The following is a 69,146-nucleotide window of genomic DNA, read 5'->3' as shown; positions in this document are numbered from 1 at the left end:
GTTGCAGGCCCAGCTCTCTTGCCTTTCTGAATATTGTATTCCAAGCCTTACAGTCTTTTAGCGTGGAGGCTGCCAGATCCTGTGTGATCCTGATTGGTGTTCCTTGATATTTGAATTGTCTCTTTCTGGCTTCTTGTAAGGTTTTTTCTTTTGCTTGAAAGCTCTTGAATTTGGCAATTATATTTCTGGTTGTTTTCTTATCTGAATTGAATGTAGTGGGTGTTCTATGAATCCTTTTAATGTCTATATTGCCCTCTTGTTGTAGTACTTCAGGGCAACTTTGCTGAATAATTTCTTTTAGTATGGAGTCCAGGTTTCTATTAATTTCTGGTTTTTCTGGAAGACCAATTCTTCTCAAATTGTCTCTTCTAGACCGGTTTTCTTGGTCTGTCACTCTCTCATTGAGATATTTCATATTTCCTTCTATTTTTTCAGTCTTTTGACTTTTTTTTATTTTTTCTTGTTGTCTTGAGAGATCATTAGCTTCTAATTGCTCAATTCTAGCCTTTAGGGACTGGTTTTCAGCTCTAAACTTGTCGTTTTCAGCTATGATCTTTTGGTTTTCTTTTTCAATCTGGTTCAATTTACTTATCAGTTCATTTGATTTCTGAGCCTCACTTTTCAATTGCAAGATTCTACCTTTTAAACTGTTATTTTCTTGCCAGATCTCTTCCATCTTCCTCAGAATCTCAGTTTTGAACTCTTCCATAGCTTGTGAGGAGTTTTCCTTATTTGAGGAGGGTCCGGATGCTTGTTTGTTTTCCTCCTCTGTTTGCTCGGTTGTGTGGATTTTCTCTGTGTAGAAGTTGTCGAGTGTTAAAAACTTCTTTTTCTTGTTGTTTATCTTTCTCTTCTGAACTTCCTGAGTCTGGGTAGCCATCATTAGCCCAGAAGCTTCTCAGCTTTATCCTCGCACTCAGGGTCTGTCCGCAGTCTTTTGGCTCCTGAGGTCTGAGGTCTGGTTTTTTCCATGGTCAAGCCCCCTGGTGGACCCCCTTGCTTGATCCTCTGCTGGAGGTTCCTTTACAAGTCTCAGGGCGCTGCTTCCACAGTCGTATACCTGTCTGCACTAGTTCCCCACTCAGGGTTTCAGAGCTTTAGCTCGTGGCTGTGTCTGCCTCCCCCCACGCCTCTGCCGCTCCCGCGCTCAGAGTTTGCGTGCGTTCTTTGGCTTTTTGGGGTCCCAAATCTTGCTGTTCTCAGGAACAGGTCCTGGAGCTGCCAATGACTCAATGGGTGCCCCAAACTTTCTCTATTTTTTAACTGGCTTCGGCGCTATAGGTGGTGTGTTTGGTAGAGGTGGGGGTGGGGTGGTTGCTCAGCCCGCAATTTAGTGAGAGCTGTTTCACCCCTTTATAGCATGGAAATGTCCCGATTCCACATACCTTCCACACTGCACCCTGTTGTGGGGTTCCTCCGTTCATCTGGACTTGTTTTTATGTCCCCTTGAGGAGTCTTGTGTGTTTCAGTCAGGAGAGGTTAAGAGCTGCTTTTTACTCTGTCGCCATCTCAACCTGGAACCTCTGTTTTACACTTTTTTAAATGATTTTTTTGTCTTTTTCTTTTCCTGCTATATGGCCAGCTTGTAACAGGATTTGCCAACAATATACTGTGGGACATTAGGTGGAAAATTTCCCAGTTTTTTGAAGAAAGAGCATGAGCCAGAGAAATGAGAAATTACATAAAGTGAACTACAGCAATTTGGGTGGCAAAATTGTATGGCAAATTCAAGAGTATGTTATATACTTTTAATGAAAAGTTTTGGGGCAGGGAGGTGGCTCAGTGGATTGAAAACCAGGCCTAGAAATGGGAAGTCCTAGGTTCAAATTTGGTCTCAGACACTTCCTAGCTTTAGGTCATTTAACCCCTTTATATAGTCCTTATTCTCTTCTGCCTTTGAACCAATAAGATGGAACATATAGTGTTTTTTGGGGTTTTTTTTGTTTTGTTTTGTTTTTTTTGTTTAAACCCTTAACTTCTGTGTATTGTCTCATAGGTGGAAGATTGGTAAGGGTGGGCAATGGGGGTCAAGTGACTTGCCCAGGGTCACACAGCTGGGAAGTGTCTGAGGCCAGATTTGAACCTCTGACCTCCCGTCTCTAGGCCTGACTCTCACTCCACTGAGCTACCCAGCTGCCCCAGATATAGGGTTTTTTTTAAAAAAGGTTGCAAACTTTTAATTCAATGAGCATTTACTCACTAAGCACCTAAACAAAAAAATATATATCTATACCAGTGGTTCCCAAACTTTTTTCGCCTACTGCCCCCTTTCCAGAAAAAATATTGCTTAGCGCCCCCTAGAAATTAATTTTTAAAAATTTTTAATAGCAATGAATAGGAAAGATATATGTATTAATGTTTCTACATTTTTCATAAAATACAGTAAAGTGTAAATTAGAAACATTGAACTTTGAAATTATGAAACTATTTATTGAACTCAGAATAGAATGTAATACAAAAAAAGTTAAAACCTGTGGCCATCATTATCCCCTGGATCCCTGCAGCACCCACCAGGGGGCAGTGGCGCCCACTTTGGGAATCACTGATCTATACAGATGATTTGGCTCTTATTTTCCACAAAATACATTGCATGGAATAAATGAAATGTTTGTTTTCATACTCAGCAAGTATGAGAAAATAGTAATAAATCCCCCAAATATTCAGAAATATCCAACTATTTCAATTGTTGTCAGCAGATATTTTTGTACATGCCTTGAAATTCATGTGTGGTAACTAAGTTCCACTCTCAACTTCCCTCTTGTCTTGCATATGGATTTGTCTGAGTTTATGTATTTAATTGCAAAATCTTGGTGGAAATAAAAACAGATTTTGAACAATGACAGCTTCTTGACATTAAATGCAGAAGTCTAAAATGAAGGCAACTACAGTGGTTGGAATGATAACCATGAGTACTGCATAATAAACAGTAGGAAATGTTCATCTATTGTAGTCATCCTGCATCAACCTTGTTGTCAAGATTGTCTTCTGGTGACAATCTTCAGATATAACTGAGTTGTACAGTAATTGAAGTTATGCCAAAGATAGCTAAAGGACATCCATTGGTTGAAAAAATAAGAAGAGAAGGTACTTAAAAAAAAGATACTTAACATGAAGCAATGTGCACCACAGGGCTACATGCTTTGTTGTTGTTTCAGGATACATTTTTGTGGTAGTAGACCCTTATTAGCTATATCTACTCATCTTCCTTTTTTTTTCTCTCAGTTCTAATCATGAGTACATAAATACAAGTGTGAAGGAGTAGAGAGTAAAGACTATTATCAAAGACTTTTTTTGGATTATGAGGGCAGTAATTATGTCTTCAGTTTTGCATCCTGATCTTTGGTCCTGTCCTTACCCAAAATGATGATAATTTTTAAAAACTGAATTTGAATTTTGGTAGGACCTGCCATGCGTGTAGCTTGGGAAACTCAGGTATGAGAACTCTGCCTATGAATCCAGATGAATAGTAGATGAATAAATGGATGGATGGATAAATAGGTAGATGAATGAATGAAAGAGCATTTATTAAGAGTAGCATTTCTAATAGGCTTTAAAGTTTGCAAAGAACTTTACTGCATTTGGCCATCATAAAAACCTGGGAGGAAGGTGTTATTATTGTGCCCATATTATAGACAAGGAAATTGAAACTGAAACTTGCTCAAGATCATACAGCTAGTAAATATCTGAGACAGAATTTGAAGTTGGGTCTTCCTGGATTCAAATCTAGCACTCTGCATTGAAATAACTAGCCACACTGATCATGCACCAAAAAATTGGCCCTGTTTTCATGAAAATCACCTTTGAGTAGAGTGAAATAACCCATGTAGAGTTTAGTTGTAACATTTATGGAAAAGCCTAAGAGACTAGGCAGCTGGTGACTCAGGGAATGGAGCTCTGAACTTGGAATTCGGAAGACATCTTCCTGCATTCAAAACTGACCTCAGATAGTTACTAGCTTCATGACCCTGGGTAAGTCACTTAAACCCTGTTGACCTCAGTTTTCTCACCTTTAATATGAGCTTGAGAAAGAAATGACAAACCATTCTAGTATCTCTGCCAAGAAAACCCCAAATAGGATCATGGAGACTAGAACACAATGGAAAACAACTGAACAATGACTGTAGTCTTTAGTGTTTAGCAGTAAGACTAATGGTAATGCATATGCTTTAGTCATTTCTATTTGACTGTGCCAAAATCTCTGGTGATGAAAGCTCTCTTTTGGGAGCTATTTAATATCTGTGAATACTGAAGAGGCTGGGACTGATACCCCTGAAGAGGCAGTTGTTGAAGTTGTTCTCCACACAATTACTTAATGGCAATTACCTTGATGGAAGCTGTGAGGGTGGGTGAAGATTCCTGGGCTATCTGTACCAGCTTCTGAGGGGAGCCAGTCAAGGTGGTAGTAGTGGAAGTTTGCCACAACAGGGATGATGAAAACTTTAATTTTCCATTACATATAATTTTATATATGTAATCTATATAATTACATAATATTATATTTTCTATTATATATAATACATAAATATATTATATTTGCCATTATATGTCAGAGGTAGGATATTAAACGAAGTCCTTTCTAACTCCAAAGCTATTTCTCTATCCGTTATAGCAAGCTACCTCTATAGATTCAACATGATGTTTGGGGAGGACTACATCTGGTGTGAAGGCTTGCCAAGTACTTTTTCAGGACTGCTCTTCCACCTTTGGTATCCATCTTTCACCTAAACCCTCACTCGTGGCTCCAAGAAGTTGCATCACATCCTGGCAAAAAAAAAAAAAAAGTAATGGTAACTTATGGGTTTGAAACCCATTGGTAAATAAGGTGGGGATGTCTACCCAAAATGGGCAAAGACTTCTCCTGGTGGAAGGATGGATGAGAACAATCTGTTCCAGTGGCCATGAAGGCAGCAGAAGCAGGTGCTATGAAGTGCTTAGAGTTTGCTTATAATGTCATCCATTGCATCCTGGGCCAACACCAGTCATCTTGACTTTTGTCTCACCACTAAACTCCAATGACTCTGGAAGAAAGAGTGAAGCTGATGACTTTATGCAATTCTGCCTCACTTCACTCCAAATCATGAGTAAGTCAAGTCATCACCAAACAAAAGACAAACAACAAGAAGTCATTAAAAGAATCAGCCATATTACTCTATCTAGTATTCTCTCACATATTGCATTTGAAACAAATATTCCCTCTAATTTAATTGTTGAAAATTCTGTGCTAATAACTAATCATATAATCATACTCATATAATTATAATAATCATAATTAAACTATGAAAATGGAGCAAACATGAGCAGACCAAAGTACTGAAATAAATAACCCTTCAACAAGATTAATCTAGTACTTTGGAGGATGTTCATACAGAAAAGTGAGGTCCTCAAATAATCAAAGCGGTATTCAAAGAAATTTCCTATAATCTCATCACAATGAGTAGTAGATAAGCCCATAGTCAATTTTTAAAATCACATGATTTTTTTTGGTAATTGGATAAAAGGTAGATGATATTATGCAGGAAACATTTTGTGATTGGTTGAGAAGACCAAATCACATCTGTTGAGCTATAAAAAGAGTCCATCAGTGAGTTCAGTCATGAAATGGACCTGTCAAGCAGTAGCATCAGAAGGCAGGCCATTGGACAGAGTGGTCGGGGGAGAGGATGCCAGAGGGGATAAGGGATGAGTCCCCTGGTGGAATGTTATACTATCACCTCCACCACAATTGGACATGTTATTGGAGAGACTGGAGCAGTAGCAAACAGCATGTCCAGCCAGGATCAAAGAAGAGTGCACTGATTACAAACATGGGCAGGAAAGACATAGATGGAGATGGAAATAAGCCACCTGAGGGAAGAAGCAGTTTCAAAAGATGTGACACCTCTCCTCCCCCTTTCACCAAAAAAGTAATGTTGGCTATAATTGTATGTATAGAGGCACCGAGTCAGAGCCTGGCAGAGAGCTTCACTTAAAGGAGACTTTTGGAAACCTCTATGAAGGGCTTCTAGTAACCAGGAATTGTGAGTTACCCTTTAGTCATATGTGTCTTCCACACGTGTACTTCAATACCTTTGGACTTTGAGCCCCCAAGGGACTTTCCCTGGGAATCTTGTGTACCCCAGTTTGGGGAAATGTCTTCATATCATTTTAGACCAACTGTTCTTACTATGCCATTTTACTAAATAACTTCCTAAAAGTCTAACTGAGGCTACTGATTGATAATCAATACAAAATCCTCTTATGAGGCTTGTGCCTAGAAACCTGACTCCCAGGGTTAATCTTAGAAGTCTGAGGGAGAGCAGTAGCCATCCCTCTAGGAACCCAACCTGCCAGCTGTGAATGCAAGTGGAGTGAGTAATGGTGGGGGTTTTATATGTAATACTCATTGTGTAAGGTTGTTTGATTTTACATAGCAATTGACCTTTAATTTGCCAAAACATGGCCTAGAATACAACTACCAATCCATATGGCATAACAGAATATCAAATGCAGAATCCATTGGTAGTTGTCACTTTTGTTGCTTGTAGGACCATGGACATGTTTTTAACCACTCTGGGCTTCAGTTTCCTTTTCCTATGTGATATGAGGCAACTCACAGAAAAAATTAATTCTCACAAAAGGGTATTGACTGATATTAGGACAAAATATATTTATGGAAAGGGATAAAGAAAGAGGCTAGGAACCAGAGATCACACATCATTGTCTTCACAATTTTGTCTAGGGCAAAGCACAGTGATCATCCTTTGTTGTGCTCAGATAAATTAAATGGACAGAGGCTTCCTGCATAGCTCATAAGAAGCCACTGATAGGCCATATTAAGAGTAAATGTTCAATTACATCTCAGCTGACTCTGAGTCCCATCTTCTCTTTATTTTCTCTTCCATTCTGTGTTTATTTCTCTTTTGTGCCTCTTGTTTTCTCTTTCTCTAATTCCTTATTTTTCTCTCTCTCTTCTTGCCTTCCTTCTTGCCTTCTCTTTCCTACTGTCTTTCCTTCTGATTTCCTTCCCTCCAACTTCTTCCTTCTTTTCTTCCTTCCTTTCCCTAGTTTTCCCAGGCAATTAAATACAGTGACTATTCATAGACCTAAATACTTTGCTGACCAAAAAGATGATTTGACCCTGTTTCATTTCCTACCTAAGTCAGTTCTACCCTCTTTAAACAGCTTAATGCCTCCTCCTCTTCACTCCAATCCCAGAAGCTCACCATATAGGTGTTAGCCAATATAGATTCATGATTTTGACTTTTACCCCACTGCAATTAAGTACTCCCTAACCTCAATCTATCCATTGATTTCATCCTCTCCAGTAGAAGGAACTACAGGCATGTGACACCATCCTGGGGCCCAGACCAAATTTCTCAGTTCCTCAAACACAAGAGATTCTTAACTCATGGTCCATGAATGTGTTTTTATTTTTATTGTTTCTAAAACTCTTACCTTCTGCTTAGAATCAATACTATGTATTGGTTCCAAGGCAAAAGATTGGTAAGGGCTAGGCAATGGGGGTTAAGTGACTTGACCAGGGTCACACAGCTAGAAAGTGTTTGAGGCCAGATTTGAACCTGGGACCTCCTGTCTCTGGGCCTGGATCAATTCACTGAGCCACCCAGCTGCCCCCTGAATGCATTTCAACATAACTGGTTTCTTTGTAATACATGTAAATGTGTATCTTTCTGTCTGTCTCTCTCCCCTGTGTGTGTCTCTGTCTCTGTCTCTCTCCTTCTCTCTCATTGTATATGTGTATATATTGTGTACATACAAAATTAAACAAAAATAAACAAATATAAAGTGATTTGAAGTTGAGGGTAGGCAGGAAAAGCCTCCAGATTATTTCATTTTCAAAACTGCCAATTTTCCTCCAAATTTTCTTAGATTTGCCTCTTCTCCTACTTAGACAGTGTTTTTTTCTTATCGAGAAGACCTACTTTTCTGTCCCATATACCCTTTGAAATATTTTACTCTGGATTCATCGTGCTACCTTCTATACCTGAAATACTCTCCATATTTTATTTTTCACTTTATTAAAAACCCTGATGAAGATTTGTCTTTACCATATAATTCCTTCAGCTAGGTGGCCTCATGGATGTAGATCTGGGCCTGGAAGCAGGAAGATCTGAGTTCAAAATTGTCCTCAGACATTAGCTACTGAAAGCATTTAACCTCTATCTGCCTCAGTTTCTTCAACTGAAAATGAGGATTATACACCTCCTATGGGATTGTTGTGTGAATAAACTAATATTTGTAATATGGCTCTCCATAAATGCTTATTCCCTCCTCCTTTCTTCTTTAAGTCAATAATTTTTAAGCTAATTGCCTTCAGGGAACAGGCTCCCACTCCCACCCCTTTCTTCTTTCCCAATTCTCTGATTACTTAGCATTTCTTTATAGATCTTTAGATCTGAACAGCTGGTTGGGTAAGTGTTTATGTATTCTTGTCATTGGAAGTCATATGTATTTACTTGTGTTTGCCTTTCTTTCTCCCAATTAGACTGTAAATTCCTCTAGGGCAAGAGCTGAGTGATTTCTCAAGCTTTTGTCATTGAGGGCAACACCTGGCACAGGGTTCTGCACACATAGGCACTAAATCAATATTGTTAATTATAATCATAACTAACATTCAACTAGTGCTTTAAGGGTTGCAAAGTACTTTGCATGCAGATCAGTTGTGGAATGCCAAGTGAGAGTCAGTCTCAATATAATGGAGGATGCTCCACTTGGGTTCTCTTGGGTTTTCTGGGTTGGGGTTGTAAACCAAGAGGGTGTGGAAATAACTCCATTTAGTTCCTTAGACTCATGAGTCTTTGACACAAGACTCCTCTTGTTTGTAGTCCTGGTTCTCTTACATTTGTAGCAAAACGCTTTGTAATAATAACTGTTACTTATATAATGCTTAAAGGTTGCAAAGCACTTTAAACACAACTCACATTTACATTCATGATAACCCTGTGAGGTAAATACTTTTGTTATTCAGTTGTGTCCATTTTTTGGGGGACCTTGTTTATAGTTTTCTTGGCCGGGACTCTGGAGTATATGAATTCAAATCTGCCCTTAGACACTTACTAGCTGTGTAACTAACCACGGGCAAGTCACTTAAGCTTATTTGCCTTCGTTTCTTATCTGTAAAATGAGCTAAAGAAGGAAACGGCAAACTACTCCAGTATTTTGCCAAGAAAGCCTCAAATAGGGTCACAAAGAATTGGACATGCCTGAAAAATGACTGAATGATAACTGACTTTTTTCAGAAAAGATCTTTGTTCTACCAAATCAGAAGTGATCTTGGTTATCTTGCTATTCCCAAGCCACAACACCTCTCCCACCCTCCCCATTTGTATTATAATTATTTGTGAACAGGACACATTTTTATACTAGGTAAACTGTCTCTCTCTCTTTTTTTTTTTCATATTTGTGCCTAGCACAAAATAGATATTTAAAAATAATCAATATTTCTTCAGTTGAATGCAATGTCTTCTTTCTGCTTATGAATAAAACTCACAACTTTCCCTTTGGGTTGTTGGGCTTCACAGATAAAGTTTAAGGACATGCTATGTTTGCAAGTTGCTCAAATCCACCTTCATCAAGTTCACAATAGTTATTTCTTATATGATCCTATTTATTCAAATCTAGTTTAATACTCATGGAACAAAACTCTGGCCCCATGTTTGGGGAGTCGAGAGACCTGGATTCAAATATTGGCTCTGTCATTTACTGTTTGACTTTGGATTTGCACCTTAATCTTTTGCCTCATAGTTTATTTATTTGTATTTATAGTCGGACTCTTCAGCTCTAAATACGTAAATACAGATATGACCTTCTGCATTACAATTTTACCTATCACAGTCAATAAATATATGGCAGATTGGCATAAGACATTAAATGGGAATTTGGGGGGAATTTTGCAGAAGCCACAGATCACAGGAAAAGTTTAGAAAATCAGAAACGTACAAATTATATGTATAGTATTATGCAATACCAATATATTTTATCTTTTAATACCACAAAAGAAAAAAAAGAAAAAATTCAGACTTTTTAAAAAAACAATTAAAAAAAAAAACCTTACCTTCTGCCTTGGAATATTGATTCCTATGAATATGAATAAAACATGATATTTCAATACTTTGTATTGATTCCAAGGCAGAAGAGCGGTAAGGGCTAGGCAATGGGGATTAAGTGACTTGCTTAGAGTCATACAGCTAGGAAGTGTCTGAGGCCAGATTTGAACCCAGGACCTTCCATCTCTAGGCCTGGCTCTCAATCCACTGAGCCACCCAGCTGCCCCCAGACTTCTTCTCTAGTACAAAGTGTGGGCCAAAAAATTTTACACAGCTCTTCTGGATCACTGGGGCATCCCACCCCTAATCCCCAGTGATAAGGAAGGGATAATTTTAGATTTTAATGATAACTACCATTTATACTTCAGACAATGAAAAGCATTTTGTATACCTTATTTCATTTGACCCTGACAAGAAGCCTATACAGTTTGTATTTCAAGTATCCTTGTTTAACACTCAAGAAAATTGAGGCTTAGAAAGATGAATTCTTATGTGTGGTCTCTCTTTCACAAACCTACACATACACACATTATGTCAGACATGGAATTTGAACGTATGTCTTCAGGGTTGGATGCCAAATCTAGTATTCTACTTTTATGCTCCTATCAACTGAGGGGTGTTTTTTTTTAACACCAGAGGAAAGAAGTTCATAGACTCTTCAAATTGGAGTTCTTAAACTCTCTAGAAATGTTACCTTGATTTTCTAAGTTGTACTAAGTTGCCTTTTCTGAGCACTGTGGCTATCTGGCCTGAGCCAGCCAGTTTGAAGCAAGATAGCTATGCGCAGAATCTGTTGACAAAACATTCCAAGAGATGGGATGATAACTGAAAGTATAAATCACCTTCACCACCACCCCAGGTATCAGTTCCTCCAGGCAGCCTGATCCCAAGGGAAAGATGATGGCCAGCCAGTCTCAGGGAATCCAGCAGCTCTTGCAGGCAGAAAAACGAGCCAAAGATAAGTTGGAAGAAGCCAAGAAGAGTAAGTTTTCCCTGGTCTTGATGGGTATTTGCTTTTCTACTATTCATGGAATCCCTGGTTTCTAAATACTGATCTGCTCTGTCTCTGGAGTGAAATGGAGTTCTTTGAACCCAAACTAAATTTTTGAAATTGAGATCTTCTCACTAGGAGGCCAAGGCTCTCTATACACCTACTGCTTCCTTTGCACCAGTTTGTTTTTCCAAGCAGGCTTGTAACTAAATCCTTAAACAGATTCCCCTCTTGATTGCTTTTCATTCCAAGATTTAAAAATATTCCCATCACATGGCCTAGCTGTCTGCAGGCTAAACTCCAAAGCTAGCACTTCTAACTTTAACTGTTTTTCTGTGCTTCCTCTGATTTTCTCTTTTTCTTCATACAATAACATTGGTATGATACAGCTGTGTGTGTCCATGAGCAAATAAGTCTCACCCTTTGTTAGTTCAGTTTTCTTATCAATATGAAGGACAGAACAATATATTTAATACCTGCCACTAAGGTTGTTGTGAAGGTCTAATGAGGTCATTCAGTAAAAACTTCTTTTATAAAAACGAAAGCACTTTATAAATTTCAGTTACTAATTTTTATAATTTATATCCTTTTTATATTATAATTTACATATGTATAAATTATAATTTATATCCTTTTGTTCTCTCAACCTTTTCAATAGCATTCCAAAAGAAATGATGCTAGAAGCTAGATTTCTTTTGTGTTTCCCATTAGTACGAATTCTGCAGTAATTACTATTTCATGTTACCCATTAGTACGAATTCTGCAGTAATTACTATCACTGTCTCAGTGGATCTGTCAAAAACTACAGAAACAAAACTGAATTACAAGATAATCTATCTAAAATATTCCTAGAAGGTATAAACATGTTGTGCTTGGTCTCAAAGGCCTCTCTTGCTCTTGGAGGCAGATAGGAAGGATAACGTCCTAACAATTAGAATTAATTCCAAAAGTGGACTGTGCTATCAGGGAAAAGAGTGAGTAGATCCCTCTTCCCTCAATCTCAGAGGTTTTCAGGCAAAGCTAAAAGGTTCAGTTATTAGATATAACATAGAGGATCACTGGATAGATTCAGTGTTGATGTTTAAGGTCTCTCACAACTCTGATCCTGGATTTATGGTTCAGAAACCTGGACTCAAATCCCAATTCTCTAACTTAACTAGGGATGTGCCCTTGGTTGAATCACTGAAACTCAGTTTCATCTTCTTAATAATGGGGATAATAACAATAACTCATTTTTTTTAATTGAACATTAAGGTTTATAAAGTGCTTTTCAGACAATACTCCTTTAAGACAGGGCAATTTTTTTTTTTTATGATTCCTATACTTATCTCTTTATATGTTTGTTTCATATTGTAGTCAATATAATAATGGATACAGAATGATTTTATAAGTCATAAGCACTGTACATATGACATGTAAAGAAGGTATTCTTCTGTATTGTTAACTAGGCTTGTTAGAAATATTAGCGAGTGCTTAATTATGAAAGTAATGCCAATATTTCAATAGCATGGACAAATTCAAGTTAAAGTACTGTTAATGAGAAGCATTTCATTTTCAGTTAGATAAAAAAAGAAATAAAAGAAATCCATCCAATTCATGAGTTTGGGACACAAATTAGAAACTGGGAATGTTAAACTCATAATAAACTCTTTGGGATTCTTAGGATTAGGACTAATAATTTGATGGAGCAGACAATGGGGGTTTCAGAAAGGCCACACAAATCAAAAATCTCAGAGGTCTATAGTGGTGCCCAAATTTGTCAAGATTTGAATCATGGCTTAATCACCTTCTGGAGACCCACAGATTGTGCATTATAGCATTCTGCTAGTAAACACAGATAGAAAAAATCATCACAAGGTAGTTTAGAGGATCAAAATAGGTCATTAACATAAAAGCTCTTTGTAATCAGCCATTTTTTATTTATAAAGTATTATCTGATTTATATAAACATCATTTCCTAGAAGAAAGCACATAGATCTGAGGACAAGAAACTCTTTTCTCATCTTCTCTCTGACTCTTGAAGGTTCACCATAATTATAGAAACATACCTTCTCACCATTCCATGGTTGGAACTCTCCAGCCTTGCTTGATTAAGTCTGGCTGTTATCTTACCCAAAATGTCTAAATCTTTTATAAATTTACCTGTTACAATAGGAACATAAACTCATAGATCCATGGCTAGAAGGATCAGTGGTCATTTAGCCCAACCCTCTCATTTTATATATTAATGGACAAATTGTCGTACTTTGAATCAAGAAGATAAGTTTAAATCTCATCTCAGATACTTCTTATCTAAGTGATCCTGGTCAAGTCATATTCAGTTTTCCCATCTGCAAAATTATAAGGATAATGATAATATTGGCTTTACAGAGTTATTTTGGGAATCAAGGGATAACTACATAAAATAATTTCAAACTTTAAAGTGATGGATATATAAGTGCTAGTTGCTACTACTATTTATCACATGGGGAAAATATGATTAACCTGTCAATTGACAAGTTTGTGTCTGTGAGCTGATCAGGTCACTCCTCTATTCAATATACTCCTGTGGCTCCCTATTAACTTTCAGGATCAAATATAAAATCCTGTATTTGGTTTTTGAAACTCTTCATAATCTGACCCCTTTCTTTTTTTCCAGTCTTCTAATACCTTACTTCTCTTCACACATTCTTCCACCCAATGACATTGTCTTCCTTGCTGTTCCAAGAACTCCACACTCCATCTTCTGACCACATACATTTTCTTCTTCTATTTTTTTTTAAACCTTTACCTTGTATCTTAGAATTGATACTAAATATTGATTCTAAGGTAGAAGAGCAGTAAGGGCTAGGCAATTTGGATTAAGTGACTTACCCAGGATCATACAGCTAGGAAGACCAGATTTGACACATGCACTTTCACTGGCTATCTGTCCTCCATACCTTTCCCTCTCCCTCTTCAACTTCATCTCCTTGATTTTTTTTTTCACTTCAAACCTCAGCTAAAGTCTCTCTTTCTGAAAAAAAAATATTTTTCTCAGTCCTCCTTAACTTTATTGCCTTCCCTCTGTGATAAAATCCCACCTTCTACCATTAGGATTTCCTGATCTTCCTTAAAGCTAGTGTTTTACTTTTATTGATTATCTCTAATTTATCCTGTTTATTACTTGTATGTACCTACTTTTTTTTGCATGTTCCCTCTTTAGACTGTAGGCTCTTTGAGGTCTAGGACCCTCAGTGCCTGGCATAAATTTCTTAATAAAGGCTAATTGATTTGAGTTAATAGCACAAATACACAAACATATAAATAATATTTTAAAGTTAACAAAGAACTTCTCAACATTGCATTTTGAGGCAGCTAGTATAAATATTATTTTCATTATTTTTCAGATGAGGAAATTAAGGCTGAGCATAGTTAAGTGGACCATTCAGATAATAAAGTCAGGAATGAAACTCTGGTTTCTAGGTTGAATTCCAGCACTCTGCTCACTGTGTCATATTCCTGATTATATGAATGTTATGAATATGAAATAATTTTGAAAATGAGGCAAACTCTGACGCTGAGTCCACAGATTTCTAAAACATTTATATATTTTTTCTTACCAAAATTAAAGTAGTAAAATGTCCAAAAAAGGAAGCCAATTCTCTCTTAGACATGACAGTTGTTCATCTGTGTTTCCTGGCAAAAATTGTGGCATTAAACTCAATTTTAATCAATATCATTTTCTTTTCAAATGACTTTAATCAACCATCTCACTCTTCCAAACTTACTGGAAAAAAAGAGAAAATATTTTTCTCACTGATCATGTCAGCTAATGGAGGCGGTAGGGGGTGGGGAGTGGGAACAGCTCCAAATTCCATTCTATGGGCAAAAGATACACCCTTTTCTTTTTTTAAATTTATGGAAGGCTTGTCCAAATCCCTTAGTTAGTGTTCTCTCCTTCCTCAAATAATCCTGTCTATGCTTATCTGTTTACATATTAAATCTCCCCAGTAGAATGTAAATTACTTAAAACAGAGATTAGTCTCTGAAAAAGTGTGGCCTCTTAACCAGAAAGATCTAGATTCTAATTTAGCCCCTGACACATAATGCCTGTATGACCTTGGACAGGTCACTTAATTTCTTGGGTCTCTTATGCTTGGGAAGATGATGGTTACTCACCAGTGAAATTACAAGTCTCATATCTATCCTTCCACTGTATCCTCTGTACCTTACACACACACCGGGAGCTTGAAAAGGATGGGAAGCTGTGAGTATAGAAATACAAGGAATGCACTTAATATAGATGTTTCATTCTGAAGAACAACATGTGTAACTATAAAAATTGTATCAACATCTGTCGGTTATAAAATTATTTTCCAGGCCCACAAACTAAAGCAACAATAGGTAATTTTGTTTTCTACTAGTACTCCTTTTCAGTCATAACTATGTGGTTGAAAATTAAACCAAAGAGAGTAAATAGCTGGCCCCCCACAAAAACATTGGAGAAAATGTTTTGATTTCAGACAGGTAACCTTTGTTCTTGGTTTTGCCTACTGTTCTGCCCCAGAAAGCACGAGCTAGGAGACAGTTTTCACTGCCTAACACCAGATTTTCCCATTCAAAAATGGGCAGACAGCAATTTACAGTAGCTACATAAAATACCTAACCCAGACCATCCAAATGAATGCTGTTTATTCTGACAAAAGTAAATAAAACTTGACCTTCACAGCATTAGAAATCTGTTATTATATAACTGATCTTTTATGTTTTACTGTCTTTCTTTCTTTTCTTTCCTAAAGAGATATGGAATCAAAGAATTAATGCCAAAAGGAACCTTCCCTCTTGCCTTTTAAAAAAATTTTCCCCGTGAAGATGAGATCAAAAGCTTGAATAATTTAGAGGTTTAATCATTTAAATAACTTTTCATGATCCTATCTGGCATTTGCTTGGCAAAATAATGAAGTGGTTCACCATTTCCTTCTCCAGCTCATTTTACAAATGAGGAAACTGAGGCAAACAGGGTTAAATGACTTGCCCAAGGTCACACAACTAATAAGTGTCTGAGACTGTATTTGAATGAAAAAAGTTAAGTCTTTCTGACTCCAGGCCTGGCACTCTAATCACTGTACCACCTAGCTGCCCTAAATAATTTAGTAGGTCAGCTAATTCAGATAATTGAACTCAGTGGTGAAATGCTAAGAGCACTGGAGTCAGATTCAGACAACTTGGTTTCCATCCCTCACCTTGTCACTGGTGTGACTGTAGGAAAGTGACTTTAACCCTTTTAGTTTCATTGTCTTCATTGGTAAAATGGAGAGAATCATCCTTTTACTCTGTACCTCACAGGACAGCAAAGAAAGCTTTTGAAAAACCATGAAATTCTTGTTACCAGTTTTTAAACTAGCGGTTCTTTGTGTGTGTGTGTGTGTGTGTGTGTGTGTGTGTGTGTGTGTGTGTGTGTATGTATATATATCCTAATGCATATACATATATGTACATATATGTGTGTAACAAAATTAAATCTTTAGAACTAAAAGGGACTTAGAGGCAACCAAGTCGAATCCTTTACTTTTACAGAGGAGAAAACTGAGGTCCCTAAAGTCTTTGAGGAGGAGGATTTTATAAGAGTAGGAACATAACAAATCTGATTAATCCATTAACCAGAATAGGGAAGCTAACTCTCAGAGATGGAATGGACTTCAGAGATAAACTAGTTCAACCTGTACTTAGCCATTGTACTATAACAGAGAAGCTATTGTCATGCTTCTGCTGGAAGATTTTCTGTGAGAGGAAAACTGCATACTTGCTCCTCACAAGGCAGTCCATCCCACTTTGGGACAGTTCTAATTGTGAGGAAGTTTTTTTTAACTAAAGCTACATTTCTGCAAATTACCATAGGATGATAGGACCATAAAATTGGAATTGGGAGGAATCTTAAAAATGATCTAAACCAATCTCCTCATCTTACTCATAAGGAAATGGGTTTAGCCTTCCCAATAAGATCAGGGGTGAAGCAAGAATGTCTATCATCACTGTGAATATTCAATATTTGTTTTAGAAATGTCAGCTTCAGCTATAAGACAAGAAGAAATTGGAGGAATAAAAATACAATGAGGAAACAAAACTACCATTTTTTTGCAGATAGGATGGTATACTTAGAGAACTCTAAAGAATCAATTAAAAAACTCCTTAAAACAATTAACAACTTCAGCAAATAAACCCACATAAATCATCAGAATTTCTATATCAACAAAACGCAGTGGGAAGAGAAAGAGAAATTCCTTTTTAAATAACTGCAGACAGTAGAAAATACTTTGGAGCCTCCCTGCCAAGACAAACCCAGGGATTATAGGAACACAGTTATAAAATTTTCAAACAAATAAAAACAGACCTAAAAAATTGGAGAAATATTAATTGCTTGTGGGTAGGTCTATAATTTGCTTATTTAGTTCCACACCAATTAAACTACCAAAGAATTATTTTGTAGGCCTAGAAAAAAAGAAGATTCATCTAGAAAACAAAAGGTCAAGAATATCAAGGGAATCAGTGAAACAAAAAATGTGAAGGAAGTGGCCCGGTAGTTCCAGATTTCAAACTATCTTGTGAAGCAGTAGTCATCAAAACAATATGGTACTGGATAAGAAATAGAGTTGTGAATCAGTGGAAATAAAGTAGGTACACAATACATAGTAGTAAAGTAGCCACAGTAGCCTGGTGTTTGATAAACCTCAAAAGATCCATACTTTGGGAGTAAGAAAGAAGTCATCATATGGCAAAAATTGCCGGGAAAATAAGAAAGCAGTTTGGCAGAAAGTAGGTGCAAACATTTTATACTGTATTCCAAGATAAGGTCAAAATGGATAAGTGATTTTGACAAAAATGGTGACTTAAGTAAATTCAGGAAGCATAGAAAAACTTGTCAGAATTATAGATAAGGGAAGGGATAAAGAGTATCATGAAAAGTAAGATAGATCTTTTTTTTTTTTTTTTAATTAAACCGTTACCTTCCATCTTGGAGTCAATACTTTGTATTGCTCCAAGGCAGAAGAGTGGTAAGGGTAGACAATGGGGGTCAAGTGACTTGCCCTGGGTCACACAGTTAGGAAGTGTCTGAGGTCAGATTTGAACCTAGGACCTCTTGTCTCTAGGCCTGCCTCTCAATCCACTGAGCTACCCAGCTGCCCCCAGATCATTTTGATTATATGAAATTAAAAACTTTTTTGCCAACAAACTAATATAACCAAAATTAGAAAGAAAACAGGAAACTGGGGGTGGGAGAGGTAGATTTTATAGCAAGTTTCTCTGATAAAGCCCTCGTTTCTCAAATATATAGAGGATAGAACCAAATTTATAAAAATAAGAGCTATTCCCTAGTTGATAAATGGCAAAAGCATATGAACAGGCAGTTTTTAAAAGAAATCAAATCCATAAATAGTCACATGAAAAAAATGCTCTAAATCACTACTGATTAGAGAAATTCAAATTAAAACAACTCTGAGATATGACCTCATGCCTATCAGATTGGCTAATATGACAGAAAAGGAAAATGACAAATGCTGGAGGGGATGTGGAAAAATGAGGACACTAATGCACTGTTGGAAGAGTTGTGACCTAAACCAATCATTCTGGAGGACAGTTTGGAATTAGGTCCAAAGGCCTATAAAATTGTGCATTCCCTTTGACCCATGACTGCTAAGTATGCATCCTAAAAATACCAAAGAAAAGATTAAAGGATCTATTACGCAAAAACATTTTTAGCAACTATTTTGGAGATTGAGGGAATGCCTATCAACTGAGGAATGGCTGAACAAATTGTGGTATATGATTTTGATGAAATATTATTGTGCTATCAGAAAAAAAACCCAACTCCCAAATCTGATATAAGAAATGACAAGCAGGAGTATCAGAAAAACCTGGGGAAACATATTAACTTATGAAAAGTGAAGTGAACAGGACCAGGAATAAATGCTAAGTTGTACATTGTTCAAGTTTAAAGACTCAACCACAGAGGGATAGGGAAGATTGTCTTAACAAGCAGTTCTTGGGAGAATAAAAAGAAAATCGCTTTCCTCAAATTTCCTAGGGTCTCTATTAGTTGTCTAACTCAACATAAGTCAGCAATGTGATGTTGCCGCCCAACTTGGTTGCCATTAATAGGACATTTGTTTTGCTCACTAGAATATGGTTCCTTTGTACAATATTTGCAAAAACTGATCACCCCATACCAGGGTGGTCTCCAGTATTTCCTATTTCATTGTAACTAAGTGTAGGACTAGAAAATTCTGTTGTCTTCTTATCTCTACCAGTCAAGGATGTGGCTCAGTTTGTGGTTTGAAATAATGCCATTGTTTTTTATCTATTGACAAAAATCTTAATTCAATTCACTGCATGGCAAGAGAAGTCTGTGGATTTGAATTAATTGATTTTATTTTACCTACACTTAGCCCTTTTTACCAAATGTTTAGCTACATGGAGAGACCAAAGCAACCAACAAACGTGGAAATTAACATATTGCTCCAAAACCAATGAAATTTTTCTTGTTTTAAGTTGACCACAGCACTGCCTGGGAGTCTAAGGAATTTTGTTAATTAAATGATTCCTGGCTAGGATTCAATGTGATGTTTAACTGTGAGTAAAACATTACCCTATAAGTTACGAGGACTATGGCTTCCTCCTGCTTATCCCCAAATTCTGCTCTAAGTAGCCTTTTGTTTTATCTTTATTGTGTCATGGATCTATGGACACTTACTTAGAATTCTAAAAATTTTTTTAAATGAATAATTGAAGGGAATGCTAAATTTGAGTTTAATAAATAAAAAGATGTAATTTGTTTTTATCATCCAAGCTCTTAGATTCCCTGAAATGGGACCCCAAAGGGGTCCATGTGTCCTAGATTGAGCCTAAGGTTATTTTGTCACTTCTATATTTAACAACAGCAGATGTTTTAGCAGTTGTTATTGTTGTTTAGTCAGTTTTTGTGTCTAACTCTTCATGACCACATTTGGGGTTTTCTTGGCAAATATACTGGCGTGATTGGCCATTTCCTTCAATAATTCATTTTATAGATGAAGAAACCGAGGCAAACAGAGTTAAAAGTAACTTGTCCAGGGTCATATTTGAATTCTGGTCCTCCTGATACCAGGGCCAGTGCTCTATCCATTGTACCATCTACCTGCCCCTATTTTAGAAGTACACTTTAAAAAATATTACTAATTATGCCCATATTTCCCACAAAAGCTTTTTGGAGAGATAGCACAGGCAAACTTCAGTTACTGTCATGATGGATGATGGTAGTGACTGTCAAGTTCCCTTCAAAGATTTCACTCAATTCAATGATCACCTACTGCTACACTCTACCTTGGAAAATACAAAAACTAAGGCAAAATCAAGCTGAATCAAAGAGTTCCTTCCTTCCTTCTCTTAAGGAGCTTACATCCTACTGCTCCAGAGTTTATAGTCTCCTTCATCTTTTAAGTTAGACCTTTCCAATGAACTTGAGCAGGCCCCTCTAAGATGAAAAAAGAAGTCATCACTCTAAAGCACTCTTTACAAGCCCAAACCTGGCAAGGAACTGATTTTGAGAAGAAAAAATATCTATCAACCCAACTCATAAATCTAAGGCAGTGGCCAAAAGAGTATAAGGTAAATGCCTAAGATACCTCAGCAAGAGGTGGATTATTATATAGGAGAAGAGGAGGCAGAATAAAGACAGAGAAAGCTGAGATGGTGTCCTCAAAGCTACTACTAGGCCAGGCCACCCCTTTGCCATTGCCCTTTCCTTTTGTTATACCCCCACTATATCTCCCAGAACCAGGTCCCTCTCCCAGGTCTGTAGTTTGCAGTTTACCCTATGCACTGTATATTCTTTTTAAAAATAAATTCAAATATATATTTTGTTAAACATTTCACAATTACACATAAAAAATCTTTAACATTCATGTTTTACAATTTTGAGTTCTGAGTTCTCTCCCCCTCTCACCCCTTGAGAAGACAAGCAGTAGGATACTGATTTTATATATATGGAGTCATGCTAAACATATTGTGCTAGATCTTAAAATTCAGAGAGAGAAGATGGCTTGGCATTCTCTGCTACCTTCCACTTCCTTGGAAGATTTGAAGGATTGATAAGTCTATCATGGAAGGAAACAAAGTCTGGATTCCTTAGGGACAAACTAGCCCCTCCCCCTATGACCATATCCAATTTGTCAGCCATTTTAGTGGAACAAGGGAGGTAAAAGAGGGCAACCCCCAAGGTGGGACCCCTAAGACCTCCAAAGAAGTTCCTTTACAAACTAGCCCCATCTTGCCTCCTTCCCACAGCTATGCTCATGATTTCTTCACTAACCTGCCCTTGTTCCTAATGATCTAGGTATCAGAATTCTTAGTTACTTCTCTGGCAAGTAGACCAATCCAACTGGAATGTGAAGTACATGAAAAGGAAACATGTATGGAAAAGTAGGCTTTTGCAACAGGTTTTGAAAGCTACAACTAGAAGTTTGTATTTTATTGCAATGACAATAGTGAGAAGTTGAAGATTCTTGAGCAGATAAATGATATGGTCTGAACTTTGTTTTAGGGAGATTCTTTTCGTATCTTTCTAGATGAATTAGAAGAGGATAATGGAATCAAGGAGATAAAAAGAGAAACTTGCAATATTCTAGGTGAGAGGACTGAGGGTCTGACCTAAGAAGATAGCAGAAAGAACAGAGAATGGGATGCATCAAGTAATCTTGGAATATTTATTAATTATCTTCAATTTTTCAGACACTATACTTGGTGCTGGGAGTACTCCCCCAAACCCTCTGAAACAACTTCAGCTTTCAAAAAAGCTTACATTCTCTAAGAGGAATTAACATTCTATTGAGCAGATGTGAGAGATATTGTAGAAGCAAGCTTGACCCGGCTTGACAAGTGATTGGATAAGAGAGATAAAGGATTGGGAAGAATGAAAGATTATGTTGAGGACAAACCATCTGGATTCTTAGAAGGACTATGGTGTTTTCAACAGAAACCAGAAAATTGGTGGAAGAGGTTTAGAGGGGATATCATCAGCATCCTCTAAGCAATATCTGAATTTACTGAATTTTTTGCTTTTCATTTTTCTGTTTTGATTTAGAAATAGTCTTTTTATGAAATTATATCATTGAAGCCTGCTCAGTCATATTTCAAATATGAACATAAATAAATATGCATAAGATCTTTGATTTTAACTCCAGGTATAAGAACTCCTTTCCTTTCTCTACCAAGGGGGAAACTACTCCATAACTCAATTTCATCTCTACATTCTACATTCCTTTCCTGGCTCATTGCCTATAGGTAATCTTTCCTTTCCCTTCTTTCCAGAATCCCTACATGTTCTGTCTTTCTCCAGTAGAATATGAACTCCTTAAGGCATTTGCTTTTATTTCTTTCTATCTCTCATTACTTACCACATTGCCTGGCACAGAATAGTGCTTAATAAATGCTTTTCTCTCTCTCTCATTCTCTCTCTCTCTCTCTCTCTCTCTCTCTCTCTCTCTCTCTCTCTCTCTCTCTCTCTTTTTCTCTCTCTCAAATTGCTGGAGAAACACAAAGGTTACCTAGGGTCATATAGCATTTAAGGTCTTCCTGACTCCAAGCCAGCCCTCTACACATCATGCCACCCATCCTGCCTCCTTATCAATTTTTTTACATTTATCCATTAATATTTGTTCATTAACAATAACAATAACAACAATAATACCAATAAAAACAAACCTTTAGGACAGCTGGGTGGCACAGTGGATAGAGCAATAGGCTTGGAATTAGGAAGACTCATCTTCCAGAGTTCAAATCTGACCTTAGACACTGATTAACTGTGATTCTGGGTAAGGCACTTAAACCCATTTGCCTTGTTACTTCATCTATTAAATGAGCTAGTGAAGGAAATGGAAAATCATTCTAGTATTTTTGCCAAGAGACAACCCCCACCAAAAATTGGTGTCATGAAGAGTAGAATATGACTGAAATTACTGTACAACAAAAATGGCCCCATAACATTTACACAGTGATTTCCCACAATTACCCTGTGAGGTAGGTCATGCAGCAAACATTTCTCAAGTACATAGTGTGTGTAAAGATCTGTGCTAATATCCATATGATTTTTACTTCATATGGGGAATATGACTCAGTCTGTCAAACTTTGATTTTATGTTGTTTGTATTAAGATAGAGAAAACTATACCAAACATTCTATATTGTATTTGTAATGAAAGACCACAAATAAATCAGCTTCTAAATGATTGTCTATTGAAAAAAGGAGTTAAGAAAAAGACAAAATCAGATAAATGGCCAATAGTAATTTGTATAACATTTTCTGGCTTACAAAGTGTTTTCTTTGCAGTAATCTTATGAGGTAGGTCATGCAAGCATTTTATCCCTATTTTACAAATAAAGAAAATAAGTTTTTGACTGTTTATGATCAGCTCATGTTTACAGAGACATTAACTAACTAAGTTAGACTTTGAACTGGAAGTTTCTTACAGCAAGTCCAGTGTTCTTTTTTATTTTGAGGTTATTTTTTAAAACCCTTAACTTCTGTGTATTGGCTCCTAGGTGGAAGAGTGGTAAGGGTGAGCAATGGGGGTCAAGTGACTTGCCCAGGGTCACACAGCTGGGAAGTGTCTGAGACTGGATTTGAACCTAGGACTTCTCTAGGTTTGTCTCTAGGCCTGACTCTCAATCCACTGGGCTACTCAGCTGCCCCTCCAATATTCTTTAAAGGACAATGCCTCTCTCCTGAAGAAAAAGCAGAGATGGGAAAGAGAAAGTGTCCAAGTAAGAGATCTGCCAAATCGAGCCCTAGGATAATGGTATATTAGTAATATCTTGAAAAGAGAGATTTCCTATATAAATAGATTTCGTATATTTGTAATTACAGACTGAGAGAAATTTATTTATTTACATTTCTGATATGTATATACATTTTCTTCTTACCTTTTTTTCTTTAAAAGCTAGTAAAAATCAATAATAATCTTGGAGAACAGAGACTGAAACATACCTCACATCTCTTGGAGGAAAGTTGGGGAATGGAAGGAGCATATTTTGTTGCATACTTTGCCAAACATGGTCTGTCTTTCAGTTGTTTATTCCTCACAGCTTATATTTCACTACAAGGGAGAATTTGGCTCAGAGATAGGAAGATTTGCTGAAATAACTATGATATAAAAACCAAATATTCTGCTAACTTTATTTTTTAAAAATAAAAACAAATTTAAAAACAAAAGCTATGGAAAAGAACACTGGGATTCTTTGCACAGGATAAATTTCCTCATCAGTTTTTCTAACTCTTGCCCCAAAATAATTTCAGGAAATTGAGACTTTTCTACTTTTCTACCTTTTAAAATGAGGTGTATTAAAACAGAACAAAGAAACCAGTATGCTATCCATAACATTCCCAGAACATAATATTGTCTCACACTTCAAATGTATCTGTTTTCACAACAAATCAAGCTTGTTTGGGGAATAGCTAAACTCTATGGACAAAGGTCATGTCTCATTCATATAAGTACTTCTCCTAATAGTTAATACATTCCACCAAGCATTATGGGTTCTTAATAAAAAAAAATTTTTTTAAATTGAAGGTAGCTAGAAGGAGCAGTGGATAGAGCACCAGACCCAGAGTCCAGAAGACCTCTGTTCAAGTTCAGCATCAGACATTTATCAGCTAACTGATCATGGGCAAGACACTTAACCACTGTATGCCTTCACTTTTTTTTTTTAAACCCTTACCTTCCGTCGTGAAGTCAATACTGTGTATTGGCTCCAAGGCAGAAGAATGGTAAGGGCTAGGCAATGGGGGTCAAGTGACTTGCCCAGGGTCACACAGCTGGGAAGTGTCTGAGGTCAGATTTGAACCTAGCATCTCCCGTCTCTAGGCCTGACTCTCAATCCACTGAGCTACCCAGCTGCCCCCTGCCTTCACTTTTTGCTTATAAAATCAAAATAATAACAGCACCTACCTCTCAGGGTTGTTTGACCACCAAATGAGATAATATTTATAAAGCACTTAGCACAGTGCCTGGTACATAGAATGGGCTATGTAAATGCTAGCTATCATCATTATCATTATTATTAATGGAATTACTGGCATGGCACCAAGGGAACAACAATCAGATTTATGTTTTCAATGGTTATGACCATGGCTTTTTGTAAGTTTAAATTCCAGGCTCCAATGGAAAAATTTTACAAAGGAATTACATGGTATAATGAAGTGAGTTATAAAGAGAGTCATAAGAACCAGGTCTAGGCACAGATAAGTGGTGTCAACATAGAGGACAGCTGTAGAAAGAGTATTCAATTGTAATCAGAGGACAGAGGGGCTTATAACCTGGCTTCAAAGCTCAGTTCTGTTATTTATTACTTATTTGATCTTGGAGAAGTAGCTTATTCTCTCTACATCTTGATTATCTCTTCTATAAAATGGGAAGCTTAGACTAGATGACTTCAAATGTCCCTGTTAACTCAAGATTTGATACTCATCTCTAAAGCTGGCATAATATGACTATTTTTTTTTCTGAAAAATTTTATTTAAGTAATTGATTTAGAATATTTTTCCATGGTTACGTGATTCATGTTCTTTCCCTAACTTCTGCCCCCCTAAACCCTGCCCCTCCAGCCAATGAATAATTCCACTGGGTTTTACACATGTCATTGATCAAGATCTATTTCCATATTATTAATATTTGCATTAGAGTGATCACTTAGATTCTACATTTCCAATCATGATACGACTATTTTTTTTTTTAATTTTTTTTTCTTGTTTTTTAAACCCTTAACTTCCGTGTATTGTCTCATAGGTGGAAGAGTGGTAAGGGTGGACAATGGGGGTCAAATGACTTGCCCAGGGTCACACAGCTGGGAAGTGTCTGAGGCCAGCTTTGAACCTAGGACCTCCCATCTCTAGGCCTGGCTCTCAATCCACTGAGCTACACAGCTGCCCCCATGATACGACTATTTTTTAAAGAAAATGTAAAATAAATTTATTTTAAAATAAAATATTAGAATCTTTTGTTTTTTATTCTATCACCAACAATTTTCCAGTGTCCTTTCCTTAATCTCCAGAAGGCTAGCTCATGTAACAAATATTTTTAAAAGAAAAAAGCTGGCAAAACTGATTAATAAAATTAAAAAGTCTTAAAATATATGCAGTATGCCACATCTGTGGAAGTCAGCCTTCTACAAAGGCATGGGATGGATGTCTTCTCAGATCTCTTTTTTTGGAACTATACTTTGTGATTTTGCTAATATTCATTATATTCATTAGTAATTGTTTTGTGGTTGTTCTTAAGTATAATAGGACTGCATCATTTATACCTACTCTATAGAGCTATTGTGAGGGTCGAAGGACATAAAGTATGTGAAATTCTTGGTTAAGTTATATTATTACTGTTATTTTGTTCATTGAGAAATGAATGTATCTCCAATTGAGAATACTCCCCAGAACTCTTGTTTCTGAGTCATTTTCAGTCATGTTGGACTCTTCATGACCCTATTTGGGTGTTTCTTGGCAAACATATTGAAATGGTTTGCCATTTCCTTCTCCAGCTCATTTTTACAGATGATGAAACTGAGGCAAATAGTCCTTACGAACACACTCCATACTTCTTCCAGCTTAGAAGAACACCTGAGAAACTATAGGGTAGACTCATGGCTTTTCCCTTTTGGCTCTTCTATATTAGTCCTTCCAAGACAATGAGGTCATCTTCAGATTTGGAGACCTGATTTTCCAGATAGAGCAGCAAGTAAGAGGTTAATGTAAGAGAACTCCATTTACTCATTTTTATTTCACTCTAGTGAAACAGCAGGGACTAGCAGTAGTTCCTTCCATGGAATGTAATCAGAAGCAACATATGCAGGATCACATACAGTGGCAGCTGCTGAGTAGATCCAGAAAATTGCTGAGCCACCAGGTATTTCTCTACAGCTTTCCCACTTAATTGAATAGGAACCAGCAGGTGCCTAGTATCATGATAGGTAGATATCATGGACACACTGAGAGACTGTCACTGGGAGAAGAATCTGATATATGGCATTGTTAGAAGTCCTGGATTTGGGTCTGGAGTGGAACAAACAATAACTTTCCTAAAACCTTCTTTCTTATGCTTTTAGCATCTTTATTTTTAAACCTGCAGATCCGATATCTTTACATTTAAAAATGGAGTAAAGATGTGACCAGTTCGGATAATAATGTGATTTTTCTCACTATTCTATTTTAAGTTAAAGTTGACTATTCAATTAATTTTAACAAATACTTATGGAGCATCAGTTGAATGAAAGGCATATTTTAGGAGCTGTAAGAGATATGGTAATAAATAAGAAACATGAGAACTTACATAGTGTTTTAAAATATGAAAAACGCCCATTTATTCATTCATGTGCTTCTTGAAGACACTCTTCCCTCAAAGAGTTTAGAAATCTAGTAGAAGAAAGGTGGCTAATATGTAATAACTATTATTCAAAGCAGAATATGATAAATGCTATAACAGGTAGAAGCAGAATGTTTGGGGGGTTCAGAAGAGGGAGTGGGTATATGTGGTTGGAGATGATTAAAAATAGCTTTTACATAGCACTTTAAGGTTTGCAGAGTTCTTTACAAATATCTCATTTTATCTTCACAAGCTTTTGAAGTAACTGCTATTGGCATAGGTATTTTACAAATGAGGAAACTGAGACAGAGATTAAATGACTTGTCCTGAGTCACAAAGCTAAGAGGCTAGATGTGAAGTCATTTTCTTTATTCCAAGTCAAGTATTCTAACCACTTTGACACAATGAATGAATGAGAAGTTGGCATATGAGTTGATCCTTCAGTTTAACCCTTTCACATGCATTTGTTGAGCACTGTTATGTTGCAGACATAATTCTAGGCAATGAGTACACAAAGACAAAAAAATAGCAACAATAAACAGTGCCTCTCTTCATGGTGCTTACATTCTCTTGGATGAAAACAATCTGTGAAGGGGCAGCTAGGTGGCTCAGTGGATTGAGAGCCAGGCCTAAAGACAGAAGATTCTGGGTTCGAATTTGACCTCAGGTACTTCCTTGCTGTATGACCCTGGCAAATCACTTCATCCCAAATGCCCAGCCCTTACTGCTCTTCTGCCTTGGAGCCAATACTAAATATTGATTCCAAGACAGAATAAAGGGCTTAAAAACAAACAAATCTGTGCATAGAAATATACATTTTCAAGGTACTAACAATTGGGAGGGAATAGAATGCACTTCTTGTGGGTAGCATCTGAGCTGAGTCTTGAAAGAAAAGGGATTCATTGAGTTAGAATTGAAGAAGTGCATTCCAGGCATGTGAGTTTGCTTGTACAAAGGGACAGTCACAGGTTAACATTTGTCATTTATGAAGATCAGCAGGCAAACCCAATTGGCTGGAATACAAAATGCAAGAAGACTAATGTCTTTAATAATGTAAGATAAGAAGAGCCTAGAGCCCTGCGAAGGGCATTAAATGACAAACAGAGCTTACACTTTATCCTAGAGTGAGAGAGGGTATCTAGAGCAGAGGAGTGGTACCGGCAGATCTGTACTTTAGGAAAACCACTTTGATTGCTTTGTGGAAGATGGATTACAGAAAAGAGACACTAGATGCATACAGACCAATTGGGAGTATAGCAGTGGTCCAGGAAAGAGATGACATGGGGCCTCAGAAAGCAGGGGGTAAGGGGGAAAGAAGTGGAGATGAGGGAGAAGGAATTGATATAAGATATATTGTAAAGGTTAGAATTGACAAGACCTGGCAATTGATTGGATTTGAGTTGTAATAGGCATTCCAGTGGAAGAGGGTTGAGGGGAGGATGGGCCATCCATGCCGTCGTAGAATCAATTAACAAGCACATATTGGGCATTTACTAATTCTACATAGCATTAGATTTGAATGAAAGAAAACTATATTATAGAAAGCCTCTTTATTACAAAGATTGTCAATATTTCAAGAGCCTATTATTTCATTAGCGTGGTCACTCTCTTCACTATCAGCTTTAAACCTCTCCATTTCTTTTCATTGTTGTTTCAGTTATGTCTGACTCTTGGTAATCCCATTTGTGACCCCATTTTCTTTGCAAAGATATGAGTGGCTTGCCATTTCCTTCTCTAGCTCATTTTACATATGAGGAAACAGAAATGACTTGCCCAAGGTCACATAGATATGAAGTATCCAAGACCAGATTCAAACTCAGGAAGATGTCTTCCTAACTCCATGTGCAGGACTCTGTTCCCTGCACCACCTAGATGCTTCTCTATGTGCTGTAGTTAAGAAAAAAATCTTTTCAAATCTGGCCTCAGATACTTCCTAACTGTGTGATCCTGGGCAAGTCACTTAACCCCCATTGCCTGGCCTTTACTGCTCTTCTGCCTTGGAACCAATACACAAAAAGGGTTTTTTAAAAAAAATCAATTGACTTATTTTAAATGTTCAATTTGGTGGCAAAGTCTTTCTCAGATTATCTGGCTGGTCCTTTAACAGCAGAGATAAGCCCTCACCCAAAGCCTTTCTTACTGGGTAGTACTTGACAGAACTTGGACTCTGGTGAAATAGTAGTTATTACCACTAGCATTCTACATACTCTCCACGTCGCAATGAATCATTTGTAGATTTTAAAGAATAAAGGACTATTTTTTGATAATTTCTGAATCTTCACCTTTAAAAATTAACATTTAAAAAATCCACTCATCTGAAAATTCTTACTATTACAAGAGAATACCCAATTGCCTATTTTGTCTAACATTATTCAAATTCAATCTTCAGTCAACTCAATAAAGTACCTATGTCTTTCTATATACTTCCTACACACATCACTGCTCATTTGAACATTCCCGATCCAAATGTACCTTCTGGGGAGCAGCTCTTAAAAATGTTTCCTTACAAGCTGAAATTTCAAGGGGCCATAAAATTTCAGAACTTGTTTCCTGAAATTAAAAACAAAGCACATGAACATTTATTTCAATAACAAAACTCTCCATGTGCACATGTAAAACAAGAAACTGTTCATTCATTTAAGCTTCAGTTGTAGTTCTTACACACTGAGGTATATATTGTATTTGGCAGAAGAAAGTGTGTATATTTAACATGGTTTTACATTGTCAGTTAATCAGATTTCTTATTTTCCCTTTATGTCCTTTCTCCACACCTTGCTCACTCTACAAAATTAACGTTTGTGCAGGATGATAGATTTTTTAGTACTTCAAACCTCAAAATAGCCAGGATTTCAGCAGTATGGGTGATCTTTTTACCCATGGATATACTGAAATCCTTCTATTTCTTAGTAATGAGATTCATGGGTTCCGGCGCAATCCACCCTCCCCTACCCATTATCGCTTATTTGCTAACTCTCTGATGATGAGCGTCAATGCACATGGCTAGGTTGATCCTTTGATATATCATAGCTGTGTCATCCTCAAGTTGTTCTGACTTGATAGAACCTGCTAGTCATATATCCAACACGCCACATTTCTATTATCTCTATTATTATAAAGTTATATTAGGAAGCCTGAGACAGATTAGGTAATTCACAAAAGGGATCCCTGGAACACCATTAAATGGAGTCAGAACTAAAGTCCTGGCTGTAGATTCTGGTACTGTTAAAAATTCATTATGATAAAGCTGCCCCCTACACACACACACACACACACACACACACACACACACACACACACACTCCTGTTCAGTATTCCTCCTCTATCATGATGCTGGTGAGCACTCCTCTGTGAGGACCTACTAAATTGGAAAGTTTAGCAATCTTTTCAGGAAAGGTTACTAACTCAGGACAAATTGTGTATCTGTCATCTGAGGGACAATCTTTATCTCCAGAAAACAGAGGAATTCAATGGGGCTTATCCAGTTTTCAAACAACAGAGCTGTACTTTGAACCTTTACAGAATGCTGAATGGCTACATTATCATATCTGTTCTGTTTATACAGAGTTAATAGATAGATAGATACATATGATTATCTGTTGGTTTAGTGGCATGCCATATCTAGTAAATTTCTGCCTTCACTTGGGAAAAAAAATTCTAGAAATTTAAACTTTCTCCTCTTCCACCTCCCCCAAAATAAGTCATTTGAAAGAATCATTCCCCTCATCAATCTATTTAAAATATAGAATTAATGGATCGAAATCGTAACATGGCTTCAAAAAAGGAGTTCCCTACCCTTAACTCTCAGGGGAGGTCTCCCAGGGAACAATTGCCAGGTTTAAGGACCCTCCCAAAGGATATATATTCTCAAAAAGCTCCTGAAATCCAAAGAATGGGTTTACCAATAATATTCAACTAGAAGATTCAATTAATTCAAGGAAAAGGTATTTAATAAATAGCATTTTTTAAAAGTATCAACAAAACATTTCTCTAATAAATCTGGGGCATATTATTCCATAAATCACATATAGGTTCGAAACATGGGGGAAGGGGACGCAATGGAGAAAAAAACATTTAATGAAGATGTCCAGGGCACATATCTGGAGGTGTGTGTGTGTGTGTGTGTGTGTGTGTGTGTGTGTATGACCGGGGTCATACATACAGGAAACATGATGACCAGGACCCACACATGTATAGAGACAACTAACATTTTTCAATAGCACAGCTACTGATGTCTTTTAATAATTCCATAATGCTCCCTTCATTGGACTGTCTCCCTTTGGGTCTTCTTTTTTTTTGGCAGATAATTCTCAGAGTTCATGCTCTTACTTACTTACCTTACTGCTCTGCTGTGTTCTTCCTTAGATAGTGCTCCACCAAATAGTGCTTAGCTAGATGCTTCTTTCCTGAGCTCTAATCACTGGAAATTAAGTCTCCATCTAGCTAGGCTGCTTTGATGATGCTTTTGGTCTATTGAATTCTTTGGCTAGCATTTCAAGGGGGGAAATGGATGCTGCCATATTCTGTTAGCTATCTCTGGGCTTTTAAAAAATCTTTTTAGAAAAGGCAGAAACCTTTCCCAAGAATCTAGCTGAAAGTATCCCTTGGGGGATTTGCTTTCTTCTTTTCTCAAATCTTTGCTATTCTTTTCATCAGGAGAGTCGTAGCTTCAAGTGCAAAGTTCTTAAAACCAAATTTCATTGTCTTCTCAGTTAACAAGTGTTTTTAGGAATAATCTTTTCTCTGGGATCCTCTCCTTGGGTTCAAAGACCTTGTCCTAGCTTATGGTGAACGTGCCATATACCTTCCAATTTTCAATATCTTAAAACTAAGCTATAAAGTCAGGCAATGGGCATTTGTACAATAAGCACCAAACATCACTAGGGTTCAAAGTTCCTTAGTTTTTGAATCCTGTCTCTTCTATTCTGCCTTATAAATGAAAGAGTAAAAGGTACTGGGACAAGCAAAGCCCAGCTAAGGTCACATTGAATTTCTACTTGTTTAACCACATTCCTTACTTTTTAGATAGAGAAATAACCAACACCAAAGCTTCACAGGGTCTTTGAGGCACATCACTGGGAATTATTAAAGTTTACCTAGTCATGATAGCATATAATCTGTTTTAAAAATAATGTCTATGTTTATGTGTGTGTGTTTTAAATTACTAGAATTTCTGCCAGTAACCCCCAACTCCTCTCATTGAACAATCCTACATAACAATTATATATACATATGGAGATATATTTATAAAAGAAGAAAAAATCAGCAAAAGCAATCAATATATTGAATCAATGTATTGAACATGTTGATTCAATTGAATATTGAATCAATATATTGAAAAAGGCTGAAAATAAATGCAATGTTCCACACTTTTGAACCTTATAGCTAGGCAAGGGAATGAGGTTTGACTGTCTTCTCATATCTCCTCTTTGGGGCATCACTTATTCTTTATAATTTTAAATTGACCACATTCTTTCTCCTAACATTGTTGTAGTCACTATGTATAATGTTTTCTTGGCTCCGCTTATTTATGGAAAGTGGGAAAGAGAGAAGGAAGGATGGAAGGAGGGAAGGAAGGAGTGAAAGAAAGAAGGGAGGGAGCAAGGGAGGGAGGAAGGAAGAAAGAGAGGAAGGAAGGGAAGGAAGGAGAGAAGGTGGGAAGAAAGGAAGGAAGGAGAGGAGAGAAGGAGGGAAGGTGGAAAGGATGGAAGGTGGGAAAGAGAGAAGGAAGGATGGAAGGTGGAAAGGAAGGAGGAAAGGAAGGAAGGAAGGAGGGAAGGAAGGAGAGGAGGGAAGGAGAGGAGGGAAGATGGGAGCGATGGAAGGTGGGAAGGAAGGAAGGATTGAAGGGAAAAAGGAAAGAAGGAAGGAAGAAAAGAAGGAAGAAAGGAACAGAGAGGGAGGAAGAGAAGGAGGGAGGGAGAAAGAGAGGAAGGAAGGAAAGAAGGAAGTCTACTGAAAATAACATGGCTCTAGCCAAAAGACCTGGCTCTGACATATACTACTGTGTGATCTTAGGCCAGTTGCCTAACCTCTCTGAGTATGTTTCCTAATCTGTCAAGCTGCAATAATAATACTTGTGTTACATAACTGAAGCATTATTGAGAGGGAAGCATATTATAAACCTTTAGCCATTATAGGGATATGAGCTATTCCCACTATAAAAACAAATTAATTTAACTAAAGTCTACCCAACAGACCATGTTAGAGGAAAGAAGGGGTAAAGAATTGTTTTCCCATTTTCTTGAGAGATAGGATAAATATTACATGGACAAGATGTCTAGAAAGTAAAAAGACCAAAAATAAAAAAGAACCAGTATATGGCACAGAGTTTCTTAAAAAGTTTAATCTTAACAATGACTGAGGGTTTTTTTTTATTTTTTAAGTTTAATTAATTAATTTAGAATAATTTTCCATGGCTACATGACTTAGGAGTTTTGTCGTGTTACCACTGAACTCCTGGGGCTGAGGGTGAGAAGTTTTTCAAACTTTGTTAGGTTCTCTGACCTACAGAGCCAATTCCAGTAGTTCAAAACATTAATTTCAGGTTTTAACCAATGCTACCCAAAGCATTACCTTTGTACTAAAACTTTACAGTACAGTCTGCCAGGTTTTTGGACTTAATGCTTATACCCTTGGCCTTAATAAAAGTGAGGGGCCATTTAACTGAATCTCTTTGCCATTAAAAAGAATTGGTTTTACAGTCCCTTTCAAGTCTCCCCATAGAAAGTTAGTATACAAAACCCACTTTGATGTGCTCTTAATCTTAATCACTCATTCTACAGGCAGAAAATGTTCAGGGAAAATCCCAATAAAATGTAAAAACAAAAATGTAAGCCAGTTTGGTAGAGTCTGAGTTGCAGGGTTGTAGGGACTTGGCTAGCTGCCAGTGTTAAATAGAATCCAGTTGGTGGGGACAACAGGGTTCCTGGCAGCAAATCAGTATCGAAAATCTGACCAAATAATGTCTTTCCCAACCAATGACAGCTAAAATCTGTTCACCGGCTGTTATTGCTGTGAATAAAAGAGACAGCTATTTTACTTAAACATGAACGTGCTAAAGAAAATTGTCATTTCCATTACATTAAAGAAATCCAGTGGAAAACGTTACAGGGTATATATTTGGTTTCTTTCGCAAGCTTCCAATAATTTTGTAGTATGTGATTCTACTGACTACATCCTGGAAATAACTTGAATTCTCCTTCTGATGTGCATATATTTGTGTATGTGTGTAATAGGTAATATTTATACAGCAATTATTATATGCCCAAAACTATGTTAAGCATTTTAAAATTATTTTTAATTTAAATTACTTAAATTAAAATTTAAAACATTAATTTAAATTATCTCATTTAATCTTCAAAATAACCCTGGAGGTAGAAACTATTATCTTCATTCTATAGATGAGGAAACTGAGGCAAAAAGAGGTTAAGTAACTTGCCTAGTCATAGAGCCAGTAAATCTCTGAGGCTGGATTTGAACTCAAGCCCTCCTGACTCCAGGCTTGATTACTCTATCGACTGTGCCATCTAGCTGGGTTATGTGTATGTATATGTATGCTTATGTGTGTATTATATCAAATTGTATTATATCAAATCATAGGCATGTAGTCTTAAAGATGAAAGGGTCCTTAAAGGAGCTCTATTCCAACATACTCAATTTACAGATAAGAAAATGGGATCCCAAAGAACTCAAAGAGACTTCCCCATTGTCATATAAGATTAGAAGTGGCAGATCCCAAATCTGAACCAAGATCTTCTGACTCCAAATATAATCCATTTCAGAGAGATCTCATTTTCTCCTTAACTCAGACACTTCTTTTAATTTTCAGGAAAAAATAAACGGTTAAGACAAGCAAAAGAAGAAGCGATGGCTGAAGTAGATCAGTATAGGATGCAGAAAGAAAAAGAATTTCGGGAAAAGCAATCTTTGGTAAGTAAAAATGCCAATTAATTTCTTATACGACATTTTACAAAATATTCAGTGGAGTCCCGTGGGAGACAGAATGATATTCTAGAAAGACCATTGAAAAGGATGTTAAATAAACCAAGATTTTAGAGGTGAGTTTGATGTTCACCTGGCTGGGCAATCTGACTCTTGGTCACAATTTCTTCGTTGGTAGAAGGAAAGGGTTGGAAAAAATGATTCAAGTAAATCTAAATTCAACTAAATTCAACATTTATTTAAATGTCTATTCTGTAAAGAAAACAGCCCTTTTTTATTCTAGTGGAGAAAGAAAGCATATATGTAGACAACTAAACTGGGGCATCTAAGTGGTAGTGGATAGAGAGCTGGTCCTGGAGTCAGGAAGACCTGAGTTCAAATCCAACCTCAGATCCTTACTAGGTATATGCCATTGGGCATAAATCCCTTAACCTCTCTCTCCCTCAGTTTCCACATATGTAAAATGGGGATAATTAGAGCACTATTGCCAAGGGTTGTTTTAAGGCTCAAATGAGATCATTTTAAAGCACTTAACACAGTTTCTGACATATAGTGTTATATATGTCATATTATATATATATATATATATATATATATAATATAGCCAACTAGTAGTAGTAGTATTAGCAGAAGTAGCAACAGTATATTACATAATAAAGGAATAACATGAAGATGACCCTCAAGTTATCTTGGGAAAGAGAGTTTCCATACTGGAATTTCCCTATGTCCACGAAACACTACTACATTTCTATACTCATATATTCCACCATTTTTTCTCCTTCCAAGTTTTTTGGGACTTTTTTTTTTTAATCATTCCCTCTAAGCCTGAGTGGGTGGCAAAAGTAATATAGTCTATATTACTTTTTTTTATATAGTATATAGTAGAAAAGTCTACTTATAAAATGTTTCTTATATATTCTTGCTTATGTTCCAATCAAAGAGCTACCTTAGATTACAGTAAGTATAGAAATGACCAAAGTAGATACATGGACATATGCTAGCTTCTGTTGCCACTTGATTGCCCCCAAAATAACAATGATAAGTCAAACAACAACTACGGGGAGCAGTCAGCGCCACTTTAATAGACTACAAATATATATCAGTGTAATGAAGGGGATTTTGTAACAAACACAGCAATGATATTGATCACAATATGCTAATAATATCCTGGGAAATCACTGTTCTTAGGATCAATATTCAGTATACACCTAGATTTTCAGGGCGCATGAAGGCCGTCTGGCATTTCCTTAACCTTGTGCTTAACTATCTTTGATTTAATTATATTTATTCTATATTTTTAAATTTATGTATCTATTATCTCCCCTGTTATAGGGAAAGTTCCTTCCAAGAAGGGATTGTTTCCCTCATTATGTTAGTATTATTGGCACCTAGCACACAGTACCTGCCAAAGAGAAGATACAGAGTAAATTCTAAATGATTGATTAGTTTCTTTTAGTTAAACACTATGGAAATTAAGGGGTTGCTTTCATTTTCTAGTTGTCTTGGGAAAGAGAGTTTCCATAATGGAATTTCCCTATGTCAATGAAACACCACTACATTTCTATACTCATATATTCCACAATTTTTTCTCCTTCCAAGTTTTTTCTATTTCTATGCTCATATTTATATTTCTATACTCATATATTCCACTATTTTTTCTCCTTCCAAGTTTTTCTCCTTCCAGGAATCCACCTGTGCTTTTTGTTTTTGTAAATAATGTTCTTATTTTGTAAAAGCAGAATCATAGAGCAGCCTCAGAGCTTGTTAAGTCCAACCCCATAATAATAGTAATAAAATAAAAATTATTATTAATCATATATTTTATTGCATTTGATAATATAATTATTAACAACAATTTTTCAATGATATAGAACTTACTAAGTGCCAGACCCTGTGCTAAGTGCTTTCTAATCATCTCATTTGGCCCTCACAACAATACTGGGAGATAGCTGCTGCTATTATCTCCATTTACAGAAGGGGAAACTGAGGTAAATGAGATTAAGTGACATGCCTAGAGTCACAAAGCTAGTAAGTGTCTGAGGCCTGAATTGATTCAAGTTTTGCTGACTGCTAGCCCAGAGCTCTGTGTACTATGGCACCACCTAATTGCGCAAGAAGTAAAGCTTAAGAGACTTGCTCAAGATCTAACAGCTGGTAAATATCTAAGGGTAGATTTGAACCCAAATCTTGCTGACTCAAAGTCCAGTGCCCTCTCACTATGTTACACTGTCTCTCCTTTTCTTCCTTTTGGCAAGGACAACTTTTACAAGAAAGAAATTATTTATCACAAATCACATAATTCTTTTTCATGAACAGAATTAATTTCCCCTTACTACATCAATTAAAAAGAAAACAACAAAAAGATAATGTATGAAACTGTGGAAAATATGATGAATTTGAAGTCAAAGAGCCTAAATTAGAATCCTAAATCTTCCATTTATTACCTGTGAGAATCTGATATGATGAGTTGCTTTGCTTTTCTGGGACTCAGCATCTTCATTTCTAAAATGAAAGAGTTGAACTAGATGACTACTAAATTCTTTTACATATAAATCCATGCTCTATAGCCTCCTTGGCTTCCTTCAGGTCTCAGCTAAATGTCTAACTTCTGCAAGAAGCCTTTCCCAGTCCTCCTTAATCTTAGTGCCTTCCCTCTAGGTGTTCAGGGAAGACTCACAGGGCTTGCAGAGCCTTTTTCAGGGCTACTCCTCCTTCTTTGGAGCCTACCTGACACTCAGCTCTCACCTGTGGTTCCAAAAAAACTGTGGTAGGCACAGAGGACACATACTGGTAAAACTGCTTGGGCAGATGGGCTGAACCACGTTAGGAGTAACTGACTGGCCTCCAACCTGTTGGTGAGTTAGTGGGGTGTCTACTGCAGGCATGTAAAGACTACCGCTAGTGGAAGGGGTGAATGAGAGCAATTTTTGTACCAAAAGCCACAAAGGTGACTGAAGCAGGTACTACAGAGTCCTTAGAGCTTGGTCAGATGTCAGAGATGCCAAGGTCATTCACTGCATCCTGAGCCATCGCCAGGCCCTTGACTCACCACTGGGCTTCAGTGACTCTGGAATAAAGAACGAGGACCACACCTTTGCAGAACTCTGCCTCACTTAAATCCAATTAATGTGTGAGTCAAAAGATATCAACAGTGATGATATTTTCTTTTCAGGTATAAAGGACAACCACCAACCAACCAACTCCCAATTTATCTTGACTGTATCTCACTTATACATAGCTACAAGTATACACAGTTATCTCCTCTGTTAGACAATGAGCCTCAAGAGCAGCTACTGTTTATTTTTGGCTTCTTTTTGTTTCCCAATTTGTAACATAGTGTTTGGCACATAGTAGATGCTTACTAAATATTAGTTGACTTATTGATCAAGACTAGATGAATAGATAAATAATATATTGATTGCTTACTTTAGTACTGGATATGCAAAAAGAATCAAGTAAGACAGTCTTGATCTTGAAGGAATCTTACATTCTCATAGGAGGAAGAAACAAAAAAGAACCAGAATGCTTAGGTGGAGTGGGGTTAGGAGGAGATATGCATCTGGAAATGGTGAAAGCTCACTTATCAGAGCCCAGGATGGTTCCAAGGGCAAAGTGCAGTTGTTGGGGGGAGGACATAAAAAGGGGAGAGAGAGAAAGATAGGGAAGGAAGAGAAGAAATGAGGTTGATAGACTACACGCAATGAAGTTTGGAAATAGCGATTGTGGGAAGTACTCTTCAAATTACCAGACACTTCTGTAATAGTCCCTTTTCACATAAGAAAGATCTATTTTTAAACAAGGAGTACTTTGCATGAACCTCATTGAATCTATCAGTCGCAATCATATGTCTTGGGCAATATTTCTTCTCTGACTCTTTCCTGAGCAATTCAATTCTGATAAGCCCAGGAGAAAACTGTACCTTGGAACCTTCCCAACTATTATCACCTTTGACTACCTAATTTAACAAAAGAGAGAGAAAGTTTATTATCCTTTTATGTATCAAAAATGAAACAAAAAACACACAAAAACACTAAAGCCATCCTAATTCTGGACACCATGGGATTGTGGGAATGCAGAATCTCTTGAAATGCAATAGCTAAGAATGTTACTCCCTAGGAGATGCATAAGATGTAAATCTAGTGCAGGAAATTAATTATCAGCATTGAACCTGAATAAAAACTCTTCATTTTCACAATTCAGGTCCTAAGCCAATTTCACAGCTGACTGATCAAACCATGTCCACAGAGAAAGGGCAGGGTGCATGGGGCTGCTCTGCTGAAGGCTTATTATAGAAACAATAACTCAGCATTTCTACTCTTGGTGTGATCTCACAGTATTCGTTGTATTGTTGTCCCAGGCAAGACTATCATGATTAACCTAAGCTTGGGTCAAGCTGGAAGGCCTGCTTAGAATCTGAAGAAGAGTCTTTGGAGAGTTCATCTTGAGCTCCATGTGATACTTCCAAAATACATGATAAAACACACACAGTTCCACATCGATCATTATCCATTAACAACATTCTGCATATCTTCTAAAGAATATAATGATCTTTAATGAAATAAACTAAATGTGGTGTCAACAAAACTATTTTATTAAACAAAAAAAAATGGAATAGACATTGCAAAGGCTCCTGAAATAGCAATAGCTACTGTATGTGTGTTTGTGTGTGTGTGTGTGTGTACATACATACATACATACATACATACATATATATATATATATATATATATATATGTATTGCTCAAAGTTTTGTGAAATGCTTTACATTTGCCATCTCATTCAATCTTCTTGACAACTTTTTGAGTTAGGTGCTATTATTATTCCCATTTTTACAGATGAGGAAACTGAGACCAAGAAGGGTTTAGTGACTTGCCCAGGATCACATAGCTAGTGTCTGGAGCAGTATTTGAACAGGGTAGAGGAGTAAGAAAAGAGTTCAAAATCCACTCAAGTCATTTTGATACAGGTGTGATTAGCAGAAGGCTTACTTCACCTATGGCCCCACAGGGTAGGGAGGACATCCTGGATACTACAAAGTTTCTACCCTTCTGAAAAATAAAAAGTGAGTGGAATTTCCCATCAGTGGATGATGGGAAAAATCAAATGACTATCATTAAAGACAGAGCTGCATAGAAGACAAAGTCTTTTTCTACCTCCCCAAAAATGCCCCGGTTACTCCCACTATATTTATATCTGTGTATTTTTTTTTCCAATGGCTCCATTTATGGGGTAGCTGGGTGGCTCAGTGGATTGAGAGCCAGGCCTAGAGGTGGGAGGTCCTGGGTTCAAATCTGGCCTCAGACACTTTCTAACTGTATGACCCTGGACAAGTCACTTAACTCCCATTGCCTAACCCTTACCACTCTACTGCCTTGGAACCAATACAGAATATTGATTCTAAGATGAAAGGTAAGGGGTTTTTTTTGTTTTGTTTTTTAATGATTCAATTTGAGTTATGCTTAAGTTATCTGAACTACATTTTAGGAAAGAGAAAACTGATAACTCTATATATTAAGAAGGAACAGAAATCACAACTTTCCAGCTTAGCTTTTATAAAATGGTCCATTTACCCCCAACAGAATATCATTCAAGCAAACACTATGTAAGCATCCTGCAGGTTATTGTTCCTGAAGTTTCAACCCTTAGCCATATAATAAAACATGTAAAATAGCCTCCTGACAACAGTGTTCTATCAAGCAGACATTTCTAATTATTGAAGATTTTTTTCATTTCAATATGGTGGATTTGACAACCCTGAAAAGTCAGGAAATATCTCCAAATTATTTTTCCAATGTGTTTGGGGTTTGGCCAAATTCCAAACACATTTTGATAAGTCATCTCCCCTATATTTTTTAAACCTTATGAGCAACAAGAAAACACAATCCATATGGTTCTGATTCATTTATACTTAACTCATCAAAATGTTATTTTGTATAAGCTTATTGGATGTCTAAGGAGCTATAATATCCTTTCAAAGCTATTTTTCTTTGAACTGGGCAGTCAACTTTAGCCTGCACTATAAACAGAACAGAACTGAAACCTGGATAGACTCAAGCTCATTTGATTTCAAATTTAGGACTCAGGAAGATGAAATGGGGACTGAAGTTCACTAGACTTTCACAGCCCTCTAGAAGACGCTTACATTGATTTTCCTGTACCGAGTATCGTGTATACCTTTTCCAAATATTCATAGAAAAGAAAAACACTTATACTTAAATTAAACTGAAATATGAAGCTGATCTTGCCTGCTTGGCTTTACAGAAAACCTCCAGTTTTTAAAAATGCAGAATTCCTTTAAATCAAATCTTAAACATTCGAACCCTTTTGGCAGTCCAACAAATCCTACAGATCACTTAGAATAATGTTTGTTGCCTTCATTCATAATTGAAGAAAATGTCATATTTCAGTTAGAGGTTAGCATAATAGAAATATAATTTGTTTTCCATCCTAGTTCATGGATCCTTGAAATGTAACAACTGCTTTAAATAGTGAGTTACCTGCACTATGTTTCAGTTCTGATTTACAGATCATTAACTTCTTGCCCGAGATTCAAGGATTATTCAGAGGTAAAGTCAGGACTGGAGAGCATTGAAGATTGAAATAAAAAAGTAAAGATTAAAAACTTGAGTGCAAATCCAGCCTCAGACACTGTGTCATCCTGGGCAAGTCATTTAACATAAAATGCTAATGCAAATTGTCTCACCCAATGTAATTCATCCACATCACTGCCTACACAGTCTTTTTAATATCGGTGCTATAGAAAAAATAAGTTGAATTTGGAGTCAGGAAACTTTATTAGGGGCAGAAAGCAATGGATAGGAAGTCCAGTGACCTGTGTTTTAATCGTGGCCCAGTAATTTACTAGCCATGTGACCTTTGGACAGACCATTCCATCTCTCCATCCCTCAGTTTCTTCATCATGCCAAATAAGAGATTTCGTCTCATGGGCCTTCTAATTCTAAATCTATGATTCTCCCATGACCTTAGGCATTTGAGAGCTTTGTGGTTATGGAAAAGTCACTTCAGTACACAGAGAATAATCAATTTCTTTATCCATAAAATGGGGATAATAATAAATATCCTGAATATCTCATAAGTTTTTTTTTTATGAAGAATTAATTTTGCAAAATTTAAAGTGATAGTGAACTCTGAGTTTTCCTTATTATGCATAGGTTTGAGCATGTCATTTCCCTGCTTAAAAACCTTTGGAACTCTCTATTTTTAATCAAATAAAATGCAAATTCTTTAGCCTCACCAATTCAAGATCACCAATATGGCTCTGAACTCCATTTTCAGCTTTATCTGGCAGTTCTCTTCTGTGAACATGCTCCAGGCAAATTGAACTACCTGATGTTTCACCAATCTTGCCTTGCTCCTTCAAACTTTTATGCCTTGAAATGCACTAAATTCAACCATAGAATAGAATAGAATCCATGCCCTCCCCATGCAACCTTTTATGTGTGTCCATTTGCTCATATCCTTTCCCTCCTCACTTCCTAGCTCAGATACCATAGTGAGCCCTCTTTCTTTCACCAGGTAGAAATAATTCCTCCCTACTTGGGTCTCATCTACCTAAGGTTTGATCTCCCCATGCATTCATTCCTTTTCTAACTTATAGTTATTTGTGTACATGAATCATATAGCCCCCTCCTCACTGTGGTAGGAACAGTTCAGTGTTTCAGTGGATAGAGCATTAGACCTGGCATATTAGATACTCAATAAATGCTCATTTCTTCCCCTCCTTTCCCACTAAAATTCAAGCTCTTCGAAGGCAGAGACGGGATCATTTTTCATCTTTTTATCTCCAAAGTATACATACATCACAGATGCTTATTAAATGTTTTAATGTAAATAATTAAACATTTTCTTTTTAAAAAGTTCATTATGTACTCAGCTTTTCAGGAATATATATTTTATGCAGAAAAGTTATATCTGTGTATGCTTCAGTGGAAATGGTATGCCTGGTTTCCCATTGCCAAGACATCTAATTGAATAAATTCAGCAAAACTAACACCTATCAATTTAGAGAGAGAGAAATCAATTCAATGATTATTTTGACATTTTAAATTATGGAAAAAATGGATGAAATGAATTTTTGATTAAGAATTATTTACATACAGATGTATCTCACTAAATGGAAACAGCATTAAGAATGTCATGGGAAACACATCTATTTTTTTTTTTTATGATTGTTCTTCTAGCAACTGTCTACTAGATCATAAATTCTATCTTTGTAGTTTCTTCACTACCTAAAATAACATTTTACTCATTCTTAACAGTTATTAAGTTTATACTTCAAAAATTATGTGACTTTACAGGTTATGTAAAAGTAGGGTAATTGATGTGCTCAACCCCCACATAAAGCAATCGATAAGATACCCAATTAAATCAATTTCTTCAAAGACCTTAGCCTAAGTATGAAAAGAAATTTGAAGTAGAATGATTTTTAAGAAATGTGTTTGTTTAGGCTGAGAAAACTTGGCCATGCCTTGAACATCTTCTCTAAATTATCGAGGTTATTGAAAAGGGATTCATTCCAGAAACTGAAATGAGTTAACATTCTAGCCGAAGCCCTTGAAAAGAAGCCAACTACAGAGAAGGAAAGACCTCAGCGTCAGTTTGGAGAGCTCTCCTTACCCAGGTAGACCCTCTTGATTCATCCAGGAGAGTCTTGTAAACTCTAGTGGGTTTTGGATTTCCCTTAAGTGACTTAATTGATTTCATCTACTGATTACAGTGTCAGAACTGGGACTCAAGGGCTCAGATTCACCATGTTTAAGGGGAACTTTTTTTTTTAACCCTTACCTTATTTCTTAGAATCAATACTGTGTATTGATTCCAAGGCAGAAGAGTGGTAAGGGCTAGGCAATGGGGGTCAAGTGACTTCCCCAGGGTCACATTGCTAGAAAGTGTCTAAGGCCAGTTTTGAACCCAGGACCTCCCATCTCTGGGTGTGGTTCTCAAACCACTGAACCACCCAGATACTTCTTAAGTGAGCACTACACAGATGGGAGAAAAGGACTTCCAACAATTAGGGGCTATGAATTAGCCCTTTGTCACCTGTGATCTATAAGCTTAAGTCCACTGAACCCTGAATTTCCTATGGACTTGCATTGTAGACTTGTGGAGGAAGATATTTTTTCAGCTATTCATAATGCTAGATGACTAGATGAGTAGCAACTAATAATCTTGAGTGAAAGCACAACAGTGAAGGATTGAGTCAATGGCAATTGCATAAAGGAAATTTACTCTCCCCCCTTTCTGGGGTGGCATAGGTACCATTCAAGGAGAGAGTTTTGGGGTGTTCCTGATACACCTACTACTTATTAAAAATACAGTAGAATTAAATTCAAAATCTGATTTATTCATTAAAACTGATCTGGAAGCTCCAGTGTCTAGGAGACAATCATAATATGTGTTCCCCCCTTTTAGGGTCACATGAGGCTCTTTATTTTGGGGAGGGGAATGAACTGGGATAACTGGCCTTAAAACATTAGGATCTAGGAAGCCAAAGGTTTCACCCTCTAACTCCAGGGTTCTTCCCTCTTTCTTCCCCCTCATCCAGCCTCACCTACTCCTATTTTAATTAAAACACAAAAAAGAAACTGGAAGTACCCCTAAAACCCTTAGAGGAAGATTTTTGCCTTGCTTTAGCACCCAAGATGAATTATGACAGTGGAAAATGGGATAAGGATCCTCAGTTAGATTAGATATGGATATAAGTGAAATTAATGAAGATGACAAGTCCTCTACACTTTGGAAGTTGGTTTCATAAATTGCTATGGGAAAAAGAAATGGACATTAAGGACCTGGGCATTAAAATCCAACTGGGAGGGTTTGAAGTGACTCAGGGTGCAACATCTGAGTCAGCCACCAGGTGGTACTCAAAGTCCAAGTCAATAGCAGAAAACAGTTTTGTTTTGCTTTTCCTTTCTGCACATGGAGGCTTCCTACATTCACATCTAAGAGATAATTTATATTAATTTAATTTTTAAAAGTAATACTTTCATTATTTCAGTTCATCCCCCTCCCTTGGTATAGCTGGTCTTAGCTAGTTTGCCTCTCCCTGGGGCTATGCTTGGGACCTTTCTAACATGCTGGGGCTTGCCAGAATTTCTCTTCCTTGGACATAGCCCTGGAAAACTAAGGGTCCTCTCAGAGTAGGACTAGTGGTCTAGAAGCTTTACTTATAGCATGGATCCAATATTTGTGTTTTAAGTAGTATTGATTTCTCCAGGGGTCATCTCAAAAGTTTCTAAAGTATTTATAATAAAAAAAAATACAAAGTCACTGAAGAATGGACTAAATAGAAATTCATGACTCTACTTAAGGAATTTGTTGTTTTTTTCCTTTTGCTTTTGCAGGTTTTGGGATCCCAAAGCAACCTCTCAGGTGAAATAGATGCACAGACAGCAGAAAAAATTCAGAAACTCACTAGTAACTACAACGAGTGCTTGGAAAGTGTGATGAAAAAGCTTTTGAGCATGGTTTGTGACTTGAAACCTGAAATCCATAAGAACTACAGAGGCACAGATTAAACGCTGTTCAGATTAATCAATAAATAGCATACGTATATCATCCTGTGGCTCTGACTCCAGCATTTGTATTGTAGGGCTGTGACTGGGACTCTCAAATCTTTGAGGCATTGACAGATTTTAGGATGACATAATTCACACACAGGAATTGAATGAAAAGGGGCTGGTGATTACTTTTCCTCCAGAGTAGTTAAGATTCTGTCATTTAAACAGGGCCAAGTCAGCCAAGCAGAGTCACTTATCATTCGACACTTTACATAAGAAGGCCAGACTGACAACTGTTTAGTGAGTGTTTGGGTTTTTTCCTGCCTTCAGAAAAATGTGCTGTTATTTGAGGGTGTTGGGTCAGAACAGCCTCAGACTGCAAAGGCTTCAACATATCGTAATCTGAAATGGAAATAATTTGATTTCATATTACAGCAAGTTCCTTTGTAGGGATGGAATGAGTTAACTGGGATCAGAGTCATACTGATGAACAAACCCTGCTAAAATTTAAAAGTGTAAAAGGAACAATTTCTAAATGCTCCCCCAGCGTACACAATATAGAGGGATATAGAGGGAAGGAGAGAGAAAGAGAGAGAGAAAGAAATGCAGTGGGGTGGAGATAAGGGGGGAGAGAGAGAGAGAGAGAGAGAGAGAGAGAGAGAGAGAGAGAGAGAGAGAGAGAGAGATTGAGAGAGAGAAGGAGGGAGAGAGAAGGAGGGAGAGGAAGAGAGGGGGGAAGAGAGAGGGAGAGGAAAAGGGAGAGAGGAGGGAAAGGGAAAGAGAGGGAGAGAAACAGAGAGGGAGAGGGAGACAGAGACGAGACATACAGACAGACAGAGACAGAGAGACAGAGACAGAAAGAGAAAGACAGAGACAGAGAGACAGAGAGAGAGGAAAGAGACAGAGACAGACAGACAGACAGACAGACAGACAGACAGACACACACACACACACACACACACACACACACACACATACACACACAACAGATCGTTCAATAAAATAGAACTCTCCCTAACATCTATTTCCCACTCTGGACTGCAGTTTTAAGCAAAAGAGATAATTACGAAGGGATTCGAATGAGTTTCTTTTTGTTACTTTGTTCATTTTTGCCTTTCATAAAAATAAATGACTCCTAAGGAAGGTCTTGAGGTCAGCAACCATTCCACTGAATCTACATTACTACAAACCAAGAACTGTTACTCAGAAGGCAGACCTGTAGGTGCCAACAGATTCGTGATTATTAAAGAGTGAATGCAAACCTTTTTAACATCTACAAAGAAAAAAAAAGAATTAGTAATGTTTGTTTCTCACTTTAGAAATTCAGATAATGGATTTTAAAATACAAATATAAAAGATGTTTTTATTAAGCACCATTTTGGATTAAATGCGCATTAGCGGAAAAATCCAAAGTTGATATATATCTATTTTTAAAGACCCATATATAGGTGGCAACTAGGTGGTTCAGTGGATTGAGAGCCCAGGCCCAGAGACAGGAGGTCCTGGGTTCAAATATGAGCTCAGACACTTCCTAGCTGTGTGATCCTGGGCAAGTCACTTAGTCCTATTTGTCTATCACTTATTGTTCTTTTGCCTTAGGGTTTAAAAAAAATAGTGTATTCTCACTGCTGTGGGTGTTCAGCTGCACAGATGACAAGGTAACCAACCATACATCATCCTCTTTTATTCACTGATTACCTTCCAAAAAATCATCATCCTAAGTACTGAGGATTTTCTTTAGATGTCTTGTAGGTCTTGATGTAATATGTAATCTTTCTACCTTTCTCTTTTTATTGTTCACATCTTACTCTTTATGACCTCATTTTGGTGTTTTCTTGGCAAAGATAATGGAGTGATTTGCCATTCTCTTCTCCAGCTCATACTACAGATGAGGAAACTGTGTCAGACAGAGTGAAATGACTTGCTCGGGGTCACACAGCTGGTAAGTGTCTGAGGCCAAATTTGAATGCAGAAAGATGAGTCTTTCTGACTCTAAGACCAGTGCTTTGTCCAGGCACTACCTAGTAGCTTTGTTATTCCTTGCCTTTACTATATGACCCAACCACATCTTTTTCCTATTAATTATCACTGATAATTTTTTTATTCAACCGTATACTGTACCTTTTGTCCATTGAGTATCTTTCCATTTCTGTTTGGATGACTCACAATTTTAATTCATCCAAATTTGTGACATGCTGTGATTCATAGCATATAGTATAATTAATTAAGTACAGGTTAGAGCAAATCATTTTTCTGCTTGATAAGCCCCAGTTGGACTCTATTCTTCTGTAATATCAATTACAAACTCCTCTGTTGGACATTTCAAGACCTTCACAATTTGGTTCCATTCTACCTTTCCAGGCTTATTGTATGCATTATTCTTACTCACATACTCTATAATCCACCCAAATTGGGCTTCTTTTTCTTCTTCAAATTTAACATTCAATTTCCTATCTCTTTCCACAGGCTATGCCTCTTGCCAAAAAGTCACTCCTTCCTCACTCTATTCATTAGAATCTCTAACTTCCTCTCAAACTCCTACACAAATGTCTTTTCTGATCCTTCCTGGTTCTGGGGTCTTCCCATACCCTGTTTGCAAATTACTATGCATCTCTTCTGCATATATTTCACACACACTTTATGTATACATGTTGTTTCCTGAATAGAAGGTGAGCTCTTTGAAGGCAGAGAGCATTTCCTTTTGGATTCTGCATTCCCAATGCTTAATATAGAGCCTTGCCTATAGAGCCCTTGATAAATGTTTTTTTTGATTGATTGATTTAATTAATAACACCTAAAATCATATTAAAACAAAATAACTTTGGACATTTAAAAAGTTTTACTACTTAGAAAAAGACCTTTATTTTGACCCTAAAGATTAAGAATACATTTTATATTTATCCCTATTAAATTTCAACTATTACTTGGATAAATGTTTTAGCCTGTCAAAATCTTTCTGCATTTTTAACTCTGTCATGTGGTTTGTTAACTATCCCTCTCAGTTTGATGTCACTTATGAATTTGATAAGTATGGCCAGCTATACATATTTATCCTCACATTAGTAAAATGTAAAACATAAGACTAAACATAAATCTCTAGAGGAATTCCACTAGAGAGCTCTTTCCAAGTTAATATTGAACCATTAATGAACATTTTTAGAATTTAGCTGTCCTATCCACATGTTATAGTGTATAAATTGTTGGACTTGGAGTCAGAGAGACCTGCCTCCGATATTTACTAGCTGGTGACCCCAGAGAAGACACTTAACCTCTTTTAGCTTCAGTTTCCTCATCTGTAAAATGAATAGGACTTTCATAAGTTTAGAAGGTTGAGGTTAAGATATTCTTTGAGAAATGTTCATTCTATTCTGGACTATGGTACCCGGGACACCACATAGTGTCTCTCCACTTCAACTGTAAGACTTTCACATTTTGTAAGACAAAATTCAATAAAAACTTTAAAAAGAAGCTCAATCCTCCCGAGATCAGTGGTCTTCTAAATGGAAATTGGCAAAGAACTTTATGATGGACAATTCATTTGAATTTGAATAAAATAGAATGATTATGACAAATATGAGATAGAAAATTATGGGATAAGCTAGTTGAAAAGAGTAGAAGAGATTAAACAAAACCATCAAGCTAAATTTATAAAGAATATATTGAATAAGAGCAAAGAACTAGAGAAAATTCAAGATATCAATGAAGTTAGAAGTAACATCTACCTCATCCAGACACCAAGTACAGGCAAAAGAAAAACACTGAAATTAAAAATGATACTCAGTTACAAAAGAAAGTCAACATGCAATGTGCTTCTTAGATCTTAAAAAGTCCCACAACCCAGGGTCTTCAGGGAGGACTAGCACCTCTGGAGTCCAGGCTTGCTGAACCCTTTTAAGGGCTTCTCATCCACTTTTGGTATTCACCTGGCTCTTTACTCTCTGTGTCTCTAAGAAGTTACAGCATACACAGAAGCCACATCCTGGTAAAACTGACTCAGCAGACAGGCTAAGACAGATTGAAGGTAACCAATAGGCTGCTGTCTGAATGTCTGCTCCAAGCATGTGAAGATTCCTCTGTAACAATTTGTTCCAACAACGGTGATGATGACTAAAGCAGGCTCTTTGGAGCACTTAAAACTTGATCAGACATCAAAGATGCCAAGGTCATCCACTGGATCCCAGGCCATCACCAGTCAACCTGATTTTTGTCTTGCCACTGGACTTTAATGACTCTGGAAGAAAGTGTGAGGCTGATGACTTTGTGCAACTTTGCTGAATTTATCCTTTTGATGCTCAAGTTGAGATGTCCTCCTCATGATGTCATTAGTCTCCTTAAAAAATAAATGATGAACAATAACACTGGTGGAAAATGGTAACTCTAGTTCATTATTGATTGTTTTTATTAGTTCATTCAAATAAGAGTCAGTTAAAAATATCTCTCTTCCAAAAGGTTAGCTATAAACCAAATGGATATTGTGATAATGAGATAAAGTCTACCCTGCCCATCTTTAGATTTAATCACCAAAGGTGAAAACATCTCCATTTAACTCACAATTTGGGAGGTCTGTGACCCACATGAGCTAGAGTGACAGATGAGAATTTACTGACTGCCTCCTGGGCAGTCCTAAGAAAAGCATCTTTAGTGATTGGACACGTAAACTAGGAGGAAGGCACAGGAAGTGACGAATAAGAAGCCCCTTTAAAAAGGGAGTTCAGTGAGTTCAATGTGGCTTTTGGGTTTGTGTCTTGGATCTGAAGGAGCTCTTCTTGTTTGTCACTGGACCTGGAACCCTGAGACCTTGGTGAGATTGTTCTTAAATCTTTTCTTTGGAATTCCATGTGGTGAGTGTAAAGACTAAATCTTTCTGAACTTCTCTTAAGGAACTTAACTTTCAAATGAGACTCTGTGACTGAAGCCTTTGCTTCATTTACCTTAGGGGCCCATTGGCCCTTGGGCCTTCCAGCCCTCAGGCTCTCCAGCCTTGGGCTCAAGGCTGGACCTTGCTTGACTGAGGACCAATTAGATCTGCCTGGGTTAAACTAGGGGATCAGAGCAAATTACCTAGTGTATTAGATTACTTATCCTCTCTCTCATTTCCTTATTCCCTTTTCCTTTCCTCATTTGTAAATAAACTTCCATAAAAGTCATTTTGACTTGAGGTTATTCTTTAATTGGGAATTGATAATTATTCAATTCCCTGGTGACCAAACCTTTTAATATTCACCCAATCAAAAACTCCTTTTACCCCTTACACTATGGATGTTAGATTGTTTATTTCAAGGTTAAAACTTCCCTTAATAAGGGCTGTTTTGTAACTCATGAAAATGATCCTTGTAATTACAAAAGTGTTTGGTAAGAAAATTGCCATGCCATTTGGATAATGCCTTCAGGCATTTATCTGATAAAATAATGTGCTTTAAAGACATTGATATAGAAAATAAAATATGTCTTTTGAATATTCTCTTTTTACTGTTCTGGAAATAGAAAATAGTTGCATGTTTATTGAATTATCTGTTTTTATAGTAATTGATTTTAAATTACAATATCTACTTAATATGTTAAAATTTTCATATTTTGGTTTTGTATTCTTGGTGGTAGAATAGTTGAATATAGAATTTTTGTTTTTGTCATTATGTTATTTCAGTCATATCCAGTTCTTTGTGATCTCTTTTGGGGTTTCTTGGCAATGATAATAGAATGATTTATCATTTTTCTCCAGTTCATTTTTACATGTGAGAAAACTGAGGCAAGCAAGATGAAGTGACTTGCCCAGGTTCACCCAGCTAGTAAGTGTCTGAGGCCAAGATTTTACTCAGTTTTCCTGACTCTAGGCCTGGCACCCCCCCCCCCCCCGCCCTGCCCCTTTCACTGGGCCATCTAGCTGCTGGATTATCTTATATTCAACAAATAGACCAAAAAATGAAAGGATGCTATATGAGGGCCTTTAAAATCCTTTCCAGATCTAAAGCTATGATGCAATAATTCCAAGTAGTTTCACTAAGCCATGTCTTTCTATCTTTCCTAAAAGAAAAGCATAATAGATTTAATTCAATTTTTTGCTATTATCTAGGTAACAATATTTGTACCCTCCTGTGCTACCACTTTAGTAATATTGTTAAAAAAAGAAAGTAAGGTTAATGTAACCTAACTTGCTCTTGAGGAGGACATTTAGGTTCTTTGTGATCATACTACCTTTTTTGGACATTTACAACATTCTTTTTAATATTTCACTCTGTCAGATTTCCAGAGGAAAAAAAGTCAAGTTCATTGGTCACTTTACAGATTCAGTTTTCCATTCTCTTTTGAAAATCAAATAGCATTTGCCCTTCTTCACTCCTACAGTTTTAATGTACCAATTATCCACCACCTTCCAAAGATCACTTAAAATGGCTCAATTCTTTCACTAAGAGAGGAAGAGGTGTGTTTCATTCAGGTGACTTGAATGCACCAAAGTCAGCTAATTCTTTCATAATCACTCCACATTCCTCATTATCCACAATTTTCATGTCTTTTCCAATCCAAAAAATCATCCTCTTCAGCTAAAAATATAGGAGCAAAATAGCTATTGAATAACTTTGTCTTTTCTCTGGCATAAGTTATCATTGTCCCATACACTCCAAGCCAGAGACCTGTTTTCTTTAAATCTATACCGGAGACCTCCTTCAAAGTAGACAGTGAACCAGTATTGAATACTCAAAGCCCAGTCATACACCTGATTCTCAATGCAACCAAATTATACTAGTCCACATCTCATCATCCTTCCCGCAAAAATAGCTCAAAAGATTTATTTTCATATTTGATAATCTTTTCATTGTTGATCAGAGGTGGTTGGTGGTTTCCCCATGTATAGTCATTGTATACCTTCAGCACTTAACACATTGTTTGGCATTTAGTAAACATCCTATCTACCCATCTATCAAAATTATCTATCCATCCATCCATCCATCTATCTATCTATCTATCTATCTATCTATCTATCTATCTGTCTGTCTGTCTGTCTGTCTGTCCGTCCGTCCGTCTGTCCGTCTGTCCGTCTGTCTGTCTCTCTTCCTGCCTCTCATCTCGGGCACTCCATTCAATTAGTAGAAATTATAGAAATATTTCTATGTTGTTGAGCTTCTTGTCATATGCTTAGAATCCCTAACAGTGTTTTCTAGCTTCCTTTTGACAGTACTATCATTCTTTGAATCATAATGAGTGGGCAACAGACATCAAATTTGATAGGACTTAAGAGATCCTCTGTTACATCTCAGATACATATCCCAAGAAAATAGACTATCTCTCCATTATTTGTGTCAGGCTGACCATTAGTTGCCTCAGCAAGGAGTTTCAAATCCTCATTCTTCATCTCTTCTTCTTCTGATCAATATTAACTGTACTGCCACTCTGGTATTGGCATATTACCATTCCTTAGAGCAGTGATGGCAAACCTTTTAGACACTGAGTGCCAAAACTACAATCCTCATACCACATGTGAGCCCCCCTGCCTTACCCCAGACAGGGAAAGCTGCTGGGCAGAGGGGCAAGTGATGGAAGAAATGTCCTCAGGAGTGTGTGAAGAGGGGGAGGGAGCACATATGCCACAGGTTCGCCAAAACAGCCTTAGATCATGAAAAGATACTCCCTTAAAAAGATTCAGTGCTGTCCTCTAGGAAAAGCCTTTACTATGTTGCATATCCCCAAAGATTCAGTGGTCTTTCTCTTTCCCTTCCTTCACTTTTTCTTATTCATCTACTCTCCAAGTTCCTCACATAGGTTAAGGTTCTGCTTGCCTTTGGATTTTTCCTCCTTTTCTCTTTGAATTACTTCTTCTATTATTTTGAAAAATACTTAATTCTCCTTGATAATGTAAAGAATAGAAAGAAATTCCTCCAGCCAATTAGTCCCTCTTCTAGCATAGGGAATAACTTGGAGTTTGCACCTATCTAGATGATATATGACATTGGCAGAAACAGAGCATGCTCACTTACAACTACTCTAAAGTTATCTTTTCCCCCAAATACTTGCTCAAGGTGAGTTTTTGAGTTCTTTGTCATTCTTTTTTGATAGCTCTTGTGGTTAACTCATATGCCTAACTGTCATGCCTGTTGGCTGCACCTGTTAACTGCTAAGGGCAGGGTTCAGGGAAGGGGGAAGAACTCTAAATTTCCAATTAACTTTTATAGTTGCCTCCTGACTTTTCTTGGGTCTTTCCCATCTTTTCTCAGAAGCAGTTGTCTAGTTTCCTTGGTCAATCTTTATTTTATAATTTAAAAATTCTTTCCAAAATCCTAAGACAAACAGAAACTGCTCTATTGTCTATGAAGTCTTAGGTAGAAATCCAATTACTAATAACCCCTCACTTTCTTTTTTGTCTTTCTTCCCATCAGATTTTAAAGACTTTCTACAACTATTTTTTCCTTTTCATGGTCTCACCATTTTCTGTCCATCCTAATTCTCTTTTAGAGAATGAAATTCCATTTCTTGACACTACATATCCAGTCATTCACTTTCTAATTCTTTCCCTTCCAAAATTCCTCTGTTCATCCAGAAAGAGAATACTAATATTACCTGTGTCTTGTCCCTCACACTCCAAACTCCATTAGTTTCCATTCTGGAACTCTTAGAATTTCCATTAAAAATTTTTCATTTTATGCTGCCCTTCTCCTCTGCTCTGCTCCCTGTACAGTATTTGCAGGCACATGAATCAATAGAAATGGAGACTAGTCAGCAGGTTTCAAAGGCTCTCTCTGTCACATAGTTCAATAAACATACTTCAATATAGAAAACATCATAGAAAATCACACTTTAAAAAGTGTTTTCATCAGGGGAAAAGCCCTGTACTCTGAGTCAAAAGCTGTGAATTCTAGTTTTGACTCAGCTTTTTAACTAGTCATATGACCTAGGGCGAGTTACTTAGCCTCTCTTGGTCCCAATTCCTTCTATCATAAACTGAGGGAACTAGTTCATTCCTAATTCCAGAGGCATGTTCGTGAATATTTAACAACTAATTCTCTGAGGGAGTGAGGAGAAGGTGGGAATGTACACATAACATACTTCTAAGTTTAATCTACTTTACTATCATTTTATGTATCACATTCTTAAGTCTAGACAATCAATAAAACAAAAAATCAAGCCTTGATTCATAGCACATGATTTCTGAGGTATAAATGCTTAAACTGAAATTTTAATAATAAATTTGCAAGTCTGTTTGAGTCAACTCCAGGATACTCCAACCTAAGTTCCTTCTAGCATTAATTTGTTCCATCAACAAAATTCAATGACATTTCTCAAGCACTATGTTGCTTGTAGTGCAAGTCACTTTTTGGGCAATGGAGATCCAAAGGTAAAAACAAAATGGTCTGTATCCTTGGGGAGCTTGCATTCTTTGGAAGGGGGAGAAAGGTCGCTATGACATGTAACAGATATGTTATTATTTTTTTCAGTCATTTTTCAATCATGTCTGACTCTCTGATGCCATTTGAGGTTTTCTTTGCAAAGATGCTGGTAGGGTTTGCCATTTTCATCACCAAGCTTATTATAGGGTAAGTAGTAATGAAGCAAATGAGACATTCATATAAAGGATTCTAGAATCAAGGATTTAAAAGAACCTTAGGCATCGCCTAGTTCAGCCTCCTTATTTTACAGAGAAAGATCATCAGTTCCAGAATGTTAAGTGACTTGCTCACAAGCACATGTAGTTAGTAGAAGGGCCAAGAATTAAACCTCAGGTCTTCATATTCCAAATCCAACATTTATATTGTAAGATAGATTAAAATACAGTTGTTGAGACTGAACCCACAATGCCTAGCTTAAAAGGCCAGTGACTTAATCATTAAGACAGCCAAGTTCATGCATCAATTTACTTTGTCTCCTACTTCAATAAAGAGATGAGGATTTTCTGATGTAAGCTTTCTCATCTCTATACCCCCCATCCCCAACTTTTTTTCCTCTCAAGAGTTCAGCAACATTTTTTTTCCTTCCAGAGAAGAAAAAGTATCTATATTTTTCATTAAAACTATTCCTTTTACTAGCACCCTCAGTCCTATTCTATCTCACCTTTAAGATGCAACCTAGTAACTATTCTCTCTCTATTGTGCACCTTCAATCTCTCCCTCTCCAGTGATTTCTTCCCATCTAACTATAAAAATGATTCTATATCTCCGATTCTAGGAAAGACTTCCTATAACTCTTCTTTTCTGATAATTGGATATCAAGGAGGAAGTACCAAGTTGTACAAATATAATTTCTGTTAAACTCAGGTTGTATATTGTAATGCCCCTTCTTTTGTAAATACATTAATATTAAAATCCATTAGTGTGGCTTAGTACAAAGAGTGCTCAAATCGAAGAGAAAAAAGAGATGGGATTAAGTTTTAACTGTCATTTATTGTTGTGTCCACATTAGATAAATCACTTTATCATTAAGAATTTGTACAATTTCCTCAGTTGCATGTTTCTTCATTTATGAAGTGAAGATAATAATTCTTATATTAATTATATCATGGGACAGTTGTAAGAGCCAAGAGCTACTACATAATAGCTTGTTGTTATTGATAATAATAATAATAATTTACATGTGTGTAACAGTTTATAAAATGACGGTGGAGGACTTGACATAGTCAGGAAGACCTGTGTTAATCTTGCCTTAGATGTTTATTAGCTGTATGATTTTAGACAAGTCATTTAACTTTTCTTAACCTCAGGTATTTTAATTGTAAAATGGAAACAATGATTAACACGTACTTTACAGGGCTATTGGGAACATAAAAGAAGATAATATATATAAAGTGCTTTGAAAACAATTAATAGGGTTATATAAAGATTAACTCTCATATTGATACATATCATGTTGTACTCCTCCCCAGTAAACCATAATCTACTTAAAGCCAACAGCTATTTTTTCATTTTGTTTTATATGAACAGAGAATAGCAAAGTTGCTTCCACAAAGACATGTGCAAGACACGTGTTAAATACTTGTCAGATAGCATAATCCAACTAATCCCAAATATGTGAACTGATGTTATTATGAGTATTCTTTATTATAAGGAAGGATGATACCCTATAGATGAGTATATTCCAATGAGTTTAGCCCAAGATAAGAAATCACAGGTCATTTCAAACCCCGTGAGAATTTCAAATGTCCAGGCAGGTTGAAAAGAGATAAAGAAAGAAGCATGGGAATAAACATGGCAGGGGGACTAAGAAATGAGAGAGAAAGACAGGAGGTAGAAAGATACAAAGAGAGAGACAAAGACAGACAGAGAGGGACAAAGGAACAGAGACATACACAGAAAGGAGACAGAAAGGGAAAGAGTCAGAGAAAGACAGAGAGAGAGTCATGGAGGAGGAGAGAGGGAGAGAGAGAAGAGAATAGAAGAGAGGAGAGGGGGAGGAGAGAAGAGAGGAGAGAATGGGAGAAGAGGGGAGGAGAGAAGAGAGGAGAGAATGGGAGAAGAGGGGAGGAGAGAGAGAGAGAGAGAGAGAGAGAGAGAGAAAGAGAGAGAGAGAGAGAGAGAGAGAGAGAGAGAAGGGAGTGGGGATGGAGAAGGGTGTCACAGTTGGGAAATGAGAAGCCAACCTAACTCTAGCTGATCTGCAAAGCTCATGATGACAGAATTTACTTTCAGTTTGGTGGGCCTGACAACGTGTGAAATGATTTTGTACAGCTAGGTCTTGTCACAATTTCCCTAATTTGAGCCCAGCCCTTTAAAGAATTGTGCAAGTAACCATGGAAACTAGGACTATGACACAAGCCTTCTGCTATACACTGGGCATAAATCACTGAAATTGGGCTTCTCTTAATGCCCCTACTCCCACATACACACAGATACAAAAGCATCAACCTTAAAATCAGGTAGGATTCCTAAGAGCACAAATCTCAAGCCTCGAATTTCAATGAGACTTCTCCATAGGGCAAAAGGGATCTGAGTAAGATATGAGACAAAGGAAGGTTTAACGTCCAAACAGAAAACGTCCAAGAACTTTTTAAAGTTCTCTATCATGTAAAACATTAAATCTTTTTAGAATGTATTGAATGCTTAGTAAAAAAATAAATCAAAGGATTGAATGAATCATACAAATGATCTATGAGTGGGACAGCAGTAGATGCCTGGAGTCAGGAAGACTGCTGCCTGAGTTCAAATTCAGCCTCAGACATTTAGTGGCTATATGACCCTGGGCAAACCATTTAACTTTGTTTGCCTCACTTTTCTCAGCTGTTAAATGAGCTAGAGAAGGAAATAGCAAATATACTCCAGTATCTGCCAAAAAAAAAACCCAAATAGGGTCACAAAGTCTCTGACAGGAGTGAAAACAACTGAACGACAATAAAAAAGATCTAATTTTTCATTCTTGCTCCAGGGATAGATTTCAATTTATTATAGCATTGAAAAGCAAATGAAATTCGTATCTTCTTTCTGAAAGAGAAAATTTTGACATTTTGGAAAATCAAACCAAACCATTCCCCTTCCTAGTCCTTTCCTCTTTCAGAATGATTCACAGGCACTGATACACACAGTTTTGGCTTCATGTCACAAATAAGATGGCATCCTTGGTGATCAAGGAAAAAGGAAAAGAAACTTTATGTTCTAAAATATTTATAGCAGCTCCTTTTGTGGTAGCAAAGAACTGAAAACTGAAGGGATGTCCATCAATTGGAGAAGGGTTGAACAAGTTGTAATATATGCTTGAATACTTTTATGCCCTAAGAAATGACAAACAAGATGATCACCAAAAGACCCAAGAAAACTTATATGAAAGTGATGTGAAGTGAAGTGAGCAGAACCAGGAGAATATTGTACAAAGTAACAACAATAATGTATGATGATCAACTGTGAATGACATAGCTAGCTTCAACAAGGCAAGCATCCAGGACAACTCCAAGAGACTCTGGACAAAAAGGAACAGTCTGAATGTAGATTGCAATATAACATTCTTCACTTTAATGCCTCCATGAATTTTTCTCTAATGAAACAATGTGTCTCATTTCACAACATGATGGACAGAAAAATATATATGATATATGTGCAACCTATACGATATTGCCTGCCTTCTTTGAGAGGTGGGAGAGGTGAAAGGGAGGAAGGAAAAAAGAATGAGACATAGATTTTTGGATAGAGCTTATGTGAGAATTTTTTTCTCCTGAATAAGCATATTTATTAGAATTTATTATTTATTTATAATAAATTGTATATTTTATTATGTTACATATTATCTTGTTATACATAAAATATTAAGATAAATGGTAATTAAATTTAAACAATCAATGAGAACCTTCCAAAATATGGCATCTTTGCCCTCTGTATATCAAACTAATCCTCAAACTAGAACCTTTCAATCCATGGCATTCCATCAGGACTCTTATGCATTAGTGGGCAGAAGAGTAGAGGAAGAAGAGGAGGCTTTCTATTTACTTTTTCATTGTTCAGATAGGGGATAGCTAATCTGTGCAAAGTGAAGTCCTCAGTGCTAGGAAGAATACATTTTTTTTTTGCCCTACATAGGAACATATGAAAATCCAGAACTTCCGTTGGGTCTAAGGAAGCTAAACCACTTACCCTCTCCCTCTACAGGGACCTAGAGTTCTGGACTAATATGGAAAGACCCATTCAGTCCAAGGAGAGTCTGACCTCTAAAGAGAAGAGTGAACTTTTCTCTCCTCAAAAATGTCATTTCTTTATATTCATCCCTCCCCCTCCCTTAAACCCTAGAAAGAATTACTTGGGGCTCAGACTTGGCTTATGTCTGTCCCCTAGAAGTAACAAAAAGGTCCACAATATTCCAGGTAGATAGGAATAGGACAGTTATGTATTTTTTCTACTCCAAAAGAAATGCTTAAAAATACAGAAGACTCACAAGTACACATTGACAAAGACTTAGCTATGAAGCAATAACTTATAATTAATATAAAATCAACCTCTGAAGATTGATAGTTAAAACATCAAAACAAACATTTTGTGAGATAGCTGAATTCACATTTTACCTTTAACTCATTACTACAATGTCAGAACGACTCCCTAAAGGAAGTATCTAGGCAATTTAGGCAGAAACTGGATTCCTCCTAAAAGTATTATAATTGCAAGATATTCTTCCTTAAATTTACCCATAAGTTTTCCAAGGTTACATGATTCATGTTGTCTCCCTCCCCTCTTCCCTCCCTTCTCCCAGGGCTGACAAGCAACTCGATCTAGATTAAATATATACATATATATATATATGTATATATATGTGTGTGTGTATACACATATATATATTATCACTCAAAACCTATCAATCATTTTTTTGTAAGAGAGTAATTTTATAAAACCAAAATCCAAATCATATATCCAAATAAACAAATGATAAACCATATGTTTTCTTCTACATTCTACTCTAATAGTTGTTTCTCTATGAGGATAGCGTTCTTTCTCATAAGTCCCTCCTCAGTTGTCCTGGATCATTGTATTGCTGTATAGCAGTCTATTACATTTGATCAACCCACAATGTTTCAGTTACTGTGTATAATGTTCTCCTGGTTCTGCTTATTTCACTCCACATCAGCTCATGTAGGTCTATCCAGTTCTTTCTGAAATCATCTGGTTCATCATTCCTTATAACACAATTGTGGAATACCACTATTATATCAGTAATAAACAAGAGCTTTGTGGTGTTGAAGAGGATTGCCTTGGGATGTTTCTCTGTTCACATGTTTTCTACTCTATGTGTAGAAACCCCATTTATCATTCCTGTGAAGGCTGATTCTTCCCCCTGAGTACATCTTCATAAGAGAACAATCTCAAGTCTAATGGGAGGGGGAATATTCTAACTTTAGTTATATTATTATTGAATTTAAATTCTTTCATTATGAATCAAATGTGATATCTGGCTGACTGGTAAAAGTAAAACCCATCAATGGGGCTTCATGAGCTGGAGTTTGAAAAGAATTCTGATCCACAAAATACAAAGAACCTAGGCTGACTGTGGGACCAAATTAAAGGATGCCTTGAACAATAAGTGAGCTAAGGAGATTCAGAAGATCTCCAAGGTTCTTGTGATGAACAAGGCTATCCACTACCATGGAAGAAATTGACAGAATTTGAATGCAAATTGGAGAACATCATTCTTCATTTTATTTTTTCTATGATTTTTTCCCTCTAGTATAGCAATATGTGTCTCTTTTCACAATATGACAAATGAGAAAATATATATTGTACGATAATACATGTATAAACTATATCATATTACTTACCTGCTCTCTTAGAATGGAAGGAGGGGTAGGAGGGAAGAAGAGAACACGGATCTCAAAATGTTAGAAAATAATTATTAAAATTTATATTGGTATGCATTCTGGAAAAAAATAAGAAAAGTTTAAGGAAACTAAGGAAAGGATTTTGTTGAATTCTCTACCATCAAAAAACTAGTAAAAATTTGTGGAACTGTATTAAGGCTAGCATAGAACTATCTTGGAAGTTGTAGTTTTTAACATTTTTAATTCCCTGCATTATCTTGGTTATTCTGTGGACACAGTATAATTTTTACATGTCCCTCCTAAAATGTGCTCCCAACTAATACAATACTCTCTTTGTGATCTGAGCATAATACAATATAATGAAACGTTTACCTTATTTTGGACATGATTATCAATACCAAAGGTCTCACTCTATAAAAAGAAAAGATACTTCTGATGAAAACAGGTTGCAAGTGGACCAGCCAAATCAGCAAAAAAGAAAAAAAATAAGAAAACATTCATCAGGTCAGTTAAATGATAAAATAAATAGACTCAATCAGTATTTGTTGACACAATCTATATGTGTGTACAGAGTCTGGCATAAAGTAGCCATTGAAAAATACTTAATGACTTGAATTGAATAAACACATGCACATTTCTTTACCTTAATTCATTGTTTTCTCAAGAAGATATTACTAAATAGGATGAATAATAAAAGTAATTCAGAACCCCAAAAAAGAACTATTTTTTCAAGGAACCATTTTCCATATCTTTCCAGAAAAGGCATAGAATATATGGATTTGGATTCTAAATAATCCAAAAAATAGGTAGAAACTACAAGTTGAAAAAAAAAAGAGGAAGAGGGTTCTGATTCTAGTCAATTTTAGTGATATGGAATACCTTCATTAAATTGAAAGAATGTTTGTTTTCCCAGTGGTCAAATGGAGATCTCCTTGTTTATTTCAGAGAATCATAGTAGCTGAGAATTCAAAAATGCCTTAGAGGTCTTCAAGCTCATTTTCAGCCATTCAGTAATCCTCCAGGTGATATCCCTGACAGATAGCCAGTCTGACCATCCAGGTTCAGTTTGAACATTTTCAGTCTTCTCATAAGAAAAGCATAAAGATTATTCATGTGCTGAAGTGTACTGGGCTTCTTGGAGAGATCTCCATAAATAAAACATTTCATTATCATTATTGGTAATCATTACAGTAGTATAACAATGTTGCTCAAATTCATATCTGTCCTTTTTCAGAACACGTAGGGAATTTTAATTGTGTGGCAGGAAAACAGATGCAGATAGATTTCAAAGACTTCTTGCCAGAGAGATAAAATTGGTGAGAGTGGTGGGGATTTTGGGAAGAGGTAATTAATTGCCTGGTCATTGGAGAAATCCATTCTGAAGCTCCATGCAATGCACAGATCTATTTCCAACAGCATTTCCCCCCATTCTTCTCTGTATCAGCCTCAGGGAGTACACTGTCAATGCAATGAAACTCTTAAAAACCAATAAAAGTAGGGCATTAGACACAGGCAGTAAACTTCCCGCTTACTCAAGCTGAAATGTATCTTCAAATATTCCCACTGAAAAAATAGATCCATTAAATAAAGGTATTTCTCACACATTAAACCTAAACTTGGGTTGGAAAGAACAGAGTTCTCATAGCAAAACAATTTCTGGAGACATTTTTATGCACTCCCAGAGAACTGGCTTCATTCTATTATTTTTTGTTCAATATTAGATTTTTCACTTTGTTCAATTAACAGCATAGTAGTATCAACTAACAAAGGGATATGCAGTAGTTTTAAAAAATGAATAATTCATAAGAGTAGAGAAACTTAAATTTATTGAATGGAATATAATACAAAAGGTGCAGAACTCCTGCCTGGTTAAGAGTTGGTGTTTTGTTTTGTTTTAATGGAATATAAAATAAAGTGGGTAAATAATAGCAATTCTTAGCATATGAAGTTATAGAAGTCAAATAATGAAACATCTTAATATTCTTATACCCTTATGCATGTTAAGAAAGCATTTTATTTTACAGGTGGTATGCATATATTTGTAAATCTTATTTTTTCCTCTTCCAACTTGTAGTCATTAACATGTTTTCAACCCAGATTTTATATCACATTTGAATATCCACATTATATGAGTTAAACAAAAATTCCCTCCCTATGTGACTCTTGTGCCCTATTGACCAGGACAAAGGGCCCCAAACTCATTCCATCAAAGGCAATATATTTCCCTTTATATATTCTGCCTTGGTTCTTCCACTAACATTGCATTCATTCAGGCTACAAATAATTTATATTGAATGCCTATTATGCACAAGGTCAGAGTCCTCTAGGTTACATCATCATCCTTTTCATTCTTACGTGATTTGCATGACATGATCCCACTGGAAGTTGTGCTTTCTCCATAGTTGTGTGATTTCATTTAGTCCTTCAAGGCTTCCTTTGAACTCTCTCTTCTCTTTCCTCTTTTAACTCCTCCCATTATACTTCTTTCCCTTCCTTCCCCAACCCCATGCTCCTCCCTCTTCTGAGGCTTTCAATTCATCTACAATGGACCTCTTATTCCCCTTTTCTTTGATCTTTCCCTCCATTCATTTTTTTATTGTTCTTCTGCCTTTCTTGCCTCCTCTGAGGACTTCAAACAAAGCTCTCTTGGGAAATAAATGTTTTCTATTTCCCTCCTTGCACTCTAAGAGCCATCTTCAACCTATTGTTTTCGTAGTGTCCTTCTGATTCATCTCTACATATTTTTATCTGTTTTCTCATTCCCCACCATTATTCTAAATCTTTCTTAAAAAAAATTTCCAAAATTTCTTCCCAAAGTCTCTTCCTACTGTTTTTTCCTTCTTTTATGGCCACAGGATTTCTGCCTACATTTATATGGACAGATATTATTAAGATAATTGTTTTTTCCCCTTTCATCTTGGGCCCATGAGGTACCTGGTCTCTCTTTGATGATTTTCCTTTTTCTGTATGACATAATCAAGTAATTTGCACAGATTTTTTTTTCATTTCAAAAGTTATGCACATTTCTTTCATTTTTTTTGTAAACCGTTACTTTTTGTCTTTGAGTTGTTACTACATATTGGTTCCAAGGCAGAAGAATGGTGAAGAATAGGCAATTGATTTAGATGACCTGCTCAGCTAGGAAGTATGGCAGTCTCATTTGAACTCAAGACTCCCTATTTCCAGACCTGGCTCTCAAACCAGTGAACCACCTACCTGCCTCCACTACATATAATCTAATAAAAACCTAATAACAAATGGTGTTACATTTTTTGTTCTTCATACCCCAAAACATTTCTCCAAATGTATACCATGTCCAGATCATTTCCTGAGCTAGAATATAGCAGATCTCTGGCTTTCACCTCTACATTTCTTTGCCCATGAATTGAAAACACCTCACAGGTAGTTAGTTAGCCCATTAAGCCCTTTTTCTTTGACTATATGGAAAACTATACTCCTAACTAAATATTCCCTGCCATTTTTAATGGAGTTGCTAATATATTATGCTATTCTTTAAACTGGACAACAATGTTTCCCTAGTCCGCATTTCTTTGTGGTGATATGATCTACCTGAGTTAGTGTTGGATTCTTTACTGGGTATCCTTCTCATGGTATAGCTATTCTTATTTAAAATGCATTTAATTAATTAAGTAAGTAAGAATATTTTTCCATGGTTACATGATTCATGTTCTTTCCCTCCCTTCATCCTTCCCCCTCCCATAGCCAATGAGCAATTCCACTGGGTTTTACATATATCATTGTCAAGACCTATTTCCATATTATTAATATTTGCAATAGAGCGATCATACAGAGTCTACATCCCCAATCATATCCTCATCAAACCATGTGATAAAAGAAATGTTTCTTTCTTCTGAGTTTCTACTCCCACAGTTCTTTCTCTGGATATGGATAGTTTTCTTTCTCATAAGTCCCTCAGAATTGTCCTGGATCATTACATTGCTGCTAGTAGAAAAGTCCATTACATTCAATTGTACCACAGTGTATCGGTCTCTGTGTAAAATGTTCTTCTGGATCTGCTCCTTTCATTCTGCATCAGTTCATGGAGGTCTTTCCAGTTCACACATAGAAATCCTCCAAGTCATCATTCCTTTCACCACAATAGTATTCCATAACCAACAGATACCCAATTTGCTCAACCATTCTCCAATCAAAGGGCATCCCCTCATTTTCCAATTTTTTTTGCCACCATAAAGAACATGGCTATAAATATTTTGTGCAGGTCTTTTTCCTTATTATCTCTTTGGAGTACAAACTCAAAAGTGACATGGCTGGATCAAAGGGCAGGCAGTCATTTAAAGCCCTTTGGGCACAGTTCCAAATTGCCCTCCAGAATGGTTGGATCAATTCACAACGCCACTAGCAGTGTATTAGTGTCCTAATTTTGCCACATCCCCTCCAACATTTATTACTTTCCTTTGTACAGCTATTCTTTTTGCTAACTATTGACTGGCTAGGGCAGCTGAGGGACACAGTGGATACATGACATCCAAAGCAGATAGAGGGAAATACTAGAGGATCAAGCACTAGCAGATGGGGTGACCAGGAACAGCTTCTTGCAAAAGGTGGGGTTTCAGCCAAATCTTGAAGAAAGGCAGATATTCTTCATGCCAGAAGAGAGGAAGGAGAAGATTCCCAGAATGAGGGCTAGCAAGTAGGAAGGCACAAGGGGAGGATTAAAGTATAATGAAACTCTGGTTTCAGCTTTCTTGAGTGTGGTCCAAAAGCATCTCCCTCTCAGGGTTCTAGAGGTACCCATAAGGAGTTGAGGGTATGTTTCTCTAATGCTATTAACTTGAAGTATGTATGTTCTCCATAATATCAATTGACATTTTAATTTCATTTAACCAACTAATGCCAATTATCTTTTTACAAAGGGATCTTTCCTAGAGAATATAACAAGAACAGAAGATGGATATTTCCCACTCACTCCATTACCATGGAGTACACTCTCCCCTTTTAGCACATTGTCCATGGGGAAAATGACCTCAAATTTAATTCAGCTGCTACAAAGCATATGCCCTACCAGTTTTATTCATAAATTCAGCATAGCAAATGGACTTCAACCCTTACTTACAGATAGCAGTGTGCTAGTAAATGCTTAACAATCTGCCATCTAAGGGGGGAAATATCTATATCAATATTTATTTGTGTGTGACAGGCATTTAAGTTTAATCTGCATTATTAACATTTTCTTCATCACTCTTATGTCATGACAATAAAATGGTCCAGAGTTGGGAGGTCCTGTTCTCACATCTAGCCTCAGATACTTGCTAGCTGTGTGACTTTAAGCAAGTCACTTAACCCCCATTGCCTAGCCCTTACTGCTCTTCTGCCTTGGAACCAATACATAGTATTCATTCTAAGATAGAAGTTAAAGGTTAAAAAAAAAACTTTTGACTGATATAAAAATATTTCATTTTGCTCCAATCAGATATATACATTAACAGCCCAGCCTGAGTTAGGGCTTTCTTCTTTTAAAGAGGTTACTTGGAATAGTTTTCCCTCTTTCTTCTCTGCTCCTAGCCCCCTGTATCCTTGTGTTTATATTTCCAGTGTATACCGTAATGCTTAGCATATTGTAAATGCTTAATAATTTTTTAAATTTATCCATTCAATCATTCATTCAGACAGAACAAGTAAAATGTAGAATAAACATTTCAGTCACTGTTTCCTCATCAGCCATCATCCCCTTTCTCATATTTTCAATTGGCTTTCTGCATCCAGGAGCTCAGTTGCCACAGTAAATTCTGAATATGTTAAATCATGAAAAAAACATCTGTGATTCAGAGGCCTCCTTAGCATCAAAATATTCAGACAAATTAGAATCAGAATTTATGCGCCACATGTTTCTTATTTGTTATAGATACTTATTAACATGTCTAATTAGGTTATAGCATAGTAGACCCAAAAAGAACCTAAAAAATTATTTACTATATCCTAATACCATTATTTTACAAATGAGGAAACAAAGGTCCTGTTTTCAAGTTGGCTTTTTCGTGTAACCAGTTATTCAGACTAATCCATAAACTCTGAGCATTATAGTTTAGCCTGTACATCTGATTACATTTGCAACTATAAATAGAAGCATCAGTTCACTTAAAAATTAACATCTTTTCCAAGGAACATTTTAAGGAAGACATAATTATTTTGATCTATAATTTATTCACCAAGGTCCTTTGCTGCTCATTATCGTTCTATCATGCCAAGACTTAAGCATTACCAAATCTTCTATATCCTTAGTAGAATAGATTTTGAGGTGGAAGAAACCAACATTCTCATTATGAGAATGAGGAATTCTCAAACAAATGAGGAAACTGGGTCAAAAGAAGTGAAATGATTTGTCTAAGGCCATACGAAGATCAGGGGCATCTAGGTGGTGTTATCTTACTGAATTCAAATATAGCCTCAGACACTTACTAGCTATACGACCTGGAGCAAGTTACTTAACCCTGTTTGCCTCAGTCACTCATTTGTAAAATGAACTGGAGAAGGAAATAGCAAACCAATCCTCTCCTGCACCAAGAAAACCCAAATGGGATCACAATGAGTCAGTAATGACTGAAAAATGACTGAACAACAAACAAAATACAGAGAGAAAATAAATATTACTATTTTGATATGATGCTAAATCAAACACTAAATTCACTAGACTTATTATTTTTAAGGGGATAAATGATAAAAATATTTTCAAGTCTATAGCTCTGACAGCAGATTAATTTGACAGCGAGTTAATTTCAGACATCCTCAGCACTGTAAAGCACTTCAGGAAGACTCTCTAGCAACTATTCTAATGCTTCTTAGAAGTAATCTCTAATAGCTAGAAGATAGACCTCAGAAGACATGGACTTAGAAAGATTTGTTTGGACAGTGAAGATCACAAAATTGCTTCTTGTACTGATGTTTTAGAAATCAACATCCAAGATAGGTAGAATAATAGTTATTACTTCTACTTATTTCTTTATTCTTCATTTGCATCTCTTTTATAAAAGTTTGTTTTGTGTGGAGTCATCAAGTCAACAAGCATTTATTAAATATTGTGCACCAAGCGCTGTGTTAAATTTTGGCAATGAAATATTGTAGAAGCAGAACAAAATATATTCTTTGCCCCCAAGGAGCTTTAATCCTAATGGGAAAAGATAACACATATTGAAGAGAGATGAAAAGTTGGAGAGGAAATGAAAGTACTTGGTGGAGGAAACGGGGAGGATGTCATAGATAAAGTCCTTTGGAGATGAGTAAATGAAACAATCTGGAAAGAAATGAGTGGGTGACCTTGGTCTCCTCTTAAAAATGGAGATTCTAGAAGGAATAATCAGAAGGCGAGGACACATGAAGGATATTTCCATCTGAGTAGTATATGTATAGAGTGAGATTTCTGAGGAGTATAAGGCTATGATATGGTAGACCATGTCCTGTGGAGATGACACTAGAACAAACTGAAAAAGAAAATAAATAGCTGACCTATACCCAATGTTCATTGTATATTGAATACATTTCTACTCTTCCGTTTTTGAGGAAACCTTAGGTGTGATCCAAAGAGGAGCTTAATATAATTTTCTCCAAGGCTCTGGGAAAGCTTAAGAGCAAGAAAGTATAAGAAATAGAGCCTGACTTCTTTCTTTAATGACCAGGCTCTCTCCAGGACTGAACCTTGTCCAGAACTGAGAAGAACTCTGAGGAAAGGAAGAGAGTGATGATACCACCTCTATGGGATCTAGTTGCAATTTTGTGTTGTGCCATCAATAGCTTAGACTTTACTCAAAAGGCAAAGAGACAGGAATTGGTAAGGCAGCAATTGGTAGAGGTAGAGAGTTGCAGAGGCATAGAAAGGAATAGGTTAACTCCTCCAAAGACAATTCAGCTCAACACACCACCCCATGGTGCCATTTCTGGCAATGCATACTGGTTTTAGCCATTTTAATATCACACCTACAGTGTTTTGCATTTCCAGTGGATTTCCTTTCAGAAAATTAGCTTTAAGCAAATTTGCATCACCATTCACCTCTCATCAGGACTATGTTAATAATCTGTCAACTGATCCTCTGGTCACTAGTTTCTCTGCTAATCGGATCAA

The 69,146-nt window shown here is 36.6% G+C and overlaps 1 protein-coding gene across 1 annotated transcript; it reads left to right on the top strand.

The window, feature by feature from the left end:
* Positions 1–10,926: 10,926 nt before the first annotated feature.
* Positions 10,927–45,901, top strand: ATP6V1G3 (ATPase H+ transporting V1 subunit G3). The gene is made up of 3 exons (XM_044673185.1): positions 10,927–11,028; positions 35,211–35,311; positions 45,688–45,901. Exons 1-3 carry the CDS (start codon positions 10,944–10,946, stop codon positions 45,859–45,861), a joined length of 360 nt encoding a protein of 119 aa, XP_044529120.1. The 5' UTR covers positions 10,927–10,943; the 3' UTR covers positions 45,862–45,901.
* Positions 45,902–69,146: the final 23,245 nt, after the last annotated feature.

The sequence above is a fragment of the Gracilinanus agilis genome, chromosome 4, assembly GCF_016433145.1.
Source record: "Gracilinanus agilis isolate LMUSP501 chromosome 4, AgileGrace, whole genome shotgun sequence".
Taxonomy (NCBI): Eukaryota; Metazoa; Chordata; class Mammalia; order Didelphimorphia; family Didelphidae; genus Gracilinanus; species Gracilinanus agilis.
The sequence above is the reverse complement of the archived record's forward strand: the minus strand, read 5'-3'. Positions and strand labels throughout refer to the sequence as shown.

Excerpts from the sequence above, each read along its gene's own strand:
- ATP6V1G3 (XM_044673185.1), top strand. The coding sequence starts at position 10,944 with ATGATGGCCAGCCAGTCTCAGGGAATCCAGCAGCTCTTGCAGGCAGAA. Across the intron at positions 11,029-35,210 it reads GTTGGAAGAAGCCAAGAAGA|GAAAAAATAAACGGTTAAGA; the intron begins GTAAGTTTTCCC and ends TTTAATTTTCAG. Across the intron at positions 35,312-45,687 it reads TTCGGGAAAAGCAATCTTTG|GTTTTGGGATCCCAAAGCAA; the intron begins GTAAGTAAAAAT and ends TTGCTTTTGCAG.